Consider the following 72089-nt stretch of genomic DNA (forward strand, 5'->3'; position numbering starts at 1 on the left):
CCCCTCTGCAATTAAACCCTCCCTGATTACGTCTGTACGGCCATCGATTGGAAACTTTCATTTAATAACCGCTAACATGGTCTCTTATTTTAACCCCAAGGTCCAGACTTTGAGGGCTGATTGTGCAGAGATTTATGTCTGCTTCGCTTAGTTATTCCTCCAGGACTTTGTGTCATTTATGTATTGCAAAGTGTGCAGAAGTCTGTTGTTGTGGTGTTCAGCTATACAAGAAAAAAATATTCATGACGGAGGATTTTTGGGGGGTGTAGATTCACAGTGAAAAGAGGAATGTATATGATTTTTAAGATTAGATTAGATTAGAATAATTTAAGTTATGTAGCACTACTTCACCGCTTTGAAATTCAGTCCTAAGCACCTAATTGAAACGTAGCGAGTCAAATACAGTGTATTTAAGAAAACGACTCCCACAATTAAACAGCTCTCCACAGAAAACCTAATGGTTCTGTAAATGACGCATTAGCTGCCAAAGAAAAGTGAGACTTTGTGCAAACCTAAAATTTATTTTCATTATTATAGTGGTAATATCTGACAAAAATACAATTTTCTAACAAAGGCAATTGCTTAAGTTAAGAAACTTTGCAGAGCAATATCTCTGAAGACAGATCTAGTGGGCAAGGAAACACGTGCAAGCAGAAAAATATTAGCAATCGCTGCCCGGCACGATGAGGACAAGTGTCAGTCAGCACATTTGCATCAGGACTGAAGAGCTGCAACTTTTTCTGAAAATAAACGGTACGTGCACTTTCTTCAGTCAAAGCAATGCAATGCCTCTATACTTTCAATATTCTTATTTGTGTTTGTATTTTTATCATATTGTATCAGGAATTGCTAAATGCAGTCCATGCTTCAGTACCGCTCATCTATTTCCAGTCCGTTTCAGTTTTCAGCTGTGAATCTAAGTCCTGTCCAGATTAAACCTGCTTCATTTTATAATTCTTCCTGAAGTTTTCCTTGCGTGCTTGTTTGTGTTGGTACCTCTGTGTTGCTGTAATAGCAATGAGAGGGAGCTGCTGTCTGTTGATGATAGGTTCATGTTGAACAGCTATGCACATGCCAGTGAACTGCTGAGAACAGTCAGTTGATGGGAAGATGACAAAATCACGGACAATAATTACAAAAATTATGAGTTTTATAGTTTGAAGTTATAGTTCCAAAAAAAGGTTATTTAAATTATAAATATAGTCATGTGACATATAATCTCCAATTACACAAGATTTTGCAAAAATAGCAAAACAATAAAATGAGATCCCATCTGATCACATCTGTATTTCATACAGTAGTTATATCTCATTCTGATTTAGTAAAACATACTACTTATGTTTAGAGAGAGAATGGCTGAAATGTAAAACACCTCATGATCTTCGATGAGCTTGCCATGAGACAACAGAAACAGGATTTGGCTGCCGAGAGGAAAAAGTCACAGTGCATGTAAATGTTTCCTGGGACGGCTCCAACCCGCTGTTTGCTCCAAAAGCAACAATGACTTGTATAAGAAATTCACCCTTCACAGCTCACGCCTCTGAATCATACACCTGTTTGGTTTCAGCGTGCCAGTCTTCCTCTCTCGCTCTCTGCTCAGCCATGTGAACACAGCGCAGGTTGTCCACAGAACTGCCCTCAGGCACCACAATGTGTTCGTAGCCCTGATGGCTGGCTGGGTAAGATGCATGCATGGATGGGAGGTTGGGGAATTAAATAAATAATAGCGTGGCCTTTCTCCGGGTGAGTAAGCAAAGACAGACGCAGAGTTTTGAGGAGGCAGACACGGTGCCCTTTTATTTTCCATAGCTTACAGCCCATGCCTGCTTTTTATGGTAAATTAAAAAAAAAAAACTTAAGATGTTATAACATGTTTGATCAGCACAGAAAGAGCAACAAAACAATTGAGAAAAAGATTGTCATGGACGCTGTGGATGTAAACACTATACAGGGCTGCATCTCAACAATATGAATCCACAAATATAATTCACGTTGAGCCGAGTAGGGTGTTACTTTTTGAACCGTTTGTGCCAGTGGTTGGTTTTCTGTTCCCTCTGTCTGGTGTCTGATATTTGGCTAACTGCTGCATTCATCAAAGGCCTAGTCAGACATACAGAGACAATAGCTAATGAGTAGGAGCTCCCAGTTGGGCTGATCGGGGCTTTGGTGCTGCAGACAATGCAACAACATCTGTGCTGCTGAGTGCTGCTGTGTACTGACAGAGGCATCCCCAGAGATGAGGAGGGAAGGGGGTGGAGATGCTGGGGTGGTGTCTTTACATGTCCTGGACATACAGGCCTCCCTCCTTCATCCCAGGGCCTCTCATCATCCATCTGTACAGGGTCTTGACACAAGGAGGGGATGGGTGCGGCGAAGCCATGATCTATTTTTCATCCAGAAGCCCCAGCTAAATAAGCATTTGAAATGTCATGAGCTTTAAGATACCACTCAAAATGGAGGGAGGGGGGTTCAGTGGAAGGAGAAGGAGAAGGGGAGGGGAGGGGGGGAAACAGGTGTGGACCTCTCTGTGGATAGAACTTCTCGAAGGGAGAGTTAGCAGTGACTGGGGCTGGATGGATGCCTCCCCACAGGCAAAGAGGTGCACATAATTCAGAGCGGATCCTGGTTTCTCCCAAACACAGAATTAGTTACACTATGCTGAGTGGTGACGGGCCAAGCATGAACAATAAGACTCCTATTCCGGCTCCAACACTACACTACAATGTTTAGGGAGTATCGTATTGTAAACATGCAGGTTTGCACATGCACTCCCATCAAGGCGTTGACCCATCAGGAGGACGAGGTGTGCCTGGTAATTAAAATGCAATATCTGCTGCTGTGAGCCCCCCTGGAGCGGCCGTGGCAGCGGACTCACCCAGGAGCCCGGGGGCGAGAGGTGCCACCTGCACTGCCACGCCACCTGCGCCACCACTGCCTCCCGTCATTAAGCCTGGTATTTACACAGGCGTCTGCCCGCCCTCCAACAGCCTCGGTCTTCACGGGCCCTGGTAAGGCAGCGCTTTATTAGAATTAATGTGGCACTTCAGAGGAGAGTGTCAGTGCGCCGAGAACTGGGGTGCCAGGAGAAAGAGTCCCCAGCTCTCCTCTGTCACATTGAATAAAGGCACCGCAGCCAGCCCGGAGCAGAGATGAGCGTGGACAGCACATGACAGAAGTGTTTTCCAGGGCCAACGGAAAGTAAAGTATTCTTTATTCAATCTGTTTTCATGTTTACAGGATGAGCTATTATATTGTACATGGAGAAGATCAAAGCCTTGAAGACAACATAACAGTGCAAGACGGAATGATGCGGCGTCAAAACTGGACGTTCAGCAGACCTCAACCAAAAACAACTGTGACACCTGAAGGAAATGAATAGCAGGTTTTGTGATGCCCTGAGTGCAGAGTTTGAATGATGTAATGGTCAATTTGATTAAGTCAAGATTTAACACATCACATGGATGACACCCAGCTTTCTCACCTTACATATTGTTTTTTCACCTCTGCCACATGGTTTAGAGGGCAGCCAAGACTCATCGTCCCAGGACTGATAGTTTAGGCTCCGCATCATAAATCCCAACACCTAAATAAGGCCAGTTACTTGTAACTGAAACAATCAGGAACTTTTAAGCTCATAATTTAGTCCTAAAACTGTATCTGCTGCAGCATTTTCGTGATGCATTTGTACTTTCTTTGAAATCAGGGGGGAAAAAACTGACATTTAGAGACATTTAGTTTCTAATGTCTACATGTGGTGCTGCCACATTTAAAAAAAAGAGTGTGTTCCAGCCATTGTTAAGGTATGTTTGGTCATTGCTCCCAGGATAAATGGAGAAGGAGGGAAGGCAACACTGATGCTACTCGTAGTCAGACAGCAGGGGAGGGCATTAAAACCTAGTTTGCATCACTCAGCGCATCCAATTAAACACAAATAACCAGATACAAGTTCCTGTCTTCAAATATGTTTTATGAGCTCCCGTACAGCAGGGGATTTCTCCAGAATATACTGCACGTCTCCCCACAGTTTGGCTATCTCTTCAGCATGCCTCAGTTCATTAGTGTTAAAAATGGTAAGCGTTTTACAGCCACGTGCACTTTTTAAGTCTTATTAGCTTCAGAGGATGTTGTTTAAGGGGCATGTGAGGTTTCCAATTAATGCTGTTGAAAACTAAAAAAGAAGTTTCTTTAAAGAATGTTTTCCTAGAGAGATATGCAACTTTCCTCTAAGCCATGGGCCTAACTCGCAGCACCTCCTTATCAAAGGCAGACATCAAAGGATTCCTGCAGCTTGTGTTCGCACAGGTATTATGTATTAATACTTAAGACAAAATCTTAAAAGCAGAACTTGAAAAAGAAATTACCAGATGAATCATGATTTGTAGATGTGGAGCAGACTCCTACATGCAGACATTTCAAACTCCTGTGGTCACTGACGCCTGAATATTGGGTTATTATTCAACGTGCGCTGGTTTAAAGCTGAAGATAGGTCGGCTAAAGTGGGCACTTTTTTGGTAAGAACCCATAAAGACCATAAAATAAGAGTTGTAGGAGGCTGAATTATTTTATTTTTTTTGTCTGTTAGCAAAAGTCCTAACTAGTGTGATTGTGTTGACATTATAAGAATAAGAATATCAGCAGTGACCCTTGGAGGCTTGAACAGGATCTTAAAATGGGCTAAGACACGTTTCAGGTCAAATATGATCTATTTCCAACAGTAAATTATTGTCTAACATAAATATTGTCTTGGCAAAAACACAATGTTAACAACACATTCCGATAAAGCTAGACAAATATGATAAATGTGATTTTTTTCATTTATTTTGACTTCATTCAAAGACAGAATGAATTCATGATATATCATTATTTCCTTATCAACCCTCATTTTATTTGTATAGTTCTGCATTTCATGCCTCCAATAAAGATGTTATATGGACAGTTCAGTCCTATTGAGGTGAAAAAGAAAAGTAATGATCCTTTTTCAAACAGGTGAATGTCAACATGTGATTGTGATATTAAAAAGAAGGGGGTCATATACTGTACACTTATATAACCACAAGTGCCAGGAGTTACTTTGGAAACCTTTGACGAGCAGTACAATGCAAAACTGGGTTTACCGAAAGATAGGCCTCAGGGTAACCTTGTCCAGAAGCAGTTTCAACATTTCTGGGCTCAGAGGATGGACCATTACACAGTGGAAACATGTATTGTGTTCAGACAAGTCAGTATTCCAGACTTTTGGGCGGATGGGGTCACAAACTCAATGGCTACCATATTTAAACAATCTCATAAAAATAAAACACATATCCTGGAAATTCTGGGTGTATACCTACTGATTTAACCATGTAATCAAAACTGTGTTCTGTACAGCAAACCTGTGACTGTAGAAAGACTTACTTTTATCCCAAAATCTAAACGGTGTTGATGTTGATGGCGGAAAGTTGCATGAAATTGATTCCAGACTCCAAACCAGGGCCATGATCAGTGTCTGCACGTACCGAAATTCATTTTTCATTGTTGTTGTTCTGAGGGATTTTGTGGTCATTTTACGATTTCCCTGCTTCTGCTTCGGTAACGTAATAAATGGCGTAAGGTCCTGGCTCCCCGTTGCTCCAGCACCGGCCCAGTACCACCACTGATTTTGAGTTGGTCAAAAACTCCTACATGTTCCCTTAACCAGAAACATAAAAGGAGCATCCAGACTGTCATCAGCAGCAAGTCCAAAAGCTCTGTGATGGAATGGGTTGTAAATGTCATCTACTCTTTTGTGATAGCAGCATTTATGCAGAAAAGCACTTCTTTTTTTAAAATCTTTAAAGCAACAAATATCGCCTCTCCTGAGATGTCCATTTTCAAACACAATATGAAACCAGGTTCTGAGAAGAAGGAGGGTACAGATACTGGACCGGCCTGCCTTCACTCCTGATCTGTTTCCAACTGAGAATGTGAGGAGATTGTTTTTCTGTTTGTCACAAAAACTATTATCCTAAACTGTTACAGAACCCAAACCATCTTTGTAGCGCAGAATAACACTTTGAACAGTCCGTTGCTTGGTGTCTTCAGTGCCAGAAAGCCTGTTGTGTTATACGGGATAAGTGTTATAAGGAGGATTGGCAACATTATAAAGTGATTAAAAAAGAATAAAAATGTGTCCCAACTTTGTTAGGAATGTGTTGCAGGTGTGAAATCCAAAAATGGATGTTTGTTAACACTTGAAATGAAATTGTCAAGAAAAAAAAAAAAAGAAGTACCTTGCATGATTCTATATAAATAAAAATCAAAGTAAAAATAAGAATCGTCTTTTTCTGATAAGTACAGTATTGTCTAATTTAGTTTACCATTTGTAGTCAATTTTAGTTTAGCAGTTACGGTCAAATTACTTTTATACAGAAATCAAAGTTTCTTTGGAAATTGTTGTTAGTTGAAATGAGATGCAAGCGCCTTGATTAGCTCACGTTTGATTCATTTCTACCCCGTTGAGTTTAATTACAATTTATTCCAAAATCTATTTTCCTTTGGCCAACACACTTCTCTTTTCTGATTTTTTTTTTTTTCGCTACACTTTTGAACGTGAAAATCCTAAGCAGTGTTAGAGGCAACAACAAAGCCCTTCTGCATCTTCTAGCACAGGGAGGTGCATAAAAGCCAGGCCGCGCTGCTCTCCCAGTCCCCTTACAGTGCTGTCACTATTCATTCACGGACTGCCCTTCCTCCTCGCGCCACAACCTCAACAGGGGCATCGCTCATGATAGAAAACAATGAGCATGATTTGTGAACTCTCGCCGTCTTTGTAATTTCATCAGTGTAATGGGATTATATTTCAAATCACCACTCCTTTGTTCATTACACATTTAAACTCCTCTGACAGACAAAAACTTAAATAAAATGTGCATGTCAACCCTGGTTGACTTTGCCTGCGCCCGCACTTGATTAGACAAACAGTGCACCGGGGCTGTGGAACGGGGGGAAATAATGTGCTCATTTATTCATTTTTAGACAAGTCACAATAGATTTTTAACGACCAGCGTCTGACCTCCCTTATGTACTTCTTGCTTAGGGGGGTTAATAAAGCCTAACGCTGTGGTGCTCAGGCACCACGACGAGGAGCTCTCTGAGAAGATGCCTGTGATGAAATAAAGACAGGACCAAATCAAGAGTCTCTGAGCGCCTGACTCCGGCTCCGGAGAGAGGACGAGTGTGGAGAGTGCGGGGGTGGTGGCGGCGTTGTGGGGCTGCAGAAAGAGACTGGTATTCCACTTAGATCCCAATTCCACAGGTCTCCGAGGGACAATTAAACCAAGTGAGGGAGAAGTATTCTTTTTTTTCCTCATTGCACAGGGGCAAGCATATTAGATGCAGCAACCATGGTGATACGCTCACATACAGAAGGGCCTGCCGAGACTTAAACTGAGAGGACTGCAAAAGGCTGCTTTGAAAAACTTCATGTTGACGGTTTAGAGCGCAGAGAGCCGACTCGTCCTGAAATCTGACATCGTTGGAGTCCCTGTTTCATTCGAAGAAATGTGTATTTATAGATCAAGAATTTATAAATCACGTTTTTGATTTGCAGACTAATTAAGATGATTGTGTTTGGAACTGGTTTAGCTGCTGAAATGTCATAAGCATGGTAAGCATGGGTTCAGCAGCACAGCGAGCAAGGAGGAGCCTGTGCAGATGTGCTGCCACTAGACATCCATCTTGTTTCCCTCTTAGCTCAATGCTCTATTTGTCTGAATCTATGTCATTTTAGCTCACTCAGGTCAACGGCAATTCAACCTCTTCCTTCTTCTGAGGCGCTACAGAATCATAATGTGATGCATGTGGGATAGAAACCTGCTAAACACAGTCCCTGTCACCGTTCAGACAGTGCTGGATATAAATGATGTGCGGCCCGCGCTTGCCTCTCCATCCCGAGCCATGCTACATCCTGTTTCCACCCGTCCAAGATCACAGCTCTCCTGCGAAGCGTGCTCTCAGGTGTATGTGTATTAGGCTACAATCCCTCCTCTGGAAATTAAGAAAAAATAACTTTTTCATGAATAGGAGAAAATAGTAACAAAAACATTTGTTCAGAGTAGTCAACAGTTCGTACTTTTTCAGGGCTCAGGCTTGTTTCTCTCCTTTTAGCTGGTGCAGTTCTCTGCTGGGCGCCTCTCGGGAATGCAGAAAATTACATCCTACCTGATAATTAGCAAAGTTCAGAGCAAACTAAAATCTGCCCCACTCTCTTAGCTCCCCACTGCTGGCAGCTTTCTCTTAGCAACTAATTAAGTCCGCCTCTGAGGTTTTCAGACAGAAACGGTGCTGGATGCTGCAACAGCAGAATTAAAAAAAAACACAAAAGAAAGAAAGATGGAAATAAAGAGCAGAGAGTTCGTCCTTTATTATGTTTTTTTTTTTTTTTTCCTTTTTCATCTTTTCACACTGACAAATAAAATATGGCAATTGTCTTCCTGGAGGGAGCATTATTATTTCACACATGGATGCCTTCTTCAAATAGAAATAACAGCATTTGCCACCATTATGCATGGTAGCAAATAGGGAAGCACCCTCTGTCCATAATGTTCTTTAATTATTATAATGTCATCATCCATATCCGGCAACGTTGCACAAAGAAACGAACAGCAGGACACACCGGGTATTAAATGCAAATCACTAATCTCCCCACAGTTGAATGAAATCCCACTACACAGACAGTATTATTAGTGATGCTATCATCACTGCTGTAAATCATATTTGAGGTTCTTCATATGAGACATATGTGGCAAAGAGTGAGATATCACGCATGTATTTTATTTAGATGCATTATTAGCTTCATATAAGACTATTATATTGTTTGTGAGTTGTCTGGGTCTTAAGAGCAGTTTCAGCTTAGGAGCCAAGGAGAACAGAAACTGAAAATTAGTCGGGAAGTCTGTGACTCAAGAGCAACAAATATAAAAGCTCGCTGTGATCTGTCATAAACCTTCAGCTAAACGCAATACAAGTTGCTCATTAGAGACGCTTGAGCCACTAGGCCACTGATGACTCGCAGTGTAAATGGAGTCAGCTTTTAAAAGGCAACCAAACAGCCTCCGTGATAAGACTGCTCTGAGTTGCACTGAGACTGTTTGCAATGTACAATCCATGAGAGACAGAAGATGCAGGCAGGCGGGCAGTCATTATTTTTTCCACAATTACCTGAAGTCCTTGATAACGAGCAAAAAAAAAAAAAAAAATGCCATGTAATTAGAAAAACACCAGCAACACCATTATTGTCAGGAGAACACAACAGTATAATGAAGCAATTATAAATGAGCAGCTTTGTGCTTGTCATTAATTTCTGCTTTTAAGGATGTGGAGATGAAGAGCGGCTAAACGTCAGAGGCGGAATGAGAGGATGTTTAGATGGGTTAGGCTACACGGAAACACTCTAGGGTGTTTATATGTGTGTGAGAGAGACAGAGAGAGAGATGGATAGAGGGAGAGACAGAGAGAGAGAGAGAGAGAGAGAGAGAGAGAGAGAGAGAGAGGTTGCAACTCATATCAGGTCTGCAGAACTGCCAGTGATGAGTCCACCAAGTCTAAGCCTGGACAAAATTTCCACTGGGGGGCACTTTTAAATATGTTATAATTACTTCCTTCATGCCGGCGCAACTAAGGCTTTTAGATGGAAATGTGTGTTTATCTGTTTATGCACAGATGAGGACATGCGAGTTCCACTGCGGCCAGAGACTGCCAGAATATCAGCATGCTGCGTTCATGTTGTTTATTTTGTATCAAGTAGAAGATCAGTTCAGTTGATGAAATGAAAAGTAATGAGGGAAAGTGCATGCTGTGCCAGGAACTTGCTCTTTTCACACATCATCACAAAGATTGATCTTCCATTCCCTTTCTCTCTCTTGATTCTGCTCTCACTTGAGAGATACTACATTTGAAATGCATGCATATTTTCCTTTGAAATGTACACCGCGCTCTTAATGCAGCTGTGCAATTTGGTAACGCACAGGATTTCATTAAAAAAATAAATAAAAAATACCTCCAAGTGGCTTACTTATATTATTAAACCTTTCCCTTATTTGATCCCTCCCCCCCATATTAAGAAGAGTGAAAACAAGCCTAAACCCCAGGTTTTCTTCTTCTGGTTTTTTATTCAGGACCAAATATAGACCAGCTCTTTGCAGCATTTAAAGAAGAAAAAGATGAACAAATGAGACAAATAGACAGTGAGTGATTGAATCCATTCCAGCGAGAGTTAAAGTCCACAGCATTCTCGTCCTCAGTCAGAAATGCCATCTTATTAACACATAGAACAGCACGTTTCATCATATTGTCTTGAGAAGGCAATTGTAAGGAAGGGGCAATTAGGACAGAGAGGCTGTGAGGTTGCCATTATTTTAGAATTTAATGACCACGCAATACGGTGCTAGATGTAGAAATGAGGACTACAATACTACAATTATGCATAATCTGGCAGATCTTACAGCACCCCCCACACTTTTCTTTCTTGTGCCTTGAATAAATTTACATGGAAATGCATCTCAGCCTAATTTATTCAGAAAAATTAGAATATACATAACAAATATTTCCATGGACGACATGGGTAACATGCAGTTAGGAATTTAATGACTCCTTTCTTTGTTTCTGTGCTCATGGATTAGGTCAGGAAGAGCTCCCTCCCAGGCAGGGTTTTTGAGAAAATGCATTAAACACAGACGCATATACGCTTATTGATATTTATATCCACCTTTCATTTTTTTTTCCGGCTGCGGTGCCATTCATTTAGGCAAGGAAAACTTTCTGGTCCATAACTCCAGAGACACTGATGGAGGAAATGTGTGCTTTATGTATGTATGTGTTGGTATGTACACCTTTGTGTTGTACAACCAAGTGTGTGTGCCACTTGTGGCAAGATGCATGACACTGGACACAACCCAAAAGCAGGGATTATTGACATAGATGCTCTGCCATTAATAAGCCGCCGTATCCTTTGTGTTCGGGGTCGCCATTGCTTCAGTTAACTATAACTTGTCAAGGCTGTTCCAGCCGCACAATGCGTACCTCATGCATCTCCTGTCAGCAGGCATAATTCCTGGATGCCGGCACGCCGCTGATTTCTGCATAAGTGATGCAAGCCTTCTTGTAGAGTTAGGAGCACAAGTCTTTTGCCATTGAGAGATGTTCATCATTCTTGATCTAGCTCTGTCAAGACCTGGTGTTTTAGTGCCTCTCACGATTAGGCAGAATTGACAGGCCAAGAAGGCAGTGAATAGCAAAAATGTGAGGAACTGAGGGGGTGTGGTGCAGGCTGTAGGGTGAAGTGGAGTGTGGCCGCCATTTAATCTGCAATTTATCAGTTTAGGCTGCACCATGTAACATCAGGGAGATTACATTCCAGAGAGTGGGAGCTCTATCTCTCCATCCCCCCTCCTCCCCCCCATCTCCTCTCACATGCCGCCTAATGTTGTCTGACGGCAGAATGCGGAAGACAAAGAGGGAGGACTGTTTTTATCTCCCGCCATTATGGTTTCTGAAAGTGTTAATTAATATATACCGTTGCGGACTCTTCTTTGAGTAAGCAACAAGGTGCCAGCGACGGAGAAGTGGCATGTAAGAGGTTTGCTTTATCCTTTTATGGAGGCCATTTGTCACAAAGGAAAAGTTGCAGCGTATTTAACACACACAAGCACGCAAACTGTATGCACATTAAGACACGCACTTAGCAAGTGCAGCACATGACCTCTGACAACACTGATCACATTGGACCAATAAATGCTTAATTGCCATTTTTCCGTTGGAGTGCTTTATTGATGTGATTTCAGAAGTGATTAATATGAACTGTTAACTAGCTGTTGCATTTAGCACTAAATAAAAACGAGCTGGCATGTTGAATCCTATTGATTTGTTGGATTTTTCTAACAATGTACCTTGACAAAATGAACAGCAATATAAGTTTTGTCCCAAATAACATTACAGGGGAAATAAATCTCAAATATCACTTTTACTAGGGGCGCAACATTTATTTGCATTGATATAAAGATCACAATGAAATTAATCTAATATATTTTTGTCAACATTTTCTGTGGTGCTGCTTTAAAAGGGCCAATGACATGATAAGTACCTCTTCTTATACATATGGGTGGAGGACACCAGCAACGTGCACAGCACTCCGGTTTTTATCTCTGCAGGTCTGGAAGGGCAGAAGCAGAAATATGAAGACACGGCTTACAGGAAGGAAAGCCATGGCAGCCTGATATTAAAATGGTTCAGGAGTCAAGTAGAACAAGTCAAGCAGCTTGAGGGCAAACAAAAGAGAGAGGAGGAGCAGGAGGAGGAGGTGGGAAAGAAGAACGATTCATTCTTAAAAGTTCATTGATTGTCAATCGTAACATTGTAATATATATAATATTGTAAAACATGCGCTTCATTGGACTTATCCACAATCATTTAACTCTTGACAATTAACCTAAAAAGATTTCAATAAAAAAGAAAGAACAGAAACACCTTACGGCAGCTTAGGTTGATCTCCACATTACAAGCATGAAAATCAAGCTGTGCAAAAGTTTCGACACCCGGATAATATTCAAACGGACACTTTACATCCCTATTAAGTTGTTTAATTCGCACTATCAGTAAAGGATGGCATGCAAATATGTTTGTACAAGGTATTGCTTCATGATCAGTTTTCGTTAAGCAGGCGTGGATCCCAAGGGTGATTTAGCAGACGTGCCTGCGAGGAAGTATGACCGGCTGCACTTATCTCCACAGCCTCTCTCCTGCGACAGAGAGCTTGATCCATCCTGAAAGGGGGATTGAACTCTCACAAGATGAAGACATGACATCTTCAGCTTACTTGATGTCAGTGATAGGACAGCTCACTTGTAGATGGGGCATGTTGCCAGCCAGATCTCCCTGGGTCCTGAATGCTGTCTCTGAACAGAGGCCAACGACACAGACGACATACGGGGAAGCCCATCACCTGTTGCTTAAGGATAGAATAATCAAAGTGGGTCATGGCATGGTTCTGGCCTCACGGTGTGTGTCCAGGGCTATCTAATGCATGCGTGTGTTTTCTGTGACTTGTCAGGGCAACGACCAGGGCGGAGCTTTGAAATCCACCCCAGTCACAGAGATCATCAGCTTCAGCGGTGGATCTTCAGCCCAGATCGTGTTCACACTGAGGGTCAAGCCAGGCAAAGCACCACATACCCACTTTAAAAATGTCCTAATAAGCACAAGTATTAGCAGCGTCGGTATGTCTTTAGGCAATTACGACGAAGGACATTTTATGATATACATATAACAGTTTTATTGAGTTCATGCATCTGGATAAAATGCATGTATTGTGTGCCCTAAGGGCTTTTCCCTTCCAATTGAGTCTTGTCACTTCCCTAACAATATTGCCTAATTCCAACCTCAATGAAACCTGCATGCTTAATCAGAAGGGAGTTTACTGCCGAATTTATGGAAATGCATGAAAGAGCCCCATGTTAGTTGTAGGGTACACCTGCACTTGTCAAGGTACTCAAGTACGCTGGGTAATTGGCTGTTGATTGCTGCCATTAACATGTGATGGCTAAGTGCATCTAATTCCTGTTCCATTTCCACGGTTCAATTTGATGTCACCACCCACTCTTTCTCTCAGAGGTGATTAGCAGAGCCGGGGAAAATTGTTCTTTTTCTAATTATATATGAAAAATATAAGGAAGGACCGGCGGTGTCAAAGCACCAGCGCAACTGAAATCTTATCTTAATGTTATCCTTTCCGGTGAGTATAATAGGAAAACACAGGGAATGCAATTCATCCGACCGTCTGGTGCTGTGGAAAAAAGATGCAATACATATCTACGGGTAATGATATAAAGAAACTTATTGTCTGTCCTTTCTTTATATCTAAAGGTCCAGTAATGACTGCATGCAGCAACATTACAGATAAACAGAGCTGTTTTGTGATCAATTACAAAGTTGTTTTTTTTTTAGTCCCGACCCTTTGTCTTCTAGCTTAAACTGAAATTATTACAGAGAGTGATGTCCACTTTTTCCATTTGCATCTCTTTCAGCATCAGCACCTCTGGGCAGAGACTTATCCCTTTGAGTTTTAATCTTCTCATCTGCCTGCATCCTTGCGCTGTTTCATTTAAGTTTTAATATGTGTATTTGACATTTCCTTCATTTAGGCACCCCCCCTCCCTCTCCCTCCTCCCTCGTCTTCCTTCCCCCCACATTTAATTTAATTGATGTGTTGCTGCCTTGTGTTGTTTTTGTCCTTAGTGGAGAATTCCCCCCACTGCCAGCAGGTTGGTCCTGCAAGACTTGCGCAGTATGGGGCAGTAAAGCTCACCGTGCACCACACCACAGCAAGAATTTCTCTGAGCAAAAAGGGCAAATACCTAAAAATAAATAGTTGCTGCCTTTTAAACAGTAGCTTGTTATTATGAATCTTAATTAACAAAACTATATAAAAAATAATAAAGGTTATTTCTAAATTTAAAAACGCCCATAATAAAGGAAATTCAGTCCGCATGTGTAAGTGCGTGTAAACGTGGAGCCGTCGCGGCCCGTGCAGGTCTTTGTCTGAGCGGCTCCGCTCTGCAGAACGGCGTCTGGAATGGCGCGCCTGCCATCTGCAGGCCGCGCGCGGTATGACAGGCTCGTCCCGCTGGCTGTACAGCAGCTGCTCAGTGGCAATGTTCTGCTGTTAATACGAATATAACCCGTCTGGACGCATGCCTTAAAAGTGGTCCAATAAGCTCTTGGAATAATGTTTTAAATCATAATTTTAAAGAAAAAAAAAAGAAACCCACAAAGGCAGCATTTTTTTTTTTTATTATTTCTTTTTTTTTTTTTTTAACACAACACACACCCACTGTTCAAATTCAATTATTGAAAGCCTTTTTCTCATCATTTTCTGGGCTGGTTTCAGTGCAAGATCTGTAATCCAAGTAGTGCTGAACATTTTCATTAACATACCTGCAGTTACTGGATGTAATAGGATTTTCTTATTAATGTTCCTGGGGAGAGCAATGGGAACCTGTATTCCCACGCAACAGGGAGCCAGCCTAAGGAGTTCATGAGATATCATGAGGTCATTGTCTGCTGGTAAGGCGGGAGGCCGCTATTCCCCTACAGCCAGGAAGTGCCACACCAACACATGAAGTCATGCATGAGCCCCGCTGGACTGATCATCTGTTATCCCACAGCCATCTGGGTGAGAGCTCGGGCCTGCCTAGCTCTTCAAGGAGAAGAATGGCATTAATATAAAACTCAGATCAGTCCTAAAGGAGCAAGGGGGGGGACACGCGCACATGCACACACATTCTAACACTTCTTAACATTATCCATCTGCCATCAAAAACTAAAAGTGACCACTTCTGATACCCGATACTATGAATTGGAAACAATATTACACCTCATGCACAGTGTGTGTGTGTGCGTGTGAGACATGTCTGCACAGCCCCATGGTGCCTCTGGTCCGACGACGAGGAAGGCATTACTCTATTAAAAAACAGCATGCGGAGCAGTTGAACCCAAAACAAAACCAAGCTTCCCACATATCTCAAATCAGCTAAGTGCCACATAATCAAAAGATCCAATCTCTAAACCGGGCCCATCTAGCCATAGGCTTACGCAACTAATTAACTTCACACACCAAAATTTGAATTTAAATTAACAATTGGGAGATATCATCAGGGGACACAAAGCACCCCATGAAGAAGTTTATGATGAAGAAAATAGGAAAAAAAAAAAAAAAGGTGTATTAGAGAAGGCAGTCGGTGAAGTATGGAGGGCTTTCAGATGAGGGGATATCTCCAATTACAATCCACTGAAACACTTGTCAACCGTAATGAAATGTTTGCTGAAAGGTTGCCATTTGTGGCTGCTTGATTGGACGATGCCGCTCCACTACCCCCACTCACAATTATATTTCATGCATAATTTATTCCTTTTTTTTTTAACCTCTGCTTTTGCATGAACTGCTGGCAGATGTACCTGCAACCATCCAGGAAGTTATAGAACAATAAAACATGACCACACATGAACACCGGCCAATAATCAACTGTAGCTAATGAGTGACCAAAGGCAAAAAAAAAAAAAAAAAAAGGGTGGGAAATGTTTGTAACTTTTTTTTTATTGTTTTCAAAGAATTACATAATGCATTAATCACAGAAAAGACAAACCGGACTTCCCCGCATGTCAGAGTTGTGCAAGCGTTCAACTGACTTTAAACCTGGATGTAAGATGTAAAAGTTTGTCTGCTCAGTTTTTCGACACCGTTGTACAGGACGCAGGGCAGTACAGCTCCAAAGAACAGCCCGACGGGCCTTTTTTGTTTAAATACAAGGACACAATCACCTATTCTTGTGAGACAATCTGGTGTTTTCATCAGCATTTCTGGGAATGATTCCTAACTACTGTGATCAGCTATCCGAGGACACATTGACACACAAACCGAGCCCACGCAGGTTTCTCAGATGCGTGCACGATGTGTTCCCAATTAAAGTGAAATCACAAAATCCAATTAGTATAGATGCAACCTGCAACTTGATTTTCCAGTGCTTGGTTTTCTCATCAAAGTGATTACACTGACTTTGCAAGGAAGTACACTGCACGTATACATAAACTTGTGTGCTATTGTAGAGGGATATCAAAAAGCATTTGTGATGTGACTACATATCAGCTCCAAGGAGTAACAGCGAAATGCCTCGCAGTAATTATGTTGAAAGACAAAAGCCAAAAGTACAAGGACGTTCAAACGCCCTCCCCCACTTTAAATTTCCCAGGAAAATACATCTGTTCTGTGCAAAATAAGTCAAGTTCTGATATGCAAGTATCAGACACGTCCTCCTTGCAGGTTCAGTCACTGGTCTCTTCCTCGTACTAATCCCATTGCAGAGTTTATCACGATTGAGAATGTACAGACCTTTCAATGACTTCATGCAAGAGAGGCAGAGGGTCAAGCAATCCCACAAGCATCTCAAACAAGCTCACTAGACCAAAAAAAAAAGGAGAAAAACCCACACTCGTACTACAGCAACCACTTAAGCATGAACAGCAAGTCAGTAACAAGTCAATAGTGTTGATTATTTGCTTTTCTATCCTACTGTGTTTTGTGCTGTCAGGTCTTTTACTACGAAAAGAAAGGGTTAATCAAAAACTATGATACACGTGGCACTTCTGTGCTCCAAAATGAAGCACAGCGTTCAGAGAGAATTGTTTCAAGTCTGCAGAGTCAAAGACATGCTTGAACTGTAACTGGAAAGATACAAGGACACAGGGATTCAATAGCAGGCCAAATTGGAGAGAAAAAAAAAAGAAATAAGTGCACATAAATATGAGTCCCTTTTTCTGAACTTGTGAAGAGGTAGAGAGCCAAAATAGTTTACTCTTCTGCCCAAGTGGCAGCTTAGATATGTTAACTTAAATGTCTTGGCTAACAAAGGCTTGTGTTAATGAGACCCAAGCAAACATCACAGCATGTCAATATCCAGTCACTCTTCCATATCAATCTTTGTTTTTTCTATATTTTTTTTCTATCCAGTGCAAAAATGACCCAGTACTCCGCTATTAAACCAATGCAGGACAGCTACTTTGTTGCAGACTCGTATAAGGGCTTGGGTTTCAACATTGAGGTAGGATCTAGATTACCAAAGGGGATTTTTGTTCCAACTTAGGCGCGTTAATGGAGCAGAGCCGTGACGGTCAGAGATGCGTTGACGTCTGCTCCCCAGCGTTGACAGCTGAACAAAAGGTTTCTGGGTAGAAATGTGGTTGGCCCATTGGAGAGTGTGTGGGGAGGGAATAATGCCTATCTTGGATTTAAAAGAAAGAAGGAAAGAAAGAAAGAAAACTCAAAAATACCTGTACAGTGTGCCCCACGTCAAAGGCACTGTTTTCAACATATCCATAAATGCCGCTACTACTTTGTGCATGAGTTGACCCTGTACATCTTAATTACCCAGCATCCCCGTCTACAGCCTACTCAATGCTAAGGTGCCTTCCTAACAAGTTTTTAAGATCCTCTCCTCAAACATCTTGAAAGGGCCTTGATATGCATGTTCCTTTGTTTCTTTGTTAAATTATATAAATGATTAAATATCATGACAGAAATAAATACATTTGATTCCATATACATATTTAGGCCCTTGTGTCTAAATTGATGCACATTCGGGAATAGGATGAAGTAAACAAGTCATGAAACAAGCTGCCCGACTATATGATATAATGAACTAATGAAATTATGTTGAACTGTGAATTAATCTCAATGTTTCGTTGCCAAATCCCATCAGTAGACTGTAAATCCCCTCATCACAATGCATTTAATGAACATTAGACGGTAATTTAATTGGAGGCCCTTCTCTCTCGCCCAAGTGAAAATAATCAGTGATCACATCAAGGAAGTCTGGTCCCTTTATATAGAATTATCTTTAACATCGATTTAATGTCATATTGGTAATTGTATATATAAAAATTCCTAACACAGAGCCCAAAATGAAACCTAACTCAACACAAAATGCTAAAATGAAAAATCCAAAATCAGACTCAGGGTTATTATGTTGCTAATTTTTCCCCAAAGCCGCATTTTCCCACCACGGCTAAAATCCGGATTTTCTCCACATACGTACAGTTATATATATTTTGTAATCTTCCAATGTCTCTGGCTATGTACAAGCAAATACAAATAAAGAGCAGGCTGAAGGCCAGGTTTTCTAAGCTGTGCAGAGGGAGCAGTTGGTTGGGAAGTCTCCCAGTCTCCCAGCTCCTTCCCCCGCAGTCTGCCCATACAGGTGGCTGTTCTGCTTCACTTGCGATCATCGATGGTCTTAATGAATTCCACCGCCGCGGTGAACTGCATCCACCAATAGCACTCCTCCCCACTCAGTCGGCTGGCGTAGAAATTATTGATGTACTGAACGGTGGACAGCAGGCAGGGCGGGTTTGCCTGGAGGGGAGGAGACGTGGGGATGGGCACACATTAGCTGCTCAAAGAAGCTCGTGCAACAGCGTGCAGATTATAATCAAATATGTAAATATGTGAAATATATGCACACAGGTTAGCAGATAGGTGCATTGCCGTTACAGTCATTTTCTGAGAAGACTTCCAGGTCATTATTCTTAATTTTCTCTGACAAGAAGTCAACAAGTGATGAATGTTCAAAGTGCTAATCATTAGAAATTGAAAAGTTTAGGAAATAACATCTGACTATTTAACATAATCTGCGACCACAGTGAAAGACTGAAACTTACCCTTATGAGGACAAAAACAAGCACGGGGACAAAGTCGTCTGCTCCGGGTACAGAGTCTTCATTGGCTAAACTGAGAAGGTTCATGATGGTGGAACACATGCGCAGTATACACTGGACTTTGTCTCGCGGCGTCTTGTAAGCGTTGATGCTCCTAATCTCAGACTGCGCAGAGGGCCAGGGTGCCTCCTTCAGATACACCTACAACCAGAAAAAATGTAATATGTCACCAACTTTTAGTAGCTCTGACCATCAATGGATGGCTACTCTTTTCTTTTTTTCTTAAAAAGGTGTGAAGAAAAAACATTTAAGATGATACCTCTGGAATTTGAAGAGCTTTGTGATTTGCTGTCACAACCTTTGTGAGCCGCTGGATGTGTTCGTGGAAAAGTCTGCGTGCGGAATAACGATCCGGTTTAAGAACTCAAGAAGGCAGATGTTATCAAATAACATATAAGGCTACATTTTAGTCTGCAGAACCATCTGAAGAAGAATGAGTTATCATGCTACTTTAACAAATAGAAAAATAACAATGAATATAAGTTTTAGGTTAAATGTTAAAGCACTATACTATAATAGGTATTAACATTGTTCACACGACCTTACAGGATTTTATGTCAAGTTCATACAAGACTCAACAACATGTCAAGAAATAAAAGACTCAACATAGTTTATATTTTACTTCCAAAGACGATCTCAAAGTCAGCCATTTCTGCGCGAGACCAGTTGAAGAGTGCACAACAGAAATGAGCAAGACAGTAATTTGTATGCGCATAGAAAAGAAAAAGAATGTTTGGTTCTAGGAATAACTGATCGGGAAGGAGTTTCAAATTTGTTAACTTGTCATCATTGTTGGACTCAGCATGTTGTTGTGTCTTTAACAACTAAAATGAATTGAAGCATCACTTCAGGTGACATTCACAGACATCAGTGAGTTAGAGTGCTGAATTCTGACGGTCATTTGTGAAGGCAAAATTACAAACAAAAGCTAAAACACCTAAAATACCCAAATTGAAAACTGGATGTCCATCTAACAAGGACATATGAGAATATCTGAGTATTGGGGTCCAGCCCTATTCCTACTGGCACTGTAGGTATTGCAGCTACTCACTGGTCTCTCATACTGTCTCCATCCAGATTGGGGTAGAAGGCCAGTTTGAAAATGCGGTTCATAACGCTGCGCTCGATAGCCATCTGGGCGTCCTGCAGCTGGTCCTCACTTGCATACTGCCAAATGGCATCACTGGCCATAGCACCATACAAGTAGCGCAGAAAATCCTCCACTGCAGCCGTCTTGTCATCAGATGCTGTGCAACCCTGGAACGCTGAAACGAGCACAGAACAAGAGATTTAAACCTCCAACAAAATGTAAAGTAGAATTATACTTTGTGACATAAGTCCACTGTGTCATGCTGCACTCGATATTGTACATAAACTTGCAGCCATGACTTGGATATTGTTTAACTGTTGTTTTTTTTTTGTGTGCGTCTCCACAGTGATTTAGAGAAATTCAGTGCAAATCAAGCATAGCATTTCAAAAGCGGTAGAAATAAGGTCAGGATTCCCTTCACTCTAAAGGCCATGACGTCAATATGCTCAAAGAAGGGAAATGTTGAAATACCTTTGATGAAATCTAGCATCTTTGACTCCATATGCTCAAGAAGGAGCCGAACACAGACAGTGGTGAAGTAGCGGTTGGCCACCTCTTTATCTCTCAGCACCCTCTGAAGAAGCCTTTCCAAATGGGCCTGAGACGTCTGCAGGCCCTGACGACACCTGGTTAGATAGGCTATGTATGGAGCCCGCTTTCTAAAGGAAACAAAGAAACAAAGTCCGTTTCATTATTTCTATGGTCGTGGTGGGTTTGTGCCTCAAAATCAGCTACACAGATCTCCCCAAGCATCCAGATTTACCTGTAATCCTCTGCAATGGCAGCCAGCAGCTTCCTGCAGGTGCGTGCATCGAAGCGGCTGACACAGCGCGTGGTTTCCTGGATCTGGGCCATCTGGTTTTTATCCTGAAGGTTGATGGCCTCCGCTAGCTGGACCTTCAGGAAGCAGACGATCTCATTGTCTGAGAGAAAGAGGTTGACAGAGACAATATTTGACAACACGTCTCCCAGCTAATAAAAGATCGACTCGAGCTATAACCTAATCAAGATGACAATGTGACTGATGGCCAACAAAGATGATGATCCTTAGTTTTAACGTAAACAATATATCACTTGGCTCTGTGCTTGCTACTCGCCTCTTTCAGCGCATAAGGGTGGCTCTGAGAGGAGAGTGCCAGTAAATGTGTTTAGTCCACTTTAATCTATGTGACTGCACTTGTATGATTGTTTAATAACATATTTACACATTACATTTCCTTTTAACTTGGCTCTACAGTTTAGAAGGCGAGTCAGAAACTGCGTGTCGTGCAAAGTTGGTATCTTGCTTAAGGACACCTATAGTTGGTTGGATTTTAGTCAACAATAGGGGCGTGCACCTTGCTCCCTATGGAGAGGTGCGACAACAATACCTACACCCAAGACCCTTTGTAAGATCTATTCAACAAATACTTCTGTCACAAATAGGTTTTCACCATGTATTCATAATAAATGAAGCACTAATGCAAATACCTCATAGGCATGGATGAACACGGAGTTCAGCGGGAGGAAATACAAGAAAAAGCCACCATGTACCGTATTTTCCGCACTATAAGGCGCACCTAAAAGCCTTCATTTTTTTCAAAAGCTGACCATGCACCTTATAATCCGGTGCACCTTATATGTGGATCAGTTCCGAAACAGCTTTTTTTCTCTCTTCTCCCTCTGGATATTTTTTACCAAAGGCTCTGTGTGTATTGTAGAAATGTCTTGCGACATTTGACCGTTTATTGTTAGACAGTTTTTCTCCACAAATTAGGCATACTGGTAGGCCACTCTCATCAATGAGTAAATGCAAATGAATCTGCCCAGGCATCATTGAATGTTCGATTTTCTTCAGATATTTTTCTTTTCTTACATTTATCGCCGCAGTATAAGGATGAAAGAGCCGCAGGTTGCCGACCCTTGGTCTAATGGATGCATAACGTAACCCCAGCCTCTACTGTAGCGCCTTATAATGCGGTGCACCTTATATATGGAAATGTTTTAAAATACGTCATTCATTGAATGTGCGTCTTATAATGCGGAAAATATGGTATTAATATATGACACATATATGCTGGAGGACTCCCACCTTCAGGATCCATGTGATCAGGCAGCCCGTTACGTGTGCTTGCTGGTGTCATGATGGGGAGAGCCACCGAGTCTGCAGAACACAGAGCCAACCTCAACTTCTTTTTTGCGTCACTAGAAAACAAACAATGGAGGAGGGGGGGTAAATTCAAAATCAATATCAATTATCAATAACATGGCATCTTTTTCTATAAAAAACTCAACAATATTAAGTAGCTATGAGCAAAATGAATTTTGTCCAGTATTCTGAATGGGGGACCTGAACGAGAACTTGGAATCATGCTGCCGTGCCGTCTGGCTAGCCGAGTCTGGGAGGTCATCTGTGGAAATGTTCTGCAGCCCGTCTTCTCTTGGAGAGTCATGCACATTTTCCTCGACACAAAGACCTGTGAAAATATATGGCATGAAAAAATGCGAAAGTCTGTTGCAAGTACGAGTCATGCATAGGGGCCCGTTTTATTGTCTGACCTCCCGCTCCATCATAGGAAGCACCTGCTGCTCCGTTGCTTGGGCTGGTACTTTTGATGTTCCTGTACTTGTCCAGGATGTCTTCAGCTGCCTGGGCTTGAGAACTCTGTCTGGGCAGTGGGTCGTCTGAGAAGTCACGCACCAACAAACAGGCTCCATTAAAATTAAAGCCACAACAGTGGATGCGTCTTAGGCTAGCAAAGGTTTTAAAAGAAACGAGTACTTACCTTGCTGAATACGTTCCTGGGAAATATCATCTTTCTCCTGTTTGTCCCTTTTCCTAAATGCTGCGATGGGAGCTGTAGGTGAAAGATATATCATAAGTTATCAGCCTGGAGTGACACCATTTTCCCCATTACCTGCTTCTCCTGATGGCAGACTGGGTCACTTGGTAACAGCCACTACGGTAAACCTTTGTTATTACTTTGTGGGATGTATTGAAATATAAAAATCTTGCAGTGTGATGTAACTGTACAGTACCATACAAGTAAGCCAAGTTAGAGAGAAAAAAAAAGCAAAATAATATTAAAATGGATAATTAAACCTTTGGTTTGTCGCAGAATATCACAAAGGTCCGCTGTAACTCAAAAGAAATGTTTGTACAAGAATTGAAATAATCCTACTGATGCTGATTTGACTGACACAATGATGCCAACTGGACAAACAGGAGTTACAGAGGTAACACTTTGGAAACACATGGGAGACACTGGGTGAAGCATCTCTACAATGATATTCTGTTTTATGCATACGATGGAATGACACTGCTGCAAAACAAAACAAAAAACATGAAAGGACTGTTAAACAGATGCATGGATAAGGGTTGTGATCATGTGAACTCAGGCTCCACCATGTCACATCACAGATCTACGGCTCTAAATGCAGCATCTACAAAGCAGCGTGGAACACAGCCGTCGGCTCCAGCAGAAAAGCTAGCTCGGTGACAACAGCGTGGAGTCATTACCTGGGACATCACTCTCAGCCGTCCAATACAGCACTGTGAGGAACACAACAGACAAGATTGGCCTTTCAAGCACAGGCTGCCACTCTGTAGGGCAACCGACTGTGTGTCACTATGCAAAGCAACAAGACATACACAACCCGAGGTTTGGCAAGAGGCTAGTTTAGGCTCCACAGTTCTGTACCATTACATGTGAATTCTGTCCTAGATGTTATTTTATGAATATCAGTTTAACTAAAGAGTAATAAGCAGTCCATCCATTCAGGGACAGCCTATTATTTCCAGGACAAATGTATGAGAGATGGTTATTGGGCAGATCTGCAACAAGAGATGTGTCATCTATCAGTGCTAAAGACAGAGAGGCCTATCTAATGACCATTAGCTGCAGGCTGACAGCACTGTTGGGAGGGTTACAGCCATGCAATCTACACAGTTAAAGCTCCTTTGATGACTGATTAGCTTTGAAATGTCTTTATAAATCTACAGCTTGTGAGACCTGAAGGAAAAAGAAGTGGACACGTCTCTGGAGTAACTTCAAATAACAAGAAACATAATTTTCGAACTGGAACTCCATCAGCTATGGAGTAGACATCATGGATCATGATTCACTTTCTCCCATCAAAAATTGGTTTTGCTGTGCTCTTTAAAGTGTGATTTTCTACTCAGTAGCGATACAAAGAACACATACACCACATATCTATCTCTCATCTATTTATATATATATATATATATACATACATACCGTATTTTCTGGACCATAAGCCGCACCTGCATATAAGCCGCATCCGCTCTATTTTTTAAAAAATTATAAAAAAAGATATACAAGCTGCACCTGCGTACAAGCCGCATCCGCTCTATTTAAAATAAAAGATATGCAAGCCGCAGATATTTCTGTTGTTAGATTGGATATTTACTACATGTACAGAAGGATTTTGAACTGTACATGATGTACATGTTTGTACCTAAATAGATCTTTCCTAACAGTGTCTTTTAACACGGCAGCAACTTTGCTGATTAAAACGGGACAGAACCAAGAGAAAATAACCAGTATTTATTTATCTATTTATCTGTTTGAAATCTGCTTCTACCTACTTCTATCTGCTAAAGAAGAAGTAGTGTATTCTTCTTTGCATTTATTTCATCTTAGTTTTGATTCTAATTCCGGTTAGAGTGTCCCGAGCGGTGGAAAAAAAATCCACCTTTGTATAAGCCCCATGGTTGAAAACCTATGAAAAAAGTAGCGGCTTATAGTCCAGAAAATACGGTATATACAAATATATATATATATATTTATTTCAAAAGAAACAAATGTTGATTATTCACTTACCATAAAAACAATCTTAAAAATGACCAGGTGATTTGTTTCCTTACCTTTGGGAATGGCTGACACAAAACGTTTCTTCCACCAAGGTCTGTTGCGATCAGATTTCTCATCATCACTGTCTTTCCTGTCCTCAACCTTTGAGTGGAAACAGGTACATTATAACTGGTCACAGAAACTATTCACCCATAAGCTGTTGTTGCTCAGCAATGCAGATGTATACAAGCTGAGCGCTACTGCTCATTACCTCTCCCTTTAGGGAGTCCTTGCTGGGTGATGAGGATGGTCCCGAGGCGAAAGCCCTGGAAGGTTCTCGCTCCTCAACCGCCACCCGCCTGTTGAGGCCGGGGTCGCTTGTGGGGCGGCGGCCGGGGCACACGATGTCAGAGCTGCGGCTGCGGACCAGTCTGTCAGGGAAGGAATGGCGCTGCTTGGTGAGCTCCAGCTCAGCCTCGGACAAGCACTGCGGCATGAACAGAGAGTGGCGCGTGTCCTGCCCCAGGGCACTGGCTTCAGGAATAGGAGGATCAGGGGGAGGGTGTGGGGGCCTGGCATAGTGCACTTTAGGCCTCACAATAGTCCCAGTAGAGGAACCTGAGGTCATAATGAAGAAAAGGAAAAAAAAAAAGTGAGAATACTTTTGCAGTAACTGCTAAACAAAACTGAGCAATATTCCATCTTCCCATTGAATTATGCATCCGTGTTTATTAACTTCCCTTTCAATTGTTCACAACGCATTTTTCTTGCCATAAAACACACCTCCAGTGTTTTTAAAGCTTTAGACCAACTTAAAAAAAAAAAGAAGTATAAATATATATATATACACAGGACTGTCTCAGAAAATTAGAATATTGTGATAAAGTCCTTTATTTTCTGTAATGCAAAAATGTCATACATTCTGGATTCATTACAAATCAACTGAAATATTGCAAACCTTTTATTATTTTAATATTGCTGATCATGGCTTACAGCTTAAGAAAACTCAAATATCCTATCTCAAAAAATTAGAATATTCTGGGAATCTTAAACTGTAAACCATAATCAGCAATATTAAAATAATAAAAGGCTTGCAATATTTCAGTTGATTTGTAATGAATCCAGAATGTATGACATTTTTGTTTTTTTTTTTTTTTTTAAATTGCATTACAGAAAATAAAGAACTTTATCACAATATTCTAATTTTCTGAGACAGTTCTGTATATGTCCCAAATAAATTTAAAGGGCAGTTTTGGTCACTTGCTCGACATCATGCCCATTTCTAAAAAGTAACTGTTAAACATAAGCAGCAAAACAACAACACCAAAAAACACAATGCCGAGCAGAGAGAGCCAAAGAAAGATGTTGGTGGGAGACGAGCCCTAGGTGTAGGTAGGCCACCTGTTCCAAGGGTAGACTCTCTCCTGAAAAGCTTCCAATGGCAGCCTCGTGCCATGAGCACAGTGGGACCAGAGAATAGTGCCAAAGAGCCTGGGGTGAGGTCTCTCAACCTGTCATCCCTTCACCTTGCCACAGAAACACAGCCACTACCATCCTTTTCAAGTATTGAAAGTATTTCAAAATACATACAAGTAATAACAAAGACCGTTAACAATAATTTAGTTGTCTAGGTTTAGCGAAGTGTTATGTTCACTTGCATTTATTAAGATCATGTCCTGTAATTAGATTGAGGGAACTCTCTTGGTCAATTTTACACACATCCCTGTTCTGAAACTACATGTCAGCAGGGTACGAATTTAAAGACCCTTATTTGTAGCTCTCACTGGCTGTAAAATGTTTAGAAACGGAAAATTACCTTCGCAAGAGGCGAGGGGATCGAACATGGCTAGCAGGGAATCTGCTTGTGAAGGTGGAGATGTCAGATGGTGGGCTCCTGCAGGAGCACAAAACAATCAGGAAATTAACAGTGTTTATTAAATCAAACAATGTAACAAGAATGCAATTACCATTTTAGGAAGTAAAACAAGCAGCAGTGTTAGAAAGGTCTTGTTAATGTAGATTTGACAATGTAGATTTGACTATAAAAACATGTGATTGACGGCTTTACAACACTCTCCTACCGTGGCTTGACTCCTCCCCATCTGGGCTGGTCACAGAGTCCTTGCCTCCGAAATCGGAGCTGCACTCTGACCGCAGATCCTCGATCTTGTTGGGTATGTCTTCTGAAGTTGCACTGATACCTGTGGTTAAACACAGAACATTTGTGCTGACATTGGACAAAAGTAACCCAATGTATCCTCTACAGGAAAAGGTGTTATGCTTGGCAGCAAACTAAATAAAAATGTTATAAAAAACAAATAAAAAAAAGTACATGTGCCTTTTTTTGACAAAAAGGGGGAGATTTTTCTCTTTAGACTATGCTGTATGGTCTCTCTCAGATGGGAACCAACTGGGAACTTTAAATTGGTCGAGTAAGCTCCCATGGGTTACGGGAAAGACACAGATAAGAATGATCATCAGAAGTAGACTATCAATCGGCTGGATCCTGTGGGACTTTTTCTGAGCTGAGCCAGGAATGTCACCGCTGGCTTCTTAATCTAGGATACTATTTCATGCATGTCAACATGCCCACCTGAGCCCACAGACGACACAACCAGCATTAACCTCTGTTTTATACAAAAAACATCCACAACGATGCTACTACGCAGGATGACAACCCTCCCAGCGACATGACCGTTCTACACAGAAACAAGGACGGAGAGAGGATTTTATTTATTTATTTTCTTTCTCTTTTATTAAACCTGAATAAAACATACAGTTCAATTTATTACTTTCCAAGAGATAAAAAGGACTACAGAATCAAACACAGCAAAAGGGCTGAGTTTCAGAAAGAAAAAAGCAGTAGGAAGTGTAAGTGAGTGAAAAATAGAGTAAGATGTTTACCTGACACCACGCTGAGGCCCGGTGTGCTGGGTCTTGAGCTCACTTCTCTGACCTCGGTGTCATCTGAGGTACTACCAACCCCAGAGCAGCTCTCCAGCTCCTGCAGACGCTCCTCCTGCTTCAGGTCTGGGGCTTCTGCAGATTTAAACACAAAAACACTTTGTCTTCAAGAGGAAAAAAAGAAATATGCACAAATGTCCAACTGTTCTCCCTTGAATTATGCATAAAATACCACACAGAAAACAATCCTCAGAACCCACTGCACTTTTCTACATGATGGTCACGGGCCAACTCTATCACATCTTATGATTGTCGGGAAAACAAGTGCACGACAATTACAACAAGGCATATATTATTATGTCTTATAATTGTCAATCTAAATCATTAAGCTACTGCATCCAGTTCTGGGCTTCTTTATGAAGCTGCTGGTTCAATCCTAGGGGCTTCATATTAACAACCGTGCTCATTTGCATGCTCGTTAGTAATAATGTGTTGGTGAAGTGCTCTTCAGAGTGTAGTTTTCTGCTGCCTAGCCATGAAACAAGTGCTCTACTTGAGGGGAGCCTGTGATCACAGCATTATTGAGCAGAACAGGGGCAGCAAACGGAACAAAAAGCAATCAACACACTCATGCAAGTCATTTCTGCACTGCACATTTTCAAACAGTGACCCATTCGAGTAACAAAGCCTTTTCAGAGAAACACTTAACACCCTTAACAAAGCTCTTTATTGATTTTTACATACCACTGGTTTTCAAAATGGGAAATTAGGCACAGAATGTCTGATTAATATATGGTTTAGTCAGTATGTTCATTTTTCAAAAATTAGACAAAAAAATTTTATTTATAAGGAGATTTGACTCAACATCACAACTGATGAAACATAATGTTCACACACGCGGGTCTCAAATCAACACCATAAGTCTAGCCACATAAAGAACTGACAATATGTAAGCAGACAGTAAATCAGGACAGCTGCTGTCCTTGTGCTTCACTCTGCACTGCTCTTTCACAGGTGCAAACACACCTGGTGGTCCCTCCAAGGAACCCCCTAGCTGCCTTTTACTGACATGGGCAGATCTTCCCTGAAAGACAGGCACGTGCAGCACCAATATGATGACAGATGCATGCACACATTTTGTTGTATGGAATGCACTGCAACACACCTGGCGCCCCATCCCCCAACATACTGAACACACAGTAAATATGCATGTATGAAAACACATCTGCGTCTGTCACGCAGGCGAGGAATAACAATAAAGAAAGCACAGAGTGTGTACAACGGCAGAATTAACCTGGATCCCCACCTGAATCGCTGGGGAGGACCTCCACACTCCAGGCTTCGCTGGTCGTTTCTGAGATGGTGGAGCCGTAGGGGTCCAGCAGAACTGAACCCGAGCCAGGAAGACACAACAGGCTGCCAAGCATGTTCTCTGCGGCTGCCCCTGAGAACAAAGGAATAGAAAGGGAGGCCAAGAGTTAACCCCTTTTCGGCAACATGGAACAGCTTCTTTGAATAGCAAAGTCTTTGACTACAAAGAAGTCACATCTACAGTTGCAAAGCCTCAGACTGTTACTTTTAATGGAGAAAAAAAAAAGGTAATTTCATAATCAGTTGTATCAATAAGTTTAAGTATTACAATTTGCAAAAATACATAAACATAACACATTTTCTAAAGCAAAAAGTCCAAAACCAGCAAATGTTTTTACTTTTCTTTATGAATGACTGAAAAGACATTTTCTGTACATCAACAACACGATATTAAATGTATTGACGTTATGCATTGCAGCACATCTTAACAAAAAGTTAAAAAATGACATCTCTTAATCTCAATTTAGTTCAGATTTACATATTTGCATTTAAGGATTCAACAGTCTTGCCTCTTATTCACTCTGAATGATTCGACTACTTGGAATGCTGAATTTAACTCTGGCAACTTTTCAACCGGCAGCACCGGTGACGGATAATGAAATTGCTGAGTACAATCCTGCAACTCACTGCTGTGTAAATCCTGCCTTGCCGATAGAACCATAAAAATGGCTTTAGCAGAAGACCCGCTGAGTCACATGAAGGCGTATACAATATCACAGTCTGCTTTGCACACAGACGCGTTAAGAGGTCACATGAAATTCGTGCTGGGACTCACAGGCACATTCAACACTGTGCCAGAGGCCAGGGGTTAATGGCAACATCTCATCCTGCACTGCCCTCCAGGGCCGTGACTTTGCGCCGTTGATTCAGCGTAGCATATTTCACAACCAAATTACTGCTTTGTCCACCATTCACAAAGTCCTCAGCAGCCTTCCCCTTCATCTTCATTTGGGAAGCCATGGGTTAACAAAGCGGAAGAACGCAGAGGAGTTGATGTGAGTGGGAGTCCGTCTCCAAGGCTCATGACCAAAAAAAAAAAAAAAAAGTGGGCCCATGGTTGCTGCACTCTCTGCACGGACACCCCATGAGCACACGTACGTGCCAACACCCAGACAACAGTATGTGCTGCAGTTGGCAGCACATACTGTTGCAAACTGGGGCAGGGAACTCATTTTCAGTGGGAAAGCTCTATCCCGCTGTCCGTGTTTACAGTCTTCAAGGTAGGGGCGCAGAGTACTTGTCTTTCAGGTGGATGATTAAATGAGTGGCACAACAAGAAGTGAAACAATTAGAATTTCTGCCTCATTATCATGGTAATCTTATCAGAGGGATAATGAGGTATTAATGGATATTTAATGTGCATCTCATAACCCAATCCCTTGGAGAAAACACATAAGGAAATCGCTGTAAATTCACTTAATGATGGAAAAGTCCCCCAACGCCATATTCCGAAGAATGAAAAATGGTGGATGCAAATGAGAAGGAACCAAGGTCAATAAGACTGCAGGGACTGAGTGAATGTCAGAGAGAGAAAGAGAGAGAGAGAAAGATAAGCAGGGGGAAGAATGTCAACAAAACTGGTAAGGCAATGAGGAGAGAGGAAGTGTCTAAATAACACGCAGAAAATATTCTGTACAGCCAGTTGCACAGTAGATTAATCTGTTAAAAAGAACCCAAACACGGAGACCTGCATGTCTTTTTTATTCACTGGTTATATGGATGTTATATCCATGGACTCAAGATGTTTTTATTTTTACTGTTTAAGGAAATGTCTCACCATCATCATTTACAGTTCAGTGCATTATGGCTGGTAATTTTACTGGACTATGAGATATTTCTGACATTGGGCCTAAGTTTGATCTGCAGACAGAAGTATAACAAGATGAGATATGCTTAGAGTGCCGGGAGGGTCAGAATAAAGTAAAGACTATGATGTCTAGGCAACACCTGTCTTTCAGTGCTGATGAATGGTGATGCCAAGCCCTCTGTCATGAGCTGTTCAAGGTAAACGCAGTGTAGCGAGCCGAGCAGAAATGGGCTTAGACTCAACGTAGTTTCATGTTAAATAGTTTGAATCACTATCGGTGTCCCTGGGTTTCAATTATTGCAAATTTAAGGTCTGAATGCATTTTACTTACGTGACAACACATCTTGTTAGGAAAGTTCAGTAAATTATATTTAAAAACAGTGTTACACAGTTACAGCCACAGTACCTTATGGTACGCTCTTATCAAAACAGGAAACACATCCCTATTAGCTTCAGCAGACAAAAGTATCAAATGGATCGGGGAAGACATAGTGGGAACACATCTACAGGTCATATGGAAGTCTTAGATGCCTCTTTTATCAAGCAAAGCTGTAGACTTGCTCTACTTCCCTTGTTGCCTTTCAGCTAGAAAATACAAACAAGAGCAGCGTCAGGTGACAACGAGTCATTATTTTTACTGTGAGTAGGGTAAAGTTACATTGCTGGAACTGTGACAATAACGTGGGTACGTGATGTCATCAACCCGAAGCATTGCTCACCGTAGTTTAAATTATGTGATACACATTGAGGATTTTTTTTCCCTACATCAATTACACATGTACATCCCTATTAGTCTGGGTTCCCATTCAGCCAGCATTGTATTGCCACGCCCACATCTGTGTTGTGTCTGAAAGATTCTTCGAATTCTGCCTTGTTTAAATTAAAATATTACCGCAAAAGAACTGAATTTGAAACATTTCAAAGCAAAATAAAACACACACTGTGCTGACCATTAAGCTCAAAAGTAATAACTCAGAATAAGATTGTTACTTTTATGAAAATTAATAATAATGAAACTATTTAAATGTAACTGAATGTATTTATTAAATAAGAGAACTGAAAAAAAAAAAGATTACAGCCACCATAAATGTTTGCAGCTTTTCTGCGTGGAAGCTGAAAATAAATAGTCTTTTGATGCCATTTCACCCAAATACCACAAGGTGATGACATTTCCCTCAATCCCCTCGAGAACAGATGGTCCATGCATTCATCCAATAGTTTCTGCATATCTACTAATTTGACGCTCAGTGGTAAAGCCTACAAAAAACAAAATCAACAAAGCCGTGGCACACCTGCTATTTCCTGCAGTCGATCCTCATCCATATTTGGGTCAAAGTCGCTGCCAAGCACGTCAGTACTCCAGGTTTCACTGACCGTCTCAGAGATGTCGCGGTCATCTGTAAGACCCATCATGTCTCTGATCTCAAACTTACGCAGTTTGTCATCCAGGTTGTCCTGTGTGGTGGCTGAAGGAGACACACATCCACAAAGTTACAACTGACCCTGCTCATTTTCCATCTACAATACTTCATGACTTTCATTTGTTTACAGTTATCTTATTTGAAATAGACCCATATTTGCTTCCAAGAAAACATATCAAGATTTGGAGATGCATGCAGATACCTTGTTCGTGCTCTAAAAGCTGTAGGGCCTCAACCCCATTGCTCCCTGATGGTCCGGCTCCCAGCTCAGAAACGGACTCCCCCTCCAGGTCCAAAGAGGACACAGAGTTAGAACGATTGGATGGACCTGAGTGAGAAATAAACAGATAAATACACAAGGATATCAGGTTATTTATGGCGCTTTTACACTAATAGCTACTCAGCACGACTTGACCTGCCACGCCCCCGTTTCACGCTTTTACACTACGGGTGAAGGCGTGCCGAGTTGATACTTTTTCTGTATCTATTCTGCCGAGGTTCTAAGCGGCGGAGTCGGCCCTGGATCTGACGTCATCACCCTACAGGACACCGATTGGTCGGGGGGCGGGGCCGTCAGACGTTTGAATCAGGAAGCGGGAATCAGCGCAAGAGCGGCTCGCGACTTCCTCATTTTATTCAACAGGCAATGGGAGCTCAAACGTCTGTTTGGTGATCCAACTCTGAGGTGCAGATGTTCATAAACCTGGTGGCTGAGGAGAGAATTAAAAAGGGATCTAGACGGGCGATAAGGAACGACCAGATCCACCAGGCGCTCGGTCACTTCTCAGCCGCTCGCGGCTCCCAGCTGACTTTTCAGCAGCACCGACATAAACAAACAAAAAAAAAAGCGTCGCCGCTTGAAGCTTCTTTCACTCTCATTTTTTAACTTGATATCCAACACAAGCCACAGACCCAGCAGCACATATATCATCTCCTCCAGGTTCTACATCTTTAGTGTCTTCTCCATTTAGATCACACAATCAAATACGTCACAGCAGCTTCGCTCCAACCTGCCCACTTCTCATCTGGGTGTCTAGAAACAAACGAGGACAAGGCGAGTGGAGGCGAGACGAGGCGAGACGAGGCGTGACGAGTCGTGCTAAGTAGGTACTAGTATAAAAGCGCCATTAGTCAGCTGAACTACACTAGAGTTTATGTTAGACAAGTTATGAGCTCAAAAAGGTATTGCAGAAGTGGAAAACTGCATTAGAACTGGTTTCTGGTTTTAAATATGTTAGAAACAAGATACATTTCCCCAAACCATAAAAAAAAACATTCCTCTTCATATCCATCTAAAAGACATATGAACAGTCATAAACAAACACTTTTGCATGGTTTTAACTTTGTGCGTTTGGACTGTAGACTGACCCTCTGAGATTCCTTCCAAGTTGTCACTGCAGAGTGAAAAGCGCAGGGTTTTGTCTGGTTTACCATGCAGCTTACTATCATCAGCATGGCCGTCTACTTGAGCCCCATCAGCCATCTGCAAGTTCAAAACCTGCAGAGCAAAAAGCAGATGGATTATGGAAAAATATCAGCTATGCTTGTCTACAATATTGCTTTTACACGAGTCATTCATATTTACAGTATAACCTCACAAAGAATTACATTTGGAGTTGGATTTAAATGGAGATAGGTTTCTTTTAATCGCATAATAACACCAGTACATACAAAGAATTATAAAATGCATGATATATATAATGAAAAGGCTTATTCCCCTTTAGTGACAAGAAATGATATAAAACTGAATTTATCACATCATCAACTCCTCTGCAAATGAGTACATTAATTTAAGTCACATTACCTCATTCTCTGACATCATCCCAGGGACAGTCTGAGGACCAGCTCCTAGTGAAATTACCAGCACCTCCTCTGGCATCAGTTCCTGAAGGGACTCTTGGGAGCTTGCCTCTGCCTCCCCCTCCTGGGCTATGTTGCTACGACTACGGCTACGAGCACCTGCTGGTTCAAGGGGATGGATAGGAGAAAAATGTATTATTTTTTAGACTATTAAAGCCACTATTAAAGCTTTACTATGACATAAACCTAAAAAAAAGACAAGCATTTGTTAAAACTAACGGTATAAGCCAAAATACAGAAAATATAAATAAAATAAGACTCATCGTACATGTCAAACCAATGACCATTTGTACTTCCTATTCATTTATGACTTTATTGCATGACATAATCATGTACTTGAAAAATAAATAAATAGTTAAATAAAAATCCTATTATACAGTGATTTGTCACTTTATAAGGATCACACAAAAAAAAATGTTTTAACTACACACTGGCAAAAAATGTTAGTATAAAACAATTGAGATCTTAAATTTGCTCCAAAAATATGCTACATACATTGTTTTCGCAAGAACGGTATACAGAATTAATCAAAGCGATGTAAATAAGAACCTAATAAAAATGTTAAAACACAAGAAACTCCAAAGATAACAAGCTGATGTTAAGAAATGGCCTTTTGTTCAAATCTTAGCAAAGCATAACTTGGTCATTTATTTTCCCTCCCCCCCAAGGAGGAAAAGTGGCTTGCTGAATGAACTGGAACAAATCAATAGCCCCTCTAATTTAACTTTTAGGCATTAATGTACTGGATATATTCTTCAGTTAAGAGTCATTACATATGGTGGGGCCTTGGCTTTCTTGAATTCCATGAAACCCACTTGACTGACCAGAGAGGGGAGGAGAAAAGAAAACATCCAAAATAATGATCATTTTCAGACATGGAACCACATTTGACTTATCCTGGACTGCATTTCCTTCACTTCAAAAGCATGACAAACTCAATAAATACTAGCAATAAATGCTTTGACACATTCTTCACTAATTCTATATCCGACCTACACACTTTTTTAAAGCCCCTTCTGTATTATATTAATGATCAACCTGGAAATCTCAAAATCCATTATAGTATCAGCATATTTACTTTCTCCCTCTGTCTTACACATGTTAGGAGATAATTTACTGGATAAAGAATTTTCTTTGTAATTATTATTTTACTGTATTATCTACTTTATTGTCTTAAAACCTCAGTCCAAAACAACATGCAAAGCACCTATTTGAATTAACCTAATAGTGTCAAATATCGCATTATTGACAGTAAATATAAAGTACTGTAAAAAAGGCACCATATTATGTTGCAGTTGGTTAAATTGTGAATGGTACCCAAAACCACAGGCCAGAACACGGTAAGTGTTATCCTAATTTCTACTTTTTTTTGGTTCTCACTCTACCTTGTAATGAATAGCCAAATTCTGTTGAATGAAAGCATAAAAAGAAAAAAAAAAAAAAAGAAAAAGATTAGTGGAAAAAACATGTTTTGCTCTCGTGAAGAGCCAAAGCACAGGCAAAGCAGGCAAGGTGAGAGCAAATGGGAAGCAGCGGTGCCAGCGGAAAGCATGGTTTCTTTACAGCATGGAGAACTGACTACTGCTCGACAAGTGTTATCTAACGCGCAGCTGGGTGAGACACCGGATACAAGGGTTAGGTTTTCTCCAGCTCAAACTTAACTGATAGGCTACCCACCAAAAGGGGTTACTAATGGAATGTGAGCAGATAGAGTGGTGGTTGTGGGGTCCCAGGATGTTAAGGATGCTAAGTGTTGTCCTGGTCATTCATTGGCAGCACAAAAGAAAAGGAGGACAAGGAAGGAAGTTGGAGAAAGAATAAGAGTATATCTCAATTCAATGCAGTTCAAGTATCAAAATATCAAGTATATTTTGTATATAAATGTCATATGTCAAAATACCCAAAGCACAAGTGGTGTATTTGTAATTATAAGGAACGTTGCTACTCTATAATCTGCCTTGAAAATGCTAATGAAGGCAATCTATGCATCTTTCCATCTACTCCAATTAAAATTAGTTCATTTATATTTGGTAATTTAATTGGTTGTCATTTCTGTAATTGAGCCTCGATCTAGGCCATGCTAATTATCTTCATAACAAGTCGAGAAGTAGCTCATTACCTTCCTAAAAAAACTGAATTTCACCAGCTATGACTACTTAACTCTTCCTGCACGTTGTGTTTCTTGTTGGTCCAAATCTCACACTTGTGTATTCTAATTCTAGTTTCAAACTGACATTTCTACAAAGTTAAATATCTTTCAGCTCAGAATATTAGAAAAATGACGCAGCCAGCAGCTGAAGAAGTTACCTATGGGTAGTCTGTTCTTCTTGTTGGCCGGAGTGGTGGCAGGAGAAAGCTGGGGGGTGTTAGAGGGAGTGAGTTCCAGACTATTACTCTTCATGGTTCGAGATTGAGGCACATTGGCCAGCAGGGTCTCAAGGGCCATGTGCTCTTCCTCTCTGAGGTGGTCCCCTGCCATCACATTCCGAACAAAGTCCACCTACAGAAGAACAGCAAGCCATTCTTTTCAGAATCATCCAAATAAATAAAAAAAAAAAGACAACATATTTTAAAGAACAGCCTGACGGTATTAAAAAATATCCGGAAACACAAGGGCAAAGTCAGCAATTTACAATAAACAGAAGGTTTAAATTTTAGAATGCTTTATTTATTTTTTTTTTTTTTTCTTCATGTATCCAGTTTATCTTTAGATGCAGAAAAATATAAGATTTTTAAGTTTTGGGGGTTTTTTTTTTAAGAAAACATACACTACATACATAAAAACACTGTCAAAATATTGAGCAAGTTGATGCGCAAGTTTTTACCTTTGACACATTTCTGCTGAAATCACATGGACTATGACTTTTCCATTTTCTGCTGAGTGCACAGTTGTAGTGCAACTAAGTGCAAATATTTCATTATTGTAGCCTAATGGAATTTTTCACAAGACTTTACTTCAACATTTATTTTTTTCCTGCAAATTTTACTTTTACCTCAGAGGATTTCCTAGAGAAAATGCATACCGGTACTTTTACTCCAAAACATTTACCCTGAGCATCTTCATTATTTGTTTATGTAAAAATCAAATCCTAAAAACTAACATAGAAGAGTAGTCTTGCATGTCCAGGCACATCACTATGGCAACTGAAAAATATTGATACAATATCAAATTACTGTTAATTTAACCCATCTTGATGCATATCTTCCACTTAATATTAACTGGTTATCACAAGCCTTTCAAATATCTAGATAAGTTTTATTTTTATATTAACCTCCAGTACTAAACCACATTTAAAGCAGAAAATAATTACTTTCAATACTTTGTATAGGAAATATCACATAAGACTAACCAAATATTAATGTTCTAAAAAGTTGAATTTAATTTCTATCAGGCATTTTCAGGTAATAAATAAACTTGTGCCCTTTTACTCTAGCATCATTTCATGTACAAGGCAATTCAAATTGTTTTACATAAAGTTTTTTTTTTTAAATGCATTAAAAAGTAAGAGTTTAAAAAGCTGTAATTAAAGACAGACATTAGTTAAAGAGAATTAAACAAATGAGATGCAAGAAATAAAGGTTGTAGTGCATTGTGGTAGATTACTGAAAAGCAGCAGTAAATAAAAGGTGTTGGGTTTGCTCCACAGTTGAGGAGCATAAAGGCTGAATGCTGCCTCACCATGTTTGGTTCAAAAATGTTTGCTAAACATCTAATAAAATGGGGAAAAAATAAATAGAATTGAGAGGAAAAAGAAGAGAAGAAAAGTATTTCTCATGAAAAAGGTGTGTACACCATGGATTGTTTCCTGGAAACCCAGAGAGGGCTGCATGATATTAGAAAACATTCAATATCACAGTTGAAATCGGCAACATCGATATAACTTTTAAACCAATACGTTAAGTGTATAGTGTAAGAAAGTAACGACTTTCTGCTTTGCAACTAAAACGTGCAATTTCTATTCCAAAATTATTTTACGAAAGTAAGAAAAACAAACAAACGAAAAAAAGTTATTTTCGGATCCATCTGACTGACCAAATATATTAACGTTAAGACACACTACCTTTTTTTTACAATACATTTTTGCTTTAACAATATTGATAAAATATTATTGATACATTTTCATTATACTGTGGAGTCCCAGCACAAAAGGGATTTGTAGTGCATTTTATTTTTTTACTCGGTAGACAGATATTGAACAAGAAAGTATTTCAGTCTTGCGGAAACACACCAGCAACCATTCAAAATAATTGTTACTCATATAAATCTCAGTGTCTTACACTGTTGTGTGGAGGAATGTTGTCCCACTCTTATATATAACACTGCTTCTATCTATTGATGAAGGTTTTTAAACAGCTCTTTTAAGAACCATTCAGGACATTTCAATTTTGTTCAAAGGACTGGCCTTTGACTGAGGCAAATTAACACCTGGGTTATATTCTTTTATATTTCAATCTTTGACAATGACTGGATGATTAGGCTGAAATAACTTTATTATTTGTGTTTTCAAGACTTTCTCTTTTTTCATCATTAGCTACATGGGAGATTATTGTTATTATTTTGCTAGTGTTCTTGTACTGTTGTGTAACCTAATTTCAGTCTTAGCAAGCCATGACATTTGACTTCAGGGTTATGATGGACTTCACTTCAAGACGGATGCTTAACAACAACTACAACTGCTTATCTAAGATCAGTGCTGATGTCCTTCTTGCCTGATATTGTGTTAATACACACCTTCAAGCTCCAGAAAGCAAATTGCCAATATTTTCTGCTTATATAGAGGTAGTCATACTAACTGATAATCAATCAAGTAAATGCAATTAAAAAATGTTCTTTTTCCACAAACTGTTTCTGCATATAGACTTAACTTTTTTTAAATAATGGCAATACGTGGGCAATATGGTGATATGTTGTGTGCTGATGTTCATCTGATGTTTTGTTTTCCAGATCTTAAGACCTTGTAAGAGATATATTTTTTCCAAATATGTGTACTTGCTTATTCAAGACTGTATTTAAATGTTTGAAAAATGAAATAGCGTAAATTAAAAGAAAAAGTTAAGCAAAAAGGACCTCTTAATATTTCTAAACAACCCTTTCTGCACAGACTGATACAGGCATTGAGGTTGCGAAAATGTTACATTTTAAATGTTAAAACGAAGTCAACCTACCAGTGCAAGTAACTGATTATGATTCATATAAACCACAGTCCTACTGAGACCTTCGAGAAGATTCATGGAGGACATGGGAGGGGTCTCAACTGCTCGTCCTCCAATCACCACATCCAGAAAGGCAGAAACACAACTCTGACGAACAGAAACACACAAAAGGTAAATTTATATAACCTCAAAAATCAGGCGCTCAAGCTGGACTAAAAACTTCCTTGGATAACACACACACACACACACCTTATCAAACTTAGACAAACAGCTTTTGCGCCTTGGGTCAGCATCATCATCAGCCATGGCCAGCTGCTGCAAAAGCTGCCCCACCTGTGAAGCAAAGTGCACAACGTCAGTATGCAGTTTAGTGGACCGAATGTTTAAACATACAAAGACAAAACTCATCACTAACCTGCATTAAGTTAAAGCGGGCCACCTCATTGATGGGTGCATCTGATATAATACCATACTGCTCTGGGTTGACTATAGCAGGACAAATGAAGCATGTCAGCAGCAGGTCTGTACACATGGTGCGCACCTCACCAACCTCAAGACGCTCTACGCAGGACAAAGTCTTGTACATCTGGGATACAATCCACCGCAGGCTGTGAGGGAAGCAATAGGTGTTTTGCTTCAAGTAACCAATAAACTTGTTTACCAAAGCCACCAGCTTGGCCTCATTGGCCTCCACAGCTGTCTGCACCCTTTGCTTATAATCCTCGGAGCCTTTCTCTCCGAAGCGCTCCTGCTGGGCTGGAGTAAGCCGCTCTGTCACCTTGGCTGGGTCTGTTTCCAGGTGGTCCTCATCTTCCACCAGCAGCTGCATTATTGGTTCATGTAGGGTGGCAGTAAGAAAGAGCTTGGCTGAATACAAGCCTTCAGAGAAAAGTTTGAAAAGGATGCTGAAAGCACAGGTCCCCCTTCTGAGTAGACGGCGAGGGTTATCACTCTCCTTCAGCTCAAACTCTATCAGGTATCTCAACACCTAGGAGTTGTCAAAGGAAAAAACGAAACATTAACCCGATGAAAGCCTCATTCTGATTCCTATTTTTGTACTAACTAGAAACAGGTAGGATGTCTGACCTGTAGCAAGTAGCTCTCATCTTCCTGCATGATACAGTTGCCATAAAGTGATGTGAAGACTGCATGGATGACACCCTGAGTGTGCTCCTGGTTCAGTCTCTCTCCTGCCACCAGGCAGGATGCAACCAGTCTAGGATTTTCCCTCAACCTGGCCAGGAATTCGCCATAGATTGTTTCCTGGAAACCCAGTGTCTTGTAGCCATCAATAAACTGTGTATCTTCCAGCATTTTGGCATGTTGGCAACACTCGGCTGGGGACGCCTCCGCACTATAAGATAAAGATATTTCTCAGTAATATATTTGTTACAGAAATCTTTTGAACCAACAGCTGCCTTTATTTTACAATTTCTTTTAGTGGCTGAACTTGCATTTGTCCCCTCGAGTTAGTATTAAAGGCGTGCACATTTATTTAAAAAATCCTTATAATACCCTCTTTATAATTTTATCCAATACATATCTAAATGCATGGAGTTAAGTAGGTTTCAAGGTGAATATATTTTATATAGAAAGCCCTAATGCAACCCATTGCAGTCTGTTACAGTTAAGATCCACATGTAATATTACTTTTACAATTTAAATAAAAAAACGTGCAATTCATATTAGTCTTTATCTGCCGTTTCTTGTTGTTCCCTCTGCTAGCTGTATTAGCATCCACAAATACATGATATTGTATTATGTATTAGAGTGTTTTTGTACAGCTTTTTTCAGCTACCGTTGAACTTAACATTTTCACAACTTGTATCCAACATTTGTTCCTTCTTTTGACATACAAATGATTTCCAGAAAATCATCTCAGCATTGTTTGTTGATGTGTTGTATGGTTTTACCTTGCAAGTAGATCTTTAATACTAGGGTCACAAATTTACTTGATTTAAGATCCACAACAAAACCTTAACCATCTTGTATTAATAGATCATGATTTTTGGTATATTGAATCAATAAAGGGTTCTCTGTATCAAAATAATTCTATTTTTAATAATAAAAATGGGTTTCAACTCATATCTTTTAGTCTTTAAACCTCTGGTTAGATATGTTTGTTTCGGTGTTTTTTTTCAAGCATTTGAATGAGTTCAATATGAAAATTAGTTTAAATTACAAGGTTCAATAAAGAAAATAAATAAATACATTTGGTTCTTTATCATCTCCCAACAACATAAACTGTCATTTACTTATGTAGTCTTCTGCTGACAGAGATAAAGAGAATACCTCAAGTATCAAAAACTTTCACATTTCCATTTAAACCAGTTAACATGTCTGTTTATGCATTAGAGAAAGAAAGTTGGAACGATCTGGTCGTAGGCCTGTACTACGTGTTTTAAAAATGCTGTGGGGCCCAGAATTATGATTATGAGCCTGACCTGGTGAGAATGAGACGATCAAGGTTGATCCTCTGCTGCTTAGCGATCCAAGCGGCCCGGTAGAGCCTTTCCGCTGTTTTAAGAACATCACTGTTGAGCCTCTGAATCAACTGCTTTTCTGATGAAACATACAGCCGCTCCTGTTTCAGGTGGTGGGCCAGAGTGTGGATGTCTGGCTTCACCATCTTCATCCGCTAGTTCAGGCACAGAGGTTAACGACTGAAACGGAAAAAGGACAACAAAAAAAAAACAACAAAGAAATAAATTAAGTGCATATTTACAATACATCAAAATCTTAAACAATATTTTACCAAACGGTACATTTGGAAGAGAACAAAACCTACAATATCAAACAGAATTCTTTTACCCATGAAAGTTTACTTGCCCAAAATGCAAGCCTGTGAAAACCGTTGTAAAATACCTTGTGTGACTCTGGTGATGTTTGCTGAAGTCGGAGAAAACAACTCACAACAACACGATCAGGGTTATATCTGATGTTTCAATTCCATAAATCCACAAAGAGGAAGCTTGTGTCTATGGCTGAAAAGATCAGTCAATGAAATTATTAAAATCAATAAAATTGTACTCATTAAGAATGTCTTAGGGGACAAGCAATGTGTCAAATTTAAAAAGAACCATTTCCAAACAGGTGATGTTTTTTGTTGATTTATTTTTTTTGCTCGTCTATTTAGGAGATTTTAAGGCTCTCAGGCAATAAAAAGCTCAGAGGAACTGAGATGAACAGTTCCTCAGAAACTAAAAATGTATTACCACTCAGATTAATTTGCATTAGAAAATAGATGTTATGTTGAGAACTAAGTAAACAGGCTTTCAAATAAGTATTTACTGGCCACGATATATATATATATGTATAGCTGTATGGATGTATGGATGTATACTGTAGATGTATAGATGGCCCCATTTCTGCATTGAGGACAATGGTACCCCGTTATCTTAGTTGTTTTTTTTAACGTGTCGGACGGCTCCAAATCCAATTTTAGTGATCTCTTTAAATTATTATCACCTTTAGCAACACATATTGTCTGTTTTTGTTTTCAATTTAAAATCGTGATAAAAATCAAAATTGTGATCGTAATATGATATTTTTTTTTGAATCATGTTTATATTGGCAATGTTGACATGAAATGAAAACAAGATACATTTTTCTTTCCTTTTTCTTTTCTCTGTACTCGGGCACTAGTTTCTGGTTTCAAAGCTGGCTGCACAGAGAGTCTGTCTGTTCTTTACTCGGATCGAGGATGGGTCTTTTTGATTAGTTTGTATTTCATCGTTTACCAAATGTTGGTTTAAAAATGTATTAGTGTAATCAAACGTCTTTCTGCATGCAGGTTATTGACCTGCAAAGCTTCAATCATGGTATAAATTGAAGCATAGGGGGTTAAAAAAAAAAAAAGGTATTTTGTATTATTCCAACTAACAATGAATGTTTTAGTCAGCCAGTCGCTGATCGCCAGGTGATTTACTACATGCTGACTGATATTGAAAGCAAGGAGAGAAAAAAAAAAAAATAAATCTGTGCTGGCCAAGCTTCAGATTTATTTACATCAGTAGTTAAACTTCTTTCCACGTGCTCAGTTCATTTTTTTAATTAACATATTTGGTGACTTTTTAAACTTAGCTGCATTTAAAATAATCTATGATTTAAAAAGGGAAAGCATAATTTCTTATTTTCATTTTCGGTGCCGTACTTACTGAATACTCATCTGATGCATCCCATTATGTGCATTCAGCGTGCTTCACACACTAGCTCTATGACAGCAGCAAAGTAGTTTTTGTTTCTTTTCAAAAGCTCAAGGGCATGCCGCACATCCTTAAAAAAAATGCAAATCACAGTTTCTTTTCAAGATACGAATAGCCTAAATATAAAATCCAAGATGAGTGCATGAAATTTTTTTTTTATTTACCCGAGTCCTTCATACAAAAGCCTTTTTGTGGTGGGTTGTTAATGCAGGAAAAAGATTTAAGTCTTGAATTAGGGCCATGGACAAAGAATGAAGACTATTCCAGAGAAAACTGCTGGAGTGTGAGAATGAGAGTAGGGGTGCAATGATTAGTTGACGTTGTGGACAAAAATCTATAATAGTCACCAACCAATTTAATTGTTGGCAAAAAAAAAAAAAAACTAGGCTAGGATTTGTGAGAACTCACTTTGTCGATCAATCCAACATCCTGGATGATTTCAATCAATGGAAAAAAAGACAACTGCAAAACATAGAATGCTTCACACAACAGCAGCCTGAGAAGTCGCATTTTAGAGCTTCAAGAGGAAATGCAGAGACTCCAGCTGGCCAACCAACCCACAGCCTCAGAGAGCCCAGATACACTCAAACTGAGCGAACTGTGGAAACAACTAACGCTGCTGGAGTGTGGAAAAGGACAACATTGGGATACAAGGAAAGATTGACCAGAGAACGGGAATGTTTGAGAAGGAGCCATCACAGGGACTGACGTGGCAAACGCTTCAGGAGGTGAGGATCAAGCTGCGAAATGAGAAGAAAATGTTGGAGCAGAAGAAGCAAAATTAGAAAGAAGAGCAGAGAAAAGTTGAAGACAAGAACAGACAGCTCCAGAAAGAGAAGGAACAGCTAGTAAATTACATGAATAAGATCCTGGAAGAGACGAAAAGACAGGCTGAAGAGTCAAAAGAGAAAATGAGAAGGAGAACACTTATTTGGTGGAGCAGAAAGAAAAACTGAAGCTTGAGAAAAACTAGATGTTGGAGACAAATGAAAGAACATCAAAAAGACATGGAAAAACTTAGAGGTAAAGATAGATTTGGAGAATCGGGAGAGAACTGAGATGGAGAAAATTAAGAAGAGAGTGGAATGAAATGATAAAAAAACTAAAGATAGTGCAGAAATCTGCAGCAAAAGATCAACATGTTACAGAAAAATCTGGAGCTGGGAAAACACAAATCTGTAACATCAAAGGAAAAAATGGGGCAAGAACACAAATGACTTCAGATATAGAAGATGAAACTGCAGCAGGAGTTCACAAAGTTAGAAGACGACAAGAGACAACTGGAAAAGGTTAGAGGAACCATGGAAACTTGGGGATCCAAGGTAAAACTGTATGTAAACATGAAAAGACTCCTAAAGATAAAGAAGAAACTGCAGTGGCAGCTGAAGAACTTGGAGACGGGCAGGACTAGAAGATGACAAAAAAAATACAGAAATCTATAATGGGTCAATCCAAGGTAATAAAAGCTGCAGTTAGAGTTCACAAATTTCAAAGAATAAAGGTTTGGTGATACAACGAAAGAGCATTAAACTGCAGAAGAACCACCATGGAGAAGACAAGAATGCAAGATAACCAAAATTCAGTAGTATAATAAGACTACGTCACATTCTGGTGGCTGTTTGTTGCTGCTGCTTTAATAAATGAAAAAATAAACAATTTTACATTCAGTTGTTCTGATACCAATTTTTTCCTTTCAGGTACCGATTCTGATACTTGGAGTTTAGGTTTAAGCAAAATATTGAGTACTGATTCAATACCAGTGTTAAACTATATGAACAAATTAAACAATTATTGTTTCAATCATCATTAATTAAAAAAGATGCCACAAATGCCTGGAACAAAAAGCATTATATGTTCACATTTGAACACATTGGAAGTTTAAATGTCTGTCAGAAAGCTGATTTTCTTATTTTATCAGATGTGACATCTGTTCAGTCAGTTACCGTAAATTTTTCTGACCTGGGAAACTATCCAAGTCCAAATATTCAATTAAAATGGTGAAAGTGTTTCTGATAGAGTACATTTGGTTACCAAGAATGCCAACAGATTCAATAATCTCATCCAATGTTAGTGGAAAGGAGCTGGATTCTCCAACAGTGGAGTGGCAGAGGAGGATGTTGAACTGATCAGAGCAGTATTGCACAACACTTCACATTCACAGGAGCACCTCACTCATCTCTCCACGCTGACAGCCATCATTCCTGCCAGCGGCCATCAATCTGCTCACCTCTTCCCTCTGACAATGTATCTACTGATTGATTCCTTTTTCGTCATGTACATCATCTGACAACTTTTCTGATCATAATTTATACTCATATCACATGTGAATTACCTGCTGTGAACACCTGCAACAGCTGAAAATCAGGACCTCTCCACTGCACTCCTCTTATGCAGCATCTGCAACTGTGCGAGTGATGCCAGGACCCACCTGAGCAGGTGATCCGGATTTGGCGTTGGATATAATCTGCTTGTGTACAAGGCTTAATGTGGTGTTAATCCGGCTGTTTAAAGGCTCATACGTGCTCCCTTTCATATGTAAATAGGCACGTCTATTTCAAGCATTGTCATCGTTGGCGCTCTCATACTACCATGCGTCTTTTATGCTGCCTTGGTTGTTAAATCAATTTATCAACTAGTGAGCAGTGCCAAGAACAAAGTTAAATATACCATTTCAATATCTGCATTGACTGATTATTGACAGATTATTTTCCAGACCGATAATCATTGTTTGTTTTTTTTTTTCTTTAATTTTTTTGGCGTAATAAAATACATTCAGAAAGGTTGAATGTCTTGGTTGTCCTCTATTCACAATGCAGAAAGACAAAATGTATTCCTTGCAAGTAATCAGGGACTTTTGTCCTTTCAGTTGACTTTCCCAGAAAGTTTGGCTGTATCATTCCATATGGGATGGATCATTTTTTTGAAAGGGGTTATTAGTTCCTCTTGTGTCAGATATTCTTCTAGCTGTAGTTGTCAGTCAGGAATATTGGAGTTCCTCTAACCACCGCTAAAGTTCAACTCCCAACACATCACTCTCCACCTGTGTTGCCAGATATACGATAATTATCATATTTGTATAAATTTTGGAATGAATGTATGAATTGGAAGTGTACAATAATTTCACAATCTCCCTCAAAAAGCGAGTATTTCTTCACTATAGAGGGTATGCATTGACGTCACTTTCCCACTGGACCACGCCCCCTTACTCGCACTGAGTGGCAAAAATGGCTGCAACTAGTCTATATTATTCGTATTTGGATTCAGCAATTTATTCGTAATTGATCTGGTGTTTTATCACATTTATTTCATCTTCACTTTCTCTCTCATACAGACACGCCTCCTAGCCACACTCGTTTTTCATTTGCTGTTGTTGTAGCGTACAAAAATGTTATGCTAAATACGATAGTTCCAGGCTCTCTGTACAATAATTTGGTTTTGGGTATCTAGTTATACTGTTCTCCGCTAGATGGACGTCTATGTTAAAATGTACAACTTTAACAACAGAAATAAACATTTACACAGTCTGATCCAAAAGAAAAAGAAATCGCTTTTTCTCTCAAAAATCTTTGGCAGTGTTCCTTTAAGGCAGGGGTGGCCAACCCTGGTCCTCAAGAGCCACACTCCTGCATGTTTTAGATGTTACCCTGCTTCAACACACCATGATACAAGTACCTGTGTCATCAACAGAATTGTGCAGACCTGGATGACAAGCTAATTAGGACCATTAATTAGAATCAGGTGTGCTGAAGCAGGGTAACATCTAAGGCCACGTTTACACGTAGCCGGGTATTTACAAAAACGGATATTTTCCCCTCTCCGTTTTCAAAAATATCCTCGTTTACACGGACCCGCATGAAAACGTTGTTAACGTCATGCCAGCCAATCAGAATCCTGGAAAAAACATCAACAAATGACATGTGTAACTTCCAGGCTGATTTATGGTTCCACGTTACACCAACGCAGAGTTGACGGCGTAGGGTACGCGGCGACGCACACCATACGGCGCGCATCGCCGCGTACCCTACGCCGTAGGCTCTGCGTCGATTTAACGCGGGACCATAATTCAGGCTTTACTTCCAAGACGGAACGAGAGTCTGAGAAAATTTAAAACAGGTAAAATAAAAGAAAATATTGACGGTGGCCAAACAAATTGTAAACACAGGTCGCACTCATGACGCTGCTGGTGACGTTTCTGTCGCATAATGTGACGTAAATCTCTGTTTTCCTCCGTTTCTCTGTTTAGACGCAAACGTGAAAAGAGTTTTTGAAAATCTCCACTTTGGCCGGAGTTTTCAGAAATGATCGTTTTTGGGGGCTTTGACCTCCGTTTTCGTGTAAACGAACGGCCAAAACGCATGAAAACGCCTCCGTTTTTGCCCCGTGTAAACGGGGCCTAAAACATGCAGGAGTGTGGCTCTCGAGGACCAGGGTTGGCCACCCCTGCTTTAAGGCTTTTTTTTTTTTAACCTTACAGGTCGCTTTTCTAAATGACTGTATCCACAATTGTCTGTATCCTCACTTGGAAAAAGTGAGATGGCAATAGATGGATGAAAAAAAATAAAAAGATTTTTTTTTTTTTTTTTTTTTAAACACAATTTTTATCCATGTTTTTGGTTGATCGGCCTTGACATTTCTGATAAGTTGCAGAAATGGCAATTGCCATATTAGCATTGTTTCCAATGTTTGCATTCCCTTCATTTCATTATTTTACTCTATTTTATTGCCTTTTGACAGACTCTCACAATGCAACTGATGCTGCAAGCAATAACAGATGGGAAATTACACTTTTAAAATCCCATCAAAGAAAATAATTAAACCCTGCAACATGAAGGAGCATCGGGTGTTATAAAATATAAGACAAAATGTTGATAGAAACAAACCCACTTATCCAACTTCTTTCATAAGAAAACTAAATAAGGGGTGATGAGAATATCCTATTAATAGTAAAGCAAAAAAAAAAAACAGCAAAGAGTTTCAACTTCCCACTTCCAATCTACAGTGGATGGAACATGATTTAAAGCTGTGGGTGGAGATAAAGATGAGGAAGCTGGATAACTCTACTCTCTGACGTAATGGAGCCCCACAAACGTGGAAGGCTCACTGAATGACATACTTTCATATCCAAGCACAAAGTTCAAGAGTTTTGTTCATTTTTACAGTTTTTAAACTAGTGCTCATCCTGCACAAAAAAAGGCACAATTAGTTTTCCCTCATAAATGTTTTCTTTACTTAACAACTTAGAACTCTGCAATTTATTGTTCTAATCTTTTTTACTTTATTTGTAAAATTGGTTGACAACATATAATGTTACATTTCTTGACAACTGATGTCATTCAAAACTTTTGAGTGACATCTGATCAAAATTTGTGCGCAGTCCTCATGGAAAGTTCTGAGAGTCATGATATTGACTAATGTATTAGTAATGAATGGTGAACTTCTCCTCTTTAAATGTTGTATAGGTTGGGCTTTATACTCATGGTTCACTTCCACAACTATCTCAAATTAGCACATTCCCCACATAGAAGTGAAAAAGCAAACAGGCAAGTGGTTAACAGTGGTTAGTACTGCCATTTTTTGGTGCCATAATAAAATCCACAGAATCGCAGTACCTGGTGAGTCAGTCTCAGAGAGCACTGAGGAACTCTGAAGCAGAAGAGAAACCAAACAACAGACAGTGAGAGGAAAGGCATAATCTGTAACTTTGTGAGTTCTCTGTGACAATGTTCATAGTCTGCCAGTCAATACTGTTAAGATGAGTCAGACATGGACCAATTGTTTAACCAGAGAAAATGGACAAGCATTACAATCACAAAAACATTAGGGGGATGAAAGACAAGACAAAGAAAAGATGGAACAAGTCCATCTCCTAAGTTATGTAAAGAGGAAGCTTAGCATTGTTTTAGAGATGTACTTTGTACACAAAACTGGGTATTATCACAAACTCAGAGTAAAAGTGTTTGGAACATAGCCCACTCCACCTACTACACGATCCCACACAAACACAGAACAACCAACGGAACAAAGTGTTTTTTATAGCTATCTGAAGGATTTCACTTTCTACAAAAGGCATTTGTGACTATTCAGTAAGCATCATCTTCACAATTACCTTTCTGATCATTTCTTACACTTCTCAACATACTGAGAGAGTAAATATGGGGATTTGTACCTCAGTCGCCCTATATATCCAGAGTCACAACACTGTTTCTAGTCTCTCAAGATTAAAGAAGTAAACACATTAAGTGCCTGGTCAGACTTTTAGGGATGATTTAGGCTCTTAGCTGGGGGGAGGTTAGGGACAAAACTCTCTTACCTTCCCCATAAATACTTACCTACATTGCTTGGGAATCAAAACTCGCAAACATATGTTTGCAGGCCATTTTCTCAAGCCCTTAAGACTCCACTAATGCAAAGGAAGGTTTGATGTGAATTTAGAAACAATAATTTTAAAAAAGAGACAGTATTCAACTGTTTTCTCCAAATCTTGAGCTGATTACGGGGCCATTTTATTTTGCTAGAAATGAAAATAAACACAACTGCTTCAGACTTCTATATAGAGGTTTAATAATTCTCCAGTAAAGGAATTACAGTCATCTTATATAATTGTTTACACAATTGATCTTCTTATCATTGTTACTCATCCTAAAATAGAAAAGTCAAACATTTCTGAACTTAAAATAAAGAGCTGCATTTGTTGTATGAGTATAACAGCTAACATTGCAAGAATAATTTGTATATGATTGATTATAGCTCTTAAAAGGGAGAAAAATTGACATCCATCAAATCAGAATGAGCCAGTTAAATCTGAAAACTGGAATCGGTCATGAAAGCTGTTCCTTTTCTAAAACAATATACATGTTACTCTGATTTCAAACTTAATTTTTCTTTCTTCATACTTATTGGATTTTAACAAATACTGAAATTAGTACCCCTCACTCACAAAAGATCTCCATCTTTATTTTGTTGGGGTTTTTTTACACTGTCATTAAGGCGCATCTATGCGTATCTGGTGGCAGTCATATAACATAGGCATGACAAATCAGGACAGGATTCACAATTAGACAAGAGCAAAACACAAATCAACGCAACCATGTCATTATTTCCCAGTACTTTCAATTTTGTTCATCCACATTAAACTACAGCAGTTGCATCTCCAGCCAGTCAAAAATGTCTCCTTGTTTGAGGGTTGAATTCATCAGAGCATTGTGGATGCCTGGGACAATCATAACAGAAGTTATGTAATTTCCTGGCAAGACATGATTATATCTGTATTATGATTAAATAAAGTCCTGTTGACTAAGCTTCAGATAAAGCTGACTTAGTTTTTTCAACACAATGTTAAAACTTGAGCGATTTGCCCATAGGCATGTGCCCCAATATTCATCTGCTTGTAATCTTATATTGGAGTTTTAACAAGCTGACAAATGCTGATAATTTGAAATAAAAGTAACATGAAAAGAATTATTTTCCCCCTCTAAAAAACAACAAAAAAGCTGTGTAAAACAAAACAAATTCCAATTTCCAAAATAAAAGTTGAATAATATGGTGTGTGGGTTTCTGGAGCACAGTGTGCTCATCATCGCTTGTGCAGCATCAAAAAGAGTGTACCAGAGAGTGAATGTTGAAGAGTGAAAAACTACTTAGATGCAGCATCTTTGACTGTCTCATGATGACAAGGCGGACTAAAGCAGGAAGCAAACTACTGGGTAAGATTATGATTATGGCAACAGATAATTAATGATGAATCTCTAGGTCCTCGTGAGCTGCTTGCACACTTAGGACCTAAGAGAACCACTGCACTTAATTTTTTTAGAAAATAAAGATTTCTATTACTTCAATGCTAAGAAGAATAATGTCTTTGCATCATCAAGCATGGCTAGCAGCGTTTATGTGGCCATGTCAAAAAGACCTGGTAATTTGTAAACATCTTCAGGGCGTAGCAGACAGGACCTCATATAGGTGAAAACATCCACTGTTTCCACTGTACTGGGCTGCTCACGCCAAGAACTATAACAATAGTAGAGTGCCCACCACACAGAATAGTAATGTTCAATGGGGCAAAGATCATGCTGCCCGGTGCAGCTGCATCCAGGGCTCCAAAATTAACTTCAATGGTTTGCTACAACTACTCTATGCCGCACGGAAAACATGGGTTCAACAGACCTCACAAAGATGTACAGAAAGTAGAGAGTTTATCACTCAAAATAGGTTGTATTCACTTTCTTTATATTTATTTCCTTATAAAGCATTTAAAGGAGCAGTCAAATGAAAAAACTCAAATGTATCAAGTCAAATGAAAAACAAGGACGTAACACTGCAGAAAAACTTTAAAATTTGTGTTTCAGAAATGAGAAAAACTCCCCAAATATAGCAAGAACCTGCAGCAATGACAGACAAGACTGTAAAGTTCATTGTCTTGTCACATTTTATGTCTGCTAAAAGAAGTGCAAGCTACCTGCTTTACATCTGACATTTTAACCTCCAATGTGTTCAAATGTCAAAACTTAAATTTCTTTTTGTTTTACATATTTGTGGCTGCTCTTTAATTCCATTAAAACATCCCATCAGGGCCGAAGTCTGCTTGGCAGTGCGTTTTATAATTGATTCACTGCTCTGTATTGGTATATGTAGGAGCTGATAGAAATTGATTATAAAAGGGTAGGCGTAATTAGTCCATGGGCCAGACCAGATGTCAGTACCACTCCAGGTGACAAAACCTGCTTATAATTTTTGAAAAGATCCATGTCTGTAGATGATATTTTGGTATGATAACCCTTCCTGAGTGGCAGCTGTATCAGAGTTATCAGCTCATGAAGTTCAGAAAATTACATTTTAGATGCTGGTGCATATCCTGGTTTAGACTCTTGTACAGGATATCTGTAAAAGTTTCACAATATTGTCTTTGGTATCATTTTAAAGGGGTCCTGTGAGTATTCCAGTTTTTGTATTTTGTGTCTGTTGTTCCTAGATGACACAGGGCTAAACGATAGTATATCATTTAGGTGAAATTTGTGTAAAAATGTGTGTTGTTTATAGTTTAAAGAGCTTCAGTGACCTCTGTGTTGGTCAGAAAAATGCACATCTTAGCTTGAATGAATGCTTTAAAGGCCCCCTTTAAAATGACACCAAAGACAATATAGTGAAACATTGACAGATATTGTGTACATGAGTCTAAACCAGGATATTCACCAGCATCTAAAATGTAATTTTCTGAAGGGGGTGGATAACGTCATGAGCTTCCTATACTACCAACATGTGGAATTCCTTACCGACAGCCATAAAAGAGAGCAAATCCCTAATCTCCTTCAAATCTGCCCTAAAAAGCCACCTACAGGAGGCTGCTACTCGTAACTGGGAATAATCAAAGCCTCTACTGCACATCCCGCTGTTCCTTCTGATTATTGTTTCTTGTTTTTTGTTTTGTTTTCTATTACCTAGCTTATTCTATTTGTATCATCACCTTTTTAGTCTCTCTCGGTGCAAAATAACAGTAATTCCCCACTTTTCTTTCTTTTTTTTTTTACAATCTTCCCTACAAAGTACTGCTTCTTACCTGTATGTCATTCAATGTTATATGAGTTAAAAAAAAAGCTCTCCAATATAAACAAGTGTAATGCTTTCTTGGAATAATGCCTTTTAGTTGACTTTGTATCAGCGAATCTGTACTGTCATGAAACTGTACCTGATCCTATGCAATTTTTCTAATAAATTCTTCAATCAATCAATCACTCAAAATCAGCTGATAACTTTGATACAGCTGCCACTCAGGAAGGGTTATCATAACAAAATATCATCTATAGACATGGATATTTTCAAAAATCATAATTAAGTTTTGTCACCTTGAGTGGTACTGACAAGTGAAATTTTGGGCTCTGGCCCATGGACTAAATAAGCTAAGCTTCAGCCTACACTTTTTTTTCGTTCTTTCTTTTGTATTTGAATTCTTAATTTGGAAATTATAGAAATAAACAAACCCACCCACATATCAACAGAATTGAATGCAGGTTTCCTAAATGACCGGGCTGTGCCAGAGTGGCTCAGGACCGGCCGTGATTTTTATTTTAACATGACCATTGTGGCTCAACATAAAACTTTATGATGTCCTTCATTTAACGACACATTGAACAACCAAGATTCAGTCAGCCGATCAAAGGGGTAACGTTGGCATCAAGTCATGCCTCCCCTCCTTGATATTGTAATGTGTCTGATATCAGCACCGGACGAGGTTGTGGCTAATAAAATAACCTGCGGCAGAACTAAGTGCAGCTAGCGCTGTGAGGGGAACTCTAGCTATTCTAACTACATGCTCCCTTCGCAGCTGTGGAGAAGAAGCAGGCTTTGCAGTGATTTTGAGGAGTAATCTGGCGAACTGGTTAACACGGCAGCAGCCCGCCAAGGTAACATAATTAAGAGTTATCAGCAGTTACCAATCAAGCGACACACGCTAACCACTCGCTAGCTGGTTAGCCGCGTTAGCTTAGCTTTAGATTACAAAATCTGTAAAGCCCAAACGTGATTAATAATACATGCTAACGTAAGGTGGGAGACTTACCAAATTCAAACTGGCCTGTACGCGTTGTTGACCTCTTCTCTGATTACAGCCGATCATGAAATGTCTCGACAGGGAGGAATAGTTTGTTGGCGCTTTGCGGCGTGAAGCTGCTAAAGCGAACCGTCTTGTCATTCGCTGTCATCACGAGAGGACCTGCGGAACACGCATGCGCACAAACACTGTTATTATTGTTAAAGGGAGATTTCGCTCTAAAATAAATGACAAACAAAAGGACCAGACTATTTACAGGACTGTCTCAGAAAATTAGAATATTGTGATAAAGTTCTTTATTTTCTGTAATGCAATTTAAAAAAACAAAAAATGTCATACATTCTGGATTCATTACAAATCAACTGAAATATTGCAAGCCTTTTATTATTTTAATATTGCTGATTATGGCTTACAGTTTAAGATTAAGATTCCCAGAATATTTTAATTTTTTGAGATAGGATATTTGAGTTTTCTTAAGCTGTAAACCATGATCAGCAATATTAAAATAATAAAAGGCTTGCAATATTTCAGTTGATTTGTAATGAATCCAGAATGTATGACATTTTTGCTTTACAGAAAATAAAGAACTTTATCACAATATTCTAATTTTCTGAGACAGTCCTGTATGTAATACAAAAAGTACGTTGTAGTTTCAAACAAGACGTAAAATTAGCGCACATGCTCTGTATTACAAAGGCAAGGCAAGGCAAGGCAAGTATAGCACAATTCAACACAAGGTAATTATACTATACTACTGTCATTTAGCAGACGCTTTTATCCAAAGCGACTTACAGAACAAAGTGCTTTACATCAACATTAAAAGCGGCAAGATACAATTAAACAGTAAATAACAAATACAATGAAATAAAATGATAAGAAAAGCGGCAAAATAATAAAAAGGGCAAGTTGTTAAAAAGTAAGGGCAGTAGAGTACAGCAGGTAAGTATTTAATTTAAGAGTACGCTTCAGTAAACAGTAATGTTTTTAGGCCTGATTTAAAGGAGCTGACAGTTGGAGCAGACCTCAGGTCTACAGGAAGTTTGTTCCACCGGTGAGGAGCAGAATAACTGAACGCTGCCTCACCTTGCTTGGTTCTGGTTCTTGGGAACAACAAACCAGATCCAGATGACCTAAGGCAGGGGTCTTCAACCCTGGTCCTCGGGACTCCCTGTCCTGCATGTTTTAGATGTTGCCTTGCATCATCACACCTAATGGTCGTCATCAGCTTGTCATCAAGGTCTGCACGAGTCTGTTAATGACACAGTCATTTTTATCAGGGTGTGCTGAAGCAGGGAAAAGTCTAAACATGCAGGACAGGGGTTCCTGAGGACCACTGACCTAAGGGGTCTGGGTGCTTTATAGGGAACTAACAGATCAAGCATGTATTTTGGTCAAAGACCATTCAGTGCTTTGTAAACCAGCAGTAAGATTTTAAACTCTATCCTTTGATTCACTGGAAGCCAATGTAGCGATTTCATGACCGGTATAATATGGTCCAGTTTCCTGGTGTTTGTAAGAACTACAAAATGCTTTGAGCCTCTTTTAACCACATAACTAATCATTTTCTTACTCAATCATTTTTTTCATCTAATAGAGAAGATTAAACCTCATTATTTATCTGTATTTAATCTTGTACTGTGCATTGGTATTTTTGTTACAAATGCTGTTGAGACATTTACTGTAAATCTGTTCACATAGTGATATGTTATGGACTACTTACCTGTTCAGGTAAACTAAAAATGTCCATAACACAATTTGCTGTATTTAACCATCAAAACTGTTTCCATTGTTTCGAGTGGTCACTACAGCGTTTTCAATCAGATTAAGTCTGTATAATTATGGTACACAAAGCTTTGGATATACACGTGTCCATAAGCAATTTGGAGTCTTTTTTAGGTTTTATTTGTGGATGATAAAACTGCACAGTTTCAGCCTTGCTCAGTTGGGTCTAAAATTTTCTTTAAACCAAGGTCAATTTGGTATTTTTTTTTAAATCAACCTACTTTATCTCTGGTGAAGTGTGATTCTATAGAGGTTTTGACTGACTAGTTAAATTCTTTAAGGCCAGGAAACCACTGCTGGCTATATGTGACCTTTGAGCCTGTGTGCAGCACTGCATTAGAAACAATCACGCCACATGGGTTCAGCAGAACTATGGAAAATGCTGTCACTTGGACAACCGTTGTATACAGAGAGGTATTCTGAAACTTTAAGAAGCCACATATCAGATCTGCTCACAAATGCTACAAAGTTCTCTGGACGCATGTCTACCTCAGATGGAGGGAAAAAAAAAAGCTTTGACTTGTTCTGTGGTACAATGAGTCCATGTTTTAGCTTGGTTTTGAAAAAAGAAACAAAAAAAATTGTCAGGTGAGATGAACACGATATCCAGGCTATTCTAATAGAAAGATGCAAAAGTAGCCCTCTTAAGTGGTGATATAAAGAATCATAAATGCCCATGATATGGGTAATATCCCTATGGTGAAGATACTATTAATACTGATATATATGTATGAATTTTGGAGATAAATATCTAATCATGTTCACCGAAAGGTCTGTCTTTATTTCAGCAGCATAATGACTGAATATACTGAAAATATATGGAGCATCACAAAGAGAAGAATCAGACTATGATGACCATGCAACAACCTGCAGACTGCAACCATCAATATCCCTCAGGTCCTTTTTTTAGTGTGTTGCTGGGATCTTATTCAATATTGGTTTGTGTTTTTCTAAACACAATGAAATTGGTCAGTAAAGTCACTGAAAAGTTCCTTTGCACATTTATTTGTTAAATACAGGCTCAAAAGATGTGATTGCAGATTGTTGTTTTTTTTTCAAATGGTGAGTTTTATTAATCCTTTCCAAGTTTTATGAAAATGGTGTTTGATATCAGTCGGTATGTAAGAGGAAGTTAACTGAAGGTACTGAACATTTCTGAAGAATACTGTATAGTGGGAGAGCTTTGGTGACAGTAATAGTGGTCTTCTTCCACTAGATGGTGGTACAAACGAAAAAGAGAGAGCTCAAAGACTACTTGCGGTTACACAGGATAGTAAACCCTTACTCATTGGCAAAGCAAGATTATACTAGAAGAAAAATTTAAGTTCTTAAGCAAGAAGTAGAGGCTATTAAGAGATAAGATATTTATATGTAATGCTTTTTGTAGGCAGCAATGTCCATGAGAGAGAATTCATCAAACTGACATCCTGATTGAAGAAAACCTATGCACCCCATCTTAACAAAAACAAGATTTTCACTTCCAACTCTAGTTGCAGACTACACACCTCATTTCTCAGTGTAAAAAACAGTATATTTTTAGTTAGTCATCTTCTAAATCTGCATTTAAAATAATGATCGTCATCATCATTCAAATCGGTTACTGCAACTAATTAATGCAAACAATTTTGAGCAATTGTCATATTCTCTGTCTTGCAAAGTTAAATAACTAGCATTGGTGAATTATTTATGTATACTTATATCTGGATTGAGTTATCTTGTACCCCAGGTACTATACTTCATATTTTTCATAAACAGTGTTTGAAATACCTCAACTGAATCTTAAAAGGTCTTATGTGTCAATATCTTCAGAACTGTCAAGTGTTTTACACATAAATTGCGTTAAAGGGAACCGTATTAAAACCATCTTTTTAACCTTCACATAAGAAATTCAGAGCCACAGGGTCACTCATCAAAGTACATTTATTATATATTTATATATAGATTATAAACATCACAAAATAGAATGTCTTGCACAAAGATACACAATCAAGCAAAAGAGCAACCTTAGATTAGTGAATTATGGCAATCAAAGCAGGCATGTCCGAGTTCAGTGCTGCAGATACTGTAAGTTAGGAGCATTCTTGTTTAATCATTTATGTGTCAGTGCAAACAGAGTCATTGTTGTTCTGAATTCAAAGGTATTATTCTTTATATTTAAGAAAATAAGATTTTACAATATAGATATTAAGGTTGCTCTTTTATTGCATATGTTTTAATTAAGAACATAGTGTGGTATCATTTTCAATAAGGTCTCTAGGTAATGATTTTCAAATGATCTAATACTTAATATATACTATATAATATACCTTATACATTACTAAGCATCAAATGGTATCTTATTAACATAATAAATTTACTTATAAGCAATATCAATAATAAAATACTTGAATATAAATAACGTGCTTTGAGCAAAATAATTATCTATTTACAATGGTAGTTCAAACAAACTATATCTAGAATTTTCAAGCCTTTAAAAATAGCTAACCCCATACATTGCTTTGTGTCAAATGCATTTGTTTGTTTTCAAATGAAGGCCACTTTCAAACAAAGCAATTTATGCAAGAAATGACATCAAGCTTTTTCACACAATGAGATAAGCAGCAACTAAACCCATAAAAAGTGGGGAAAGAAATAGATAATTTGATTGTACCTCTCTGTGAATGAAGAACTAACTTAATAATCAGAAATCCATACAACTACAGCTTACCAAGGAAATAATACTTAATTATTATCATTTAATCGTGTTACCACAATCAATGGCAATATGGTCCAATGTAGATTTATGATATAACATGTTATGGAGAAAATCAAAATTAGATTACTTTTACAACATGGGATCTAGATGTGTTAAAAATTATGTGAAGACAATTAAACTTCCTGAATATTGTGTGCTTCATTTTGTCTTTGTACATCTTACACACCTAGATAGCTGAGATTGAGCCTTGTCTACATGCAGGCAATGCATTTCTGAGTGCAACAGGATCAGAACAAGCCATAAAATACAGGTAAACTCTCAAAAGTGCATGTATACAGTCAGTGTGTGTGTACGTGTGGACGTTGTGTGTGTTTGTGTTGATACAGACAGAACTAGGGAAAGTAAGGAGCCAAAGAGATAGATTACTCAAATATATAAAGACATTAATAAATTAGTGTTCAGTTAGCTAAATCACATCATGTATTTACAATAAGTACATTTAGTGTTGCTGACATCATTATCATTTTTATTTGGGGTGTGTTATATAATATCATCCAAGAGATGAGGTGTACCCAACCAGTCTAGTGTTCTTGGCTCAGACGCAGCCATGATCATGCACATAAACTGTTTTCCTGTTCTCCGATCTATCGGGTAAATCGTAGTGGGAGTGAACCGTTTGTTTCTCTCCACAAACTCACACAGCTGATTATAGATTTTGGGGTACTCGTGACGAAGGAAGACTCCCCTGGTTCTGAGCTCACGCTGGATATTGACAAAGCACACCTCTCTGGCTTTGCGTCCCTCCTCTCCTTCCTTGTCAATGTCTGGTGTGCCTGGAGGTGGAGTGAGGATAAGAGTTTCCATTTCACTATCCTTCTTGAGCACTTTTTTGTCAGGACTTGAAGAGGCCAAGGACACCTTTGCATATTTTCGAACTGTTGGTGTTTGGACCCTTGGTGAAGGTCTGTTAGGCACTAGTTCACCAACAGCCACGGATACATTCAGAAGGAAACATTCATTGGGGTCGTACTCATTTCCCGCTTGCTGAAGTTCCTTGCAGTATTCCCCCAGGTTGTCCTTGAAGCCATCCAGCTCTCTAAGAGACAAGTATGTGGGAGAAATGAGGAGGCTTTCGAGACCCACTTGCAGAAAGTGATCAGCTGTCTCTGGGTTAGCAAAACCAAGAAAGAGAACACCTCTCCCTCTGGAGAGGTAGCCAGCTTTAGCAATGCGTGAGAAAGCTTTGTGGATATCTAAATTCTCTCTGCAAAACTTAAGAGTGTGCCGACACACACTGCTAACACGACCATACAGGCATGTCTCCTTATGTGTCTCCCAGTCATCCCTGCGACAATTTCGTGAGCAGTAGAATGTGTAGCAACTGTGACATGATTTGAAGTACAAGCAAGCATTGAACATGCTTTCACTCCGGTTGCACTTCTTATTGGCACACACCATAGTGTCATCCTCATCTGTGCTGTGGTCTGGAGAACATTCTTCTGCACTCCTTTGTAAAGCATCACAGCCACTATCAGGGTCCTTGATTGTGTCTGGGCTGGATTTAGAAGATGGAAGTTGTGTGTTTAGAGAACCTAAGTTTTCGAGTCCAGAAGATTCTTTGTTTCTGTCATCATCTTCAGTGATGAGATGTTTTAACTGGTCCAGAAGGTTTTCACTTGACTTCCTGCTGGTTGGTGGTTTGTAGTCAACAACCAAATCTGCCAAGAGCTCATCGAGTTGTTCTAGACTTTGTTGGAGGGAGAAGTTATTGTGTTTCCTTTCTTTGGAAGTGTCTGCTGCATTAGAGGACTGCTGGTGATGCACTACCCTTACAGATGGTGTTTTCTTATTGTCCAATGTATTCCAGCCAACAGAATGGGCATCTTGTCGCCTGCTGTTATCTGCACATATGTCATTGTCCGTTATGGTGATCTCGGGTGTAACAAACCAATGTCCACTCTTGGAGTTCTTCCAAGGATTGCTTGAACCTTTCTCCAAGGAGTTTTCTGATAGAGACAGAGCAGCATAGCGTCTCGGTGAACTTGAAAGGTTAAGTATGACAGGTTTAGATGTAGCATCAGATGATGCCCCATGCCTTGCTTGGTAAAACAGGTTCTCATAGCTTCGTCCACGGGGCACAGATTGCTCCGTCTCATGTCGTGGATACAGAATATTGTCCCAAGATTGGGAGTGGTTTTTGACGTATGCTCCTAGACGGCTTGTCTCTCCACAGCTGTTTGTAAACCATGGGGGTATACTAAGGTCTTGCCTGACTCTTGGGGGGGTGGAATATGAGGACTGGTTTGAATACCCAGATATACTTGAACGATACCAGTCATCTGAAAAGGCCTGGGACATTCGAGGGCGTCGATGACCCTCTGTATGATATGGCCTTGATGGAAAGAACTGTTCCTCAGGAGAACTGATTGGTTTGGAATAAAACAACCTCGGGTTACTCCCATGGTAGGGATTGAACTGACTGTCCTCCCCACAGTAAGGTCTAGACAATGGATTTTGAGAAAAGTATGATCCAGCCTCACTTGTTGGGTAAGGCCTGCTATATGCAGAATGTGCTGTCTCTCTGTTGCTAAAGCCGTCTGTGTAATACGACCTCACAGGAAGTGTGTGTACCAATCGAGTCCTGGTATCATATGGACCAGTCATTGTGCTACCAAGCATTGTACTACCAAGGCTGGTTAGACTGGAACGATCATCTTGAAAGTATGTTCTTGAGTAGGGATGGACTGGATACCGAACAGCATCCTCTGTGTAGAAAAACTTGGTAGGTATGTTTGGATTTGAGTAAGCTCTTTGTTCTTGACTCAGATATGGTGCTGTTGGTGAAGACATCCTGTGCATATCTACATGCTGGTAAGAGATGGGAGACATGCTGGTGGCATAGTGATATCCTTGTTTAAAATCTCCACTGTAGCATTCGCTTGGAGTGGGCGTTGGTGAGGAGACAACATGTCGTGGTACATACAAGCCACTCCTGCTACTGGCCTGTGAGTACCTTTGCCAATGATGCTCAGACTGTGCATAAGGAACCTGCCTTGATGTGTGCTGCAGCACAGCAGCATCAGGCTTAATGTCCACACGGCACCTAACATGAGGTGTTGTGGTGGGTTTATCTGGTTTAGCCTCTTCAAAACAGTCTGAGACATACAGAGGAGAGTGAGGTTGCAGTTTGATAGGGTGCACCTCATTCAAAAAAGCCCTGCTTGAGTGTTCTCGTTGCGTTTCAGCGGTCCTCAAAGTATCTGGTGTAGCCTGAGGTCCATCCCTCCCCTTCCTTGCCCCCGGTGGAGACACAGAGATGGGCACAGGTGTGAGGGTTGCTTTGATTCTCGGAGCGCTTTTAGATCTCGATCTCTTTTTGGAATCTGACCATGTCAGATAGCTGGTTTTGTCTTGGTTATTATGCTGCTGGAACTGTTTGGTGTTGAAAAGATCAGGAGATGAAAAGCGAAGATGTCCCGGCTGATCAAGTCCATTCCATAGATCTTTGTTTAATGTCTGATGCTCAGACCTCTTGTAAGGGTACTGCATTGAGGAAGAGAAGGACTGTGGATCATCCAGCGACTCAATAAAGTCAAAACTACGGCAGTGTCTTTTGTTGATGATCTCTGACTTATCAATCATTGTCAAGTCACATTTCTTGGAGGAATTGAGAGAAATTGAGTGGTCAGTGATAGGGTTTAGTGCAATATCCTGATACAGAGTTGATGCCAGTATATCAGGGGGATGCGTGCGTGTCATCTTAAAAGAACTCCAATGCTCTCCAGTTAGTGTGATCCAAGATCAACACAGCCTGTGGACAAGAGGGAGAAAATATAGTTAAATGTACTTTCAGAACATACAAAAAGTACGTTGCATATACAGTATACCTGTATATGCATCGGTTGTTAACAAAAACATTAAATATTTCAACACATTATTCATGAATAATGATAACAATTTTATCAATGTAATTTTATGGAATTGCATGTGATTACCGCAGCATATCTTGGGTTGCCATTACAGTAAGTAACTAAGCTAAAATAAAATATAGTAAATAAATTATTAAAATGATTTTGTTCAGTTCTTATTTAGGAATACTGGGACATTTTTTATGTTAACAAACAACATGGACAAAATGTTCCAACAATGAATTTCTATGTGTCTCTTCAACACTTGGTCTTTCTTGTTGGCACTCACCCACAAGCAAGCCCTGAGTTACCATCTGTTCATCACAACGAGAGAGGACTGACCAGCCATCTCCCCATCATGTCTCCACAGCACACCTAAATATCACGTCTGCTCACGGCCCACTTCGACACACAAACCTACACTGCTATTCGCTGGTTATTGTGGGGCACCAATATATGTAGTTTCCTGCCGTCCAAAAGAGGAAAAAAAGCTAAAGCTGCATCATATTCTGCTCCATCAAGACTTTGCTGTTTTTTATTTGTATAAAAATTGAAACAAAAACCTTCCAAATAGATAGCACATACATGTAATGTAAATTTAGGTTGATCAACTTTATGTGGTTCGTCGTCTTACTTTACTGACAATAATTAATTCTGTTTCTTTTTTTTATCAAATGCATGAAGCTCTCAGTGAGGTTCATGCACACTGAAATATTCCAGATATCAATTTGGCTTTTTACTTAACAAGTAAAGGTCTGCGATTCTTTACAAAACCTGGTATAGGACTATTGATGCTCATCGTCCACTGTAAAAAAGTTGGAAATGTTCTGATTGGTAAATGTCCTCATTATATTAAGACACCAAACTAAACAAACACTGGACCATTGTTAGAGATGAATATGAAAAAATAAAATGCTAAAGAAAAAAGGCGTTTCTTAAAACAAACTTTATTTAAATCTCTGTCTCCTGTTTGTCAGCTTGGGGATGAGTAATTTTATCATGCAATATAAAAACTTAAAGTGAATAGTTCACTATCACTATCTACTTGTTTCAGGCAGTGACCTAACTTTTATGTTCACACATATGAACAACAGATATCAGTTCCCTTGAAAGAATCAAGTGATTTAATCAAAATATCTATTCAAAGATTAGTCCTTTTGCATAAGAATGAGAGCTGCAACAGTTAGTCCCGAATGCTCCGATAATAAAATGCACATGAGATAAATAGAATTTAGGAATTAATTTCAGTAATAAACACCATTAACTAAGTGGTACATGGTAGAAACAACGCAGATCTGGACATTTTGGCTCAGTAAGTGTATTCATTCCTGCATGTGGTCCAATGCAGGCTCCTTTTCAAAGGGGGAGAACCCACTTTTTAGCAGTATAAAACCACATGCCACTTACTGTCTCCATGGCTACAGCACACAGCAAGGAAACCATTAAGCAGTCCTGCAGTTGCTCATCGTAAGCGAAACCTCAGTCTGATCAGGAAAATTACTACATTCCAGCTTTGATATCTGTCTGTGACAAGACAGTTACGATTCTTAATAAACGGATTAAAAAAGCCCATCAGATAAAAGACTCACATACTGTATTTTTTTTTTTTTTTTTTTTTGCAGTGAGGCTACGGCAGTCAAATCAACTCAGTAACTGCTCATTTATATATCACTATTAAAACTTGGCAAACTGTATCCCTTCCTTTTGCGAGGTTTTCTAGACAATGACAAATCTAATAGCCTGTTTTAGGGGGGGAGACGACCTCTCTGGGCCCGTAAAACGCACCAGCCTTGAAACATTACCAAATACTTGCTCCGTGCGCCTCTCTCTTTATTTTGGTGCTGCGGCACGGGCGGACGGCCCTTCGGGCTTTCTGACTGACACCGATGCATTTGAGGCGGAATGACATCATTTGCAGTGGAAAAAAAATACAAGAAAAAAAAAACAAAAAACGCACGAAGCAGATGCCATACGGAAAAATGAGTTCCGATAAGTTTGGGCATTTGATTTAAGGGGAAAGGCCTTACCGGTCCGCCAGTGAGTCGGTGCGATGCGGAGATCATGGTGGAGTGACGGGAGCAGCTTCAGTCCCGCTGCAGCCGCCGCCAGCCTCCGTCCTTCATGGCGCTGCCTGCATCACCCTGATGCTCTCACACTCGCCTGCGGCTTTGCGTAAACGCGTGTGTTTGTGTGATGGAGGAGGAGGAGGTGTGTCTCAGCTTGCGCTTTGTGAACGCGCCTCTGGGGGCGTGGTTGTGCGTTTCTTTTTCTTTTTTCTTTCTTTCTTTTTTTTTTTTTTTTTTTTAGTAGGATGGATTTCGGGGGCTGGCTGGGGTGGGAAGGGGGTGCAATGCGGTCTGTGCATCTGAGCTCTTATGGGCATATCCGGGGGAACTGCTGGTCATTTGGTCCATCATTGCAGTGGAAGGTGATTTCTTTTTTTGTCATTTACTTTTCATTGGTTTTGATTTTACATGTAAACAAACAAACAGTCAAACAATCAACATGAAGACCTATAAATCTGTACAAAAGTATCAAGGGGAAAGTAAAAGCATACATAAGGGGACTGGTAAATACCTCCAGAAAAAGAAAAAAAAAGTAAGTAGCCTACATAAAAAATATTCTGATAATCCAGTCTGAAGTTACCTGAAGTCTGGTCTTGTGGTAGAGACATATGTAATCCACTTTTGCCAATTATCAATAAATGCCTCTTTTTGTGTTCTTAAATTAAAAGTAATTATTTCCATTACATAGATGCTGTACACAATATAAATCCATTCAGCTACACTAGGTGCCTCCCTCTTCAGCCATTTCTTTGTTATTGATTTCTTACAAGCCACCAGTAATATTCTCAATAAATATGTATCTTTATTCCTCCATTACAGTTCCTCTAGATTCATCAAATATAACGAATTAAAGCAAAAAGTTATTTTTGTTGGAAACAGTCTCAAGAATTTGATGTACTCGCAACCAAAATGGGGTCACAACAGGGCAACACCAGAATATATGATAGTGATTCGCCTCTTTGCTTCCGCAACATTTCCAACATTCTGTCTGATTAGAATATGATCTCTTTTGATATGGAGTGCAAAAATAGCGGATGACATTCTTCCATGTATATTCTCTCCAGAGTGGAGAATTTGTAGGAAGGTGCTTTTTATTTGAAGGTACTGTCCATCGTGAGTCCGACTTCATCTGGTAGTTACACTTTTATTGAGCTTACAGAGAAGATCAGGCTGGAGATTTGTGGTTGTCCTACTCTTGTCAGATCCCTGCTGGTGTCCGTCCCACACTGTTGGAGACCTGGTTGGGGGTGGGGGGGGTCAGTCTTCTGCCAAGTTATGTAGAGGAGATGTACAGTATATCTCAAAGTAGCAACAACCGCCTTAATAAAGTTATTTTATTGGTCCTACTGAGAAAACTGGGGGAATTTGTGAAAATGCCTATGTGACATTGCCCAAGGGTTTCACATAGCCATCATGTTTAATTCATCATATTTCAAATCATGTTTAATTCATAGATGCATCTAAATAACGCTGACATTTGACACAGTAAAGAAGCTTATTCTTCAAGTATTTGGTTCTTATGCTTTATTAATGACATTTCGGTCAGTTCATCAATCAGTTTATTTCCTGACTGATGACAACGCTCTAATATATTTAGGAATACAATACAACCTGTGGGGCCTAGTTGCTCCTTTTGGACCTCTGATTTGATACTGAATGTTTTCTTTTTTGCTGGAAATCCTTGTTATTTGTGTTTGTCTCTTGCCCTGTGCCACACGCATCTGCCCCAGACGCTCACCTCTCCACCTCCTTCTGCATTGTCTGAATTGATGGTGGGGACAGCTGGCTGTGAGCCCCAGCCCTGAGCATGTGACTGCTGCAGAAGAACTGCTTACTGAAGCACTCTACCGGGGGATGGAAATCACACCAGACAAACTGTGCTGATCAGGCTGAAGATTGTAATGATACTGAGCTTTGAAAGAGCTCAGTTTGTCACAGGAAACACAGATCTCCGCTGCTTCAGCACTGTAGGTGACAACCAATTTTGCTCTTTTTATTGTTATTGTGACTCCCCCTGCCTCCACAAAACAGTGCAGCTTTCAGAGGGGCCCATCTGTGACTTACCACGTGTGTGAGATATGATTCAGAATCCAATGAGTCTCACTGAGAGTGGGATCTCTCTGAGCATGTGCAACTCACCCTCTCCAGCACAGTGCATTGGCATTGGGCTTGTGTCAGCTGTTGGTTATCAGGCATGAGTGTCTGTCAGCTGTCTGTCAGCAGGTGTCTTGGGCAGCTCGAAGAGTCCGTGGAGAGGAAACAAATCAATGGCTCTCCGTTGATTAGAAACCCCTCTGACGTGGATCAATCGGGCTCATAGCAACACAAAGTAACAACATCAAAGCAGGGCACAGCTTTACACTGTCTCAACTGCTTAAACAAGCTTTCATGCTAGTCAGTAAACAAGCTTTAACTCTCAGATGTCTCTAGTTATGTCCACGTTACTCTCAGCAAACCTGCTCTCTGATTACTGTTCCAACTGGAGGGAATTACGTAAGAGATATAAAGACACACATAAAGTCAGGGCCCATGTGTGCAACGTTGCTGTTTTATCTTTTTTTTTTCTTTTTGAACTTTAGTTAAATGTTACAGGAAACAAGAAAAGTACATTAGATGGAGCAGGGAAAGCACACAAAGAAATCCCCAGGGATGGTGTACATGGCCCCTGGAGTGCTCAATATTTCACACAGCCAGAATTAGACATCTTGGATAGGCATACGACTGGATGAGGTTGTTTTTTTTTATAAATATTTTTATCCCGATTTTTTTCCCCGTTTTATCACCCAGTGCTCTACCTAAGTGATAGTCCTGGGCATTGCCACCCTCTACCAACCCCGGGAGGGTCCCGCACTGAGCTCAGATCTCCTTCTTATCCTGAGGAGTGAGCAGGCCGCTTCTTTTCACCAGACAGGGTGGGGTTTCTCTAGCCGGACGTAGCGCGTGGAAGGATCACGTTATTCCGGCCAGATCCTCTCCACCCCATCTGGCGCCCCGGCTGGCCAGAGGGGGCATGTATAGCCGACTGGATGGGGTTTTGGTCCCTTCAGATCCACCCACAGGACATCTTTATCCAGTGGACTTGCAATCAGATGGGAGTGAAGTGCAGCAGAGGAGAATCTGAAGACTCAGCGGGAGATGCACGAAGTCTTCCCCTTAATTCCAAACAAACCCTGATTAAGTGCTCCACACATTAAATCGCTGAATCTTCTACGTCCACTTGTCTCGGCTCAAACAGTTGTAGCATTTCGTGTAAGGCACACACCAGTCAGGCCTTGAGCTTTCATGGGGATTTAGAGGAAGTATTTAGGTGCCTTTTCGGCTCAGTGGAATCTGTAGAATCCATGTTGGCATACGTTTGATTTTGACTGGATAAGACAAGATGAGAAGAAAAGGATTGTATTTTCCATAAGGAGGTATAATTATCACAGGCTCTGCTGATTGTGTCCTCAGGTAGGTCTAAAAACTGGTAATCAGAGAGATTTTATTATCATTCCCTGTATTTCAAAATGAAAAAATATATATCAATATATATATAGTAATCCAGTAGGAATTGCATATCAGTTTAATTAGAAAATGATGTTTACCTTGGCCACACCAGAAAAAGAACATTCTAATCAGCTCAGTAACACTTTTCACAAATTCATGTGCAAGCCAAACCATTTGGGAGCGGTATCCATGGTAACTCACACTGAGTAGGAGCAAAAGAGAGAGAACTGATTTCAAAGGGAGTGAAATAAAAGTGCTGATGGGTGTCGTCCACGGAGACCATCAAAATCTACATCATAAAGATAAGACGCGGGGAGGTGAAAGTGCCTTGTAAATATCCAACAATATGCAGGCGGAGTAGCAGTGCAGCCTCATATCGGATGTGCATTTTCGGTTGTGGAGACATACTGTACAGCTCGGATACTTTCTACTGCCCAGATTATCTCCAGCAGAGTCAAACAGTTTAAGGTGAACATGCGGTTTACCAGAAGGACACCCCTCTGGCAGGCTCATGGATGAAAGACCTGCACTCATGTGGGCATATTCTCAGATTCTCCTCTGAGTACATTTGGGTCAAAGTAAGAATAGTGTAGATATTACTCACTGCCGCTCTGAGCAAACACAAACTCCTCCATCCTCGTCTCTGAAGTCGCAGTAAGACATCCCATGGTGAGATTTAATTAAATCTTTATTACACACTCCTCTCTCATCCTTCATCATCTGCTATTTTGGCTAAGGAATCACTCAGTCATGTGTGCAAGTTTATTAAAGAGGAAACGCTTTTAGAACGAAGTGATGGACCTCTCAGTGGGCGCTTATTTCTTTCCGAGGGCTCCTGGTGATGTGAATTATTTGTAATAGTGCACCGTCACCATGATATTGTTACGTAACAAACACAGGGACAGAATGCAGCGATATTCCACTTTGAGCAAACGGCTCCAGATCAAACTTTCACCAGATTTTTATACGCTGATTAAGGTCAGCGGGAGGTTTTATAATGTAGGTCTGTCTTTAAGGTCCAACCATTCAAGACTGGACAGACAATAAATCTTTTGTGCATCCGTTAGAGAGAATCAATGAGGGCCTTCTAAATATGGATATCATTCGCCCTCCATCCCACAGTGGTACAAAATGAAGCGGTACTGGGTTGTACCAGTTGCGTACAATAGCTGGAGAATCCACTGTTTCTTGCTAATAGACCACTATTGGAGGGTTGAATTATCCTTTCTTTATTCCTTCATAGAAGATTGCCTGCAACACTTTCCTTATGTCTCTGTATTTGAGTGACACACAATAGTGATTAAAACCCCACTGCCTTCAGTTTTACTCAGTTTTACATTTGAATGCTGGGTAGTTTTCACAGCCACCAATCACATTACACGTTGAAATCAGTTATGACATTTTGTGTCATTCCTGAATTAATGACATGGTCATACACGTTATCACACATTCTAGCTGCGGCCGTCCACAAGCACCTGCGCTTGCAGCTCAACCGGCCTCGTTTAAATGGGTCAGCTCTAGAAATATCCTGGCTCAGAGAAGATGTCGTGAGAGCCCCTCCTTTTTATCTTCTCTCTTGCCTGCAACAGAACAAGACCATTGCCGGCAATACCCTTGAATCCTTTATTTGAAACCAGCAAAGTCATGAAAGTTGTATCAGGATGATTACACAGAAAGTAGATTATATGAGTACAGTGCAAGGAAGTCATCATTCCTGTTGTTTTCTTCTGAATGGGTTCACCAGGCAAATTCCATCTAATAACGTGTTCTATCAAGATATTACATGAATGCCTTTGGTACTGTTATTAAGTACCAGAGAAGTTGCATTGGATGTGAAAAGCACATCTCTCCTGATCAGATGTGCACCCCACGCTTTAACCAAACCTGGGTTTAATAGCAGACAAATTTATGGCCCCTGTGGGCAGCCAGGGAAGAAATGCAAGCAAGCAGACAGTGTTTTAAAAATCACCCTGACCTTTCATGTGCAAGCAGCTATATAACATCCTGTGAGCAAATTGGATTATTTGAACCAGACACTTTTGTCTGCAATGAAAAGTTTAATGGAAATAAATATTGATCCATGCGCTGATTAAAATTGAAGCCTCTTGGATGCCATGCAAAATCTACCAGAGAAAATATTTACACAGGGCAAGTGTTTTTAAAATTGAATGAAGGGAAGTAAAATAGAATAAAATAACATTTAATTCTATTTGTTTCAACTCTAGATGCAGAGATTGATTTATAGAAAAAAAGATAATGAAGCGCATTATTCTCATGGGTGAGCGGGGTGGGGGTTGGGGGGTTACCAGTCACTCTTTGCCGCAGCTGCTGTATTCAAGTTTGAAGCCCTGATTGCTCACCAGAGTATATGTCAACTTAAATACGTACATTTGTCTTTTCCATATGAAGCAGGTTGATGATCTTGCAAAAAGAAGTAACCGTGGTGAGTCGTGTTTGGCAGACAGTTGTTTGCACTTTCTAAATTGGTCCAAAGGGATTGTATGTTTTATTTTATATTAGCTTAGTTTTGCTTTGTTCGACTAAATTAGTGTAATTTAAATGTATAATCATTTGTAAAAAAATAATAAAAAATAATAATAAAACCTCAATAATGGCCTCATAAAAGACAAAACTCTAATAAAACATTTGTCTCTGCAGCATCAGCAACATAATAACTGTTGTAATGCAAAAATCAATGGATAGACAGTGTAAATGTAATGAAAATGAAACCTGATTGATTGCACTGTAACACTATATATGCTACTCAGGTTCTTCTGAAAAAAATACGTTCTTCCAATTTTTACAATAAAACCTAATTTCTGTCATCAGATTATATGATGCACACATTGATGAAGTGATAAAATACAAAACTATTGCAAAGTGATCTCACGTGGTGTGTGACATGATGTAACGTGATCGTGAATAGTTAGGGCTGCAGGCTGCAGACTGTAGACACACACCACCTTGTGGTCACAATCTCTTCCTTTACCAAGGAAAGTATTCTGTGATCATCCACTTCGGTTATCTTCCAGGTATTTTAATGTTGGTGTTTTTCTTTTTAGCCTAATCATGACCTCCTTCACAGCTGTCAAACACCAACTCAAAACCTGATATCAACTCAAACACCCCAGTAATAGAACAGAGTAGCCAAAACATCTCAGAAACATGTATAATCTGGTACAACCCACAAGTCCTATATTTTCAGTCATTTTCCTTCCTTTAAAAAAAAAAAGTATTTTAAGCACAACAATTTTTAAGGTTATTACCGTGAAGTAATGCCTATATCTATGAAGGTCTGCACAACACTGCTCTAGAAGCTAAGACCTGAACAATCCACACAGACAGGAACAAATGGGAGATCCATCAGAACAGAACTTCGTCTCCATAATGGACGGACATGAAGTCAGCATTTTCAAATGAGACAGTCAGTGTTGCTCATAGACTTTATTAGACATATACATCTTTTAATAACTTACTTGTTGTCACATGATATAGTTACATTGCATATAACATCTATTTTTTTTCTACATATACTGTAATTCAATAATCCACCATGTTTTTTGCTTTATGTATTGTCGTATTTTCAATTAGCAAAAACTTCAGATTTTTGCCTTCACATTTATGGTGTACATTTTTAAATCTGGCAGGCATCAACTGATAATCAGTTTTCACTTGTTCACAAATTTGTAATGCTTTCTTTTTTTTTCCCCCACAATGATTATACAGTGC

General features: G+C 39.7%; 3 protein-coding genes across 10 annotated transcripts in view; all 3 read right to left on the minus strand.

Annotated features, from left to right (window-relative positions):
• Positions 1–16086: 16086 nt before the first annotated feature.
• On the minus strand, positions 16087–54585 carry gapvd1 (GTPase activating protein and VPS9 domains 1). 7 transcript variants are annotated; one of them, XM_061730790.1, is made up of 30 exons: positions 54433–54585; positions 42123–42341; positions 40765–41032; positions 40094–40666; positions 39928–40011; positions 39691–39825; positions 36832–37024; positions 36202–36282; positions 35910–35930; positions 34469–34626; positions 34033–34162; positions 32867–32992; positions 32536–32709; positions 29372–29509; positions 28066–28200; positions 27243–27362; positions 26978–27055; positions 25433–25779; positions 25236–25323; positions 23868–23900; positions 23134–23205; positions 22931–23032; positions 22698–22824; positions 22440–22552; positions 21132–21291; positions 20840–21027; positions 20330–20543; positions 19538–19610; positions 19222–19419; positions 16087–18916 (listed from the first exon to the last, which is right to left on the minus strand). In XM_061730790.1, the coding sequence occupies exons 2-30, from the start codon at positions 42311–42313 to the stop codon at positions 18776–18778; spliced, it is 4461 nt and encodes a 1486-aa protein (XP_061586774.1). In that variant the 5' UTR covers positions 42314–42341; positions 54433–54585; the 3' UTR covers positions 16087–18775. The 7 variants fall into 7 exon arrangements, with proteins under 7 accessions (XP_061586774.1, XP_061586772.1, XP_061586773.1 ...); XM_061730788.1 differs by having other exon boundaries at positions 22907–23032; XM_061730789.1 differs by lacking the exon at positions 35910–35930 and having other exon boundaries at positions 22907–23032; positions 34469–34623.
• Positions 54586–58129: 3544 nt separating this feature from the next.
• On the minus strand, positions 58130–64993 carry unm_hu7912 (un-named hu7912). The gene is made up of 2 exons (XM_061730787.1): positions 64836–64993; positions 58130–62711 (listed from the first exon to the last, which is right to left on the minus strand). Exon 2 carries the CDS (start codon positions 62657–62659, stop codon positions 59441–59443), a length of 3219 nt encoding a protein of 1072 aa, XP_061586771.1. The 5' UTR covers positions 62660–62711; positions 64836–64993; the 3' UTR covers positions 58130–59440.
• Positions 64994–71795: 6802 nt separating this feature from the next.
• Positions 71796–72089, minus strand: part of syn1 (synapsin I) — a 14841-nt gene continuing 14547 nt past the window's right edge. For both annotated transcript variants that reach the window (XM_061730822.1, XM_061730820.1), the window contains exon 14: positions 71796–72089. This exon is cut by the window's right edge. The gene's annotated coding sequence lies outside the window, so the exon portion shown is untranslated.

The sequence above is a fragment of the Cololabis saira genome, chromosome 9 (genome assembly GCF_033807715.1).
Source record: "Cololabis saira isolate AMF1-May2022 chromosome 9, fColSai1.1, whole genome shotgun sequence".
NCBI lineage: Eukaryota > Metazoa > Chordata > Actinopteri > Beloniformes > Belonidae > Cololabis > Cololabis saira.

Coding starts and splice junctions, on each gene's coding strand:
- gapvd1 (XM_061730788.1), bottom strand. CDS start 42,313: ATGAAGATGGTGAAGCCAGACATCCACACTCTGGCCCACCACCTGAAA. Junction 25,324..25,432: donor AGGACTCCCTAAAGGGAGAG/GTAATGAGCAGT, acceptor TTCCACTCAAAG/GTTGAGGACAGGAAAGACAG. Junction 20,544..20,839: donor GATGCTAGATTTCATCAAAG/GTATTTCAACAT, acceptor TGCTCGTTTCAG/CGTTCCAGGGTTGCACAGCA.
- unm_hu7912 (XM_061730787.1), bottom strand. CDS start 62,659: ATGACACGCACGCATCCCCCTGATATACTGGCATCAACTCTGTATCAG.